This window comes from Punica granatum, chromosome 1 (assembly GCF_007655135.1).
Source record: "Punica granatum isolate Tunisia-2019 chromosome 1, ASM765513v2, whole genome shotgun sequence".
In the NCBI taxonomy this organism is placed as follows: Eukaryota; Viridiplantae; Streptophyta; class Magnoliopsida; order Myrtales; family Lythraceae; genus Punica; species Punica granatum.
Window position 1 is genome coordinate 41,652,697 of NC_045127.1, and position 72,089 is coordinate 41,724,785.

General features: G+C 38.2%; 4 protein-coding genes across 8 annotated transcripts; 3 read left to right on the forward strand and 1 right to left on the reverse strand.

The window, feature by feature from the left end:
- The first annotated feature begins 3,353 nt into the window (after positions 1-3,353).
- Positions 3,354-4,817, forward strand: LOC116206251 (scopoletin glucosyltransferase-like). Its single transcript, XM_031539074.1, has one exon. The coding sequence runs from the start codon at positions 3,354-3,356 to the stop codon at positions 4,815-4,817; it is 1,464 nt and encodes a 487-aa protein (XP_031394934.1).
- A 15,292-nt stretch (positions 4,818-20,109) lies between these two features.
- On the forward strand, positions 20,110-24,530 carry LOC116187738 (transmembrane protein 45B). Its single transcript, XM_031516664.1, has 3 exons — positions 20,110-20,515; positions 21,276-21,791; positions 23,758-24,530. Exons 2-3 carry the CDS (start codon positions 21,445-21,447, stop codon positions 24,242-24,244), a joined length of 834 nt encoding a protein of 277 aa, XP_031372524.1. The 5' UTR covers positions 20,110-20,515; positions 21,276-21,444; the 3' UTR covers positions 24,245-24,530.
- A 1,193-nt stretch (positions 24,531-25,723) lies between these two features.
- Positions 25,724-37,541, reverse strand: LOC116210827 (MOB kinase activator-like 1A). Of its 3 annotated transcripts, XM_031544901.1 has the most exons (8): positions 37,387-37,516; positions 34,418-34,492; positions 33,932-33,980; positions 32,208-32,316; positions 31,728-31,821; positions 30,223-30,356; positions 26,703-26,866; positions 25,724-26,118 (listed from the first exon to the last, which is right to left on the reverse strand). In XM_031544901.1, exons 2-8 carry the CDS (start codon positions 34,441-34,443, stop codon positions 26,044-26,046), a joined length of 651 nt encoding a protein of 216 aa, XP_031400761.1. In that variant the 5' UTR covers positions 34,444-34,492; positions 37,387-37,516; the 3' UTR covers positions 25,724-26,043. The 3 variants fall into 3 exon arrangements, with proteins under 3 accessions (XP_031400761.1, XP_031400771.1, XP_031400780.1); XM_031544911.1 differs by lacking the exon at positions 34,418-34,492 and having other exon boundaries at positions 37,387-37,541; XM_031544920.1 differs by lacking the exons at positions 34,418-34,492; positions 37,387-37,516 and having other exon boundaries at positions 32,182-32,316; positions 33,932-33,986.
- An 11,756-nt stretch (positions 37,542-49,297) lies between these two features.
- On the forward strand, positions 49,298-54,298 carry LOC116192887 (growth-regulating factor 4-like). 3 transcript variants are annotated; one of them, XM_031521578.1, is made up of 5 exons: positions 49,298-49,553; positions 49,714-50,044; positions 50,852-51,218; positions 52,523-52,956; positions 53,932-54,298. In XM_031521578.1, the coding sequence occupies exons 2-5, from the start codon at positions 49,828-49,830 to the stop codon at positions 53,964-53,966; spliced, it is 1,053 nt and encodes a 350-aa protein (XP_031377438.1). In that variant the 5' UTR covers positions 49,298-49,553; positions 49,714-49,827; the 3' UTR covers positions 53,967-54,298. The 3 variants fall into 3 exon arrangements, with proteins under 3 accessions (XP_031377438.1, XP_031377440.1, XP_031377439.1); XM_031521580.1 differs by having other exon boundaries at positions 49,718-50,044; XM_031521579.1 differs by lacking the exon at positions 49,298-49,553 and having other exon boundaries at positions 49,569-50,044.
- The last annotated feature ends 17,791 nt before the right edge of the window (positions 54,299-72,089 follow it).

Genomic DNA, 72,089 nt, shown 5'->3' on the forward strand with positions numbered 1-72,089 from the left:
TTGAGCAGTTAGAGGTAAGGAGGAAGGCAGCGGCCTCCATAGCTGCCGCCCATGAAGTTTCATCAGACAAGCCATCAAACCCTCCGTGTGCTTCAATCAAAGCACAAAGATCTCAATTGAGTCCTCAAGGATTTGATCAAAACTACACAGGACTCGATCTCTGGCTTCGATCGAAGCCCGAAGGGCTCGATTATCACAGCTCAATCCCTTTGTGCACAAAGGGCTCAAGAAGCATGATAGAGTGCCATTGACGTTACTGTGCTAAAAAAATCAATATAGAGACTAAAGATAACAGCAAAGACGAAGCGCATGGGGACTCGATCGAAAGTCACATAGGGTCTGATGGAGCCCTCTACGTGCATAACAGAGAGCTCGATCGTGCGCACTACGGTTTCGAGGCTCTAATCGAGCCCTGCATGGTTTTGATCGAAACCTAGAGGACTCAATTGAGACCTCTGTGATTTGATCGAAGCACTTAGAGGGTTTAATGTCTTTCCCGATGAAGATTCATTAGTGGCAGCTATGGTGGTTGCCGCCTTCCTCTCTACCTCCGGCTACCCAAGCTTCAAAGTTTTTAAATATTTTTGGATAATGTGGCTTGCCACATCAATCAACGTTAGTGACGTTTGCCACGTGTCATCTATTAATGGCCACGTCAGCAAAATTGATAGAAATTTGGACATATGCTAAATTGGACAAAAAAATGAAAGTGCGTGTATTTCTTAGCCAAAAAATATAATTTTGTGATATAACATAAAAAAATGTGAAATTCATGTATTTTTTAGTAAAAAATTATAGTTTGTGATACAACGTAAAAAAACAATGTAAAGTTGGCGATTATTTTTAGCATTTACCCTAATATATATATAATGTAAGATGAAGTGAAAGGGCGTGCCTTTACATATGAAAATTGCACTTCCTCTGGTCATTCTGATGTGTAAATAGATATAAATAGATAAAGCGAAAGGAGGCGTGTTTTTATGTATTAAATCATACATGTTTTAGTCACCCTAGAGGAAGTGAAGGAGTGTGTTTTATGTGACTAGATATATGAATGAATAAGAATTTTTCTATATACATTGAACATATTAAAGTGACTAGATTTTCATTTAAATAGTAGAATACAACATTAAATATATTTAGATTCATTGGATGGTAAAATTGAAATTATGAAATATGAAGTAATATTTTGTTGAGCTATGTTCTTTTATAATAGTAATTAGTGTCATAGCACAAGTGTTGTACTTGCAGTGGTTGCGTCTATTTTATCAATTGATAATAGTGTATCGTTTATGAGAATTTGAGAGTTTAACTACAAGCAGAATTATGCTAATTGCTAATTGTAATGTCTTGAAACAATAATATTTTTCTTAATTAAATTGAGTGCATCAGTATATCAGACTGACCCCACACATTTTTAATGTACAATGATTATTGAATATAGATATATCTTATATAGATTCTATAATCCGATTGGGTTCGTCTTCATTTGGGGATATTATTAGGACTACTTTATTCTGATCCCTATATGGCTTCATTTCTTTTTGCAGTTCCCTCCTGCCCCATCTTCCACCAAAAAAGCCATAAATAATGGAATGCAATTTCTTCAACTATAGAGGAAGCTCAAGACTTAATATAACAAAAAATAAATTTTAAATAATTAATAAAGATTACGGGTAGTCTCATCGATATCAAATTTGTAACCTCTAAATCAACAGACGATAACATACATCACTACACTACATCATCTTTCGAAAATGGCTAGTAATTTCTCTCACCACAACCGCGAAGCCTCTTGTTATAGGCAATTTTATATGCAACACACTTATAATTGCACCAACGGCACCAAACTGCAAATGTACGGGGCCCATCTCCCTCTGCCCCTCACTCTCTGCCAACATCTCCAATATAGCAAACCCTCTACTGAAAATTCTAATATAATTTCGTGTCATCGTTGTAAGGAATCTCCCTACCATTAAATGGTATAATAAGCCATGCAATCCGCGCATATCTAATAGTGGGAGACCTGGACCATGATGATATGAAATCATATAAATAGAGTCCTCCCTTATTCAGTAGTAAGGCATTTTTTTTTTATGAGTAATATAGTAAGGCCCGTTATTTCTACATAGTCCAAGGAGGAAATTAGCATGAACTTATTAAAAGAGGATGTAGCGTAATAGTACATATTCTCATCTAATAATTAATAAATTTCAAATTCGATACTGAGTGAAATTATCAATGTTCTTTTATTAGCTACTAGGGTTTATATTTCGTTGAATCTCATGAACTTTTTTTTAATAAAAAAAAAGAGGAATTGGAATTGCCATTCCAAACCCTAAATATGCAACCAAACGAGGGAACCGTAATTCACCTCAAATGCGAGTTTGGATTCTCTCCAGCCGTTTGGTTTCGCAGTTAAACTCACAGAAATTTTAACTTTAACTTTAACTCAACACACTACATAACAAAAATACATGTTTCCCAAGTCAAAAATTTTAACTTAACTTTAACTCAACATACTACAAAATCATTTTTATTTTTCACAATCAAAATCAAAGTTACTTTAACTCTGAAACCAAACGCACCAATTATTAATATTGCATTTGCATCTTTCGTCTTCAATGTTTTAATTTTATTTTTTTTCCTTTCAACTTTTACGTACTACTGAAGCATCATCCTGCTATATGAACTTCTTTCTCGATTTGACTTTTGAATTTCAGTTCAAATAGACTAATCGAACTGGCTGAAGTATGAAAATGTGGAAGATTATGCAAGTCTTACCACTGAAAAAAAAAATCATGTAAGTTTTAGCAGAAGAGAACCACGTCTATAAATGCATCGAACTGTACCAATGATTTTATTCTTTAGACTATAAATTCTCTTCAAGTATTCCGATTATAGTTATCTTTAGTCCTGATGATATTTGTTCGAGTGATCCTGTTCACGACGAAGAACTGTCCATACACCTACTGACCTAACATGTACATTTACTGGGGTCTTATAATAACTGTTCATATCTCACCCAGCGTGGGACATTGGACAATGAGGTCCCCATGACAGCTTGGTAGATTGCATTACTGAATAGGATCAACATCCGCCATATATAGAGTGGTCCCATAAGCTCCTTCCTCCTCAACTAACAGTCGTGCATGCAGTTGCACTCTCATTATATCTCTTCATCAGCTGTGAGTATATATGAGTTCAGCTCCTTCCATCTTCCATGTGAGGCACATTGCACTCCCCATTCTCAGTTTGGACACTTTGTTTCACCTCCAATTCCCCCTAGCTATATAATCCCAACATGGTGGCCTTTGAACTCAGCCAAGCACTCTCCTTTGCCTTAACCATCCATGGAAGCGGTAATCAACGGAGGATTGACCGGCCGGAGCATGGAGTTGGACAAAACTTGTCCCCACGGGCAGGTCCTTGTGCTCACCGCCTTCGGGCATGGCCATCTCTTCCCTTGTCTCGAACTCTGCCGCCGCATAGCCTGCCAGAATTATAAGGCTACTCTCATCGTTTTCTCCCATCTGGTCCCCTCCATTAACTCTTCTTTCACCCAAAACCCTCTCATTGATGTTGTCCAAGTACCGTCTCCTTCTCCCAGGCCCGGTTTACCGGCCCAACTGCAGCAGGACACATACGACAAGTTGAACCGGGTCGTCGAGGGTGTTCTGTCAGAGCCCCATTTAGTCAGGCCTGTTTGTGCCGTGGTCAACATGTTTATGCTCATGAGCTGGACTAAGGGGGTTTTTAATAAATTTCACGTCCCAACTGTGGGGTTTTTCACTTCCGGCGCATGCTCCCCAGCAATGGAGCATGCCTCGTGGAAGGCTGATGCGGAAGATATCAGGTCTGGGGAGTTCCGACCATTGCCGGGACTTCCTGATTCGATGGGCCTTACCCGATTGAACATCAAGAGACGACCCTTTAGGTCTCCAACTAGTAGCAATGGCCCTGGTAAACCCCCAGGACCCGGCATGCCACAAAATTTGGGGCCGCCAGGGCCTGGTAAAAGGCCCGTTTGGCTAGATGATGTAGAGGACCCAATTGGGTTTATGTTTAACACATTCGACGATCTTGAACGACCATTTCTCAAGTACCTGACCTGTCAACTTGAGAAACCTGCATGGGGCGTAGGGCCCCTTTTGCCCGATGAATACTGGAAAGTTGAGGATTCACCAGTCCATGATGAGGATGTCAGGATCAATAGGAACTCGAGCATGACTGAAGCTAATATCATGGATTGGATGGATATGAAGCCCCGTGGTTCTGTGATTTTCATTTCATTCGGAAGCTCTCTGAGCCCAACGGTTGAGGAATTGGCTGAACTGGCTGAGGCACTGGCAGAGTTGGCATGGCCGTTTATATGGGTAATCCAGTCCGGCACGGGAGCCGATTACTTCCCCCATGGACTGGACGGAAGAGTCGGCAAGAGAGGCTTGATCATAACTGGGTGGGCCCCGCAACTATTGATACTAAGCCACCCATCAACGGGCGGCTTTCTGTCTCACTGTGGGTGGAACTCTACCATCGAGTCGCTCATGCAGGGGGTCCCATTGCTCGCCTGCCCGATCAGAGGAGACCAGTACGATAATGCGAGACTGGTGGTGGACCACTTCAAGGTGGGGATCATGGTTACGGAGGACCCATCATCTTTCGCCAAGAAAGATAATTTTGCTAAGGCCATTGAGAGGTTGATGGAAAATGAAGAGATTAAGGAAAGAGCGAAGGAGCTCCGTTCGTGTTTCGGATGCAAGTTCCCATCTAGTTCAGATGCCGCTCTGGATGATTTCAAGGATTTGATCCAATGACGAACTTATTACCCAACTTATGGATGTGCTGCATCTTGTCCATTCAATTATGCATGTGTGTTTGGGTATCCTTTTTGGATCAGCGATTTAGATTAAAGAGGCATGGTTTGAGAAATGAGATCCTTTTTGGATCAGCGATTTAGATAAAAGAGGCATGGTTTGAGAAATGAGAGAGCTCTACATGAAACATAATAAGCAAGCACTTTCAATTGAGGGAATAGAATAAATGTTTGTTAAAATGATTAATTTTAACAATTTTTCTCTTTTTTCGATAATATCTCAAGGTTTTCTCATATTGGCTAAGACTAATTTCTTACCAGACATAGACATACGTACCACTGCCACAAAATGCTTATCAACGTGTTCCAAACAACTATCTATTTCATTTTTATTGTTACAACTTTCATGAATACCTAGTTGTGCCGGAGAAGGTCTGTTCATCCTCTCGATTTCATCAATATAAATCATGTCATGTGTACACACATTACCTAGCTAGGTCGTCCACACCAGTACTCGCTTGGCTATGTGTTGCTGCTTTCTATTTCTTAAATTGGAGAGGGACAAGAAAAGGATATGACAGCAACCTTAAATGTTGTCTATTCAGAGAGGGAAAAAAAAAAAACAAGAAATGACAGAAAGCGATGATTAATGTATGCAATAGCCTCTCCAAGCGTACGTACACCTAAATATTGCGAAAATTATAGAGAAAACTATTACTATAATCCCTCTACTTTTACATTGCCATCAATTTAGTTTCTCTACTAATTTTGCTACCATTTTAACCCAAACGTTTGCCTTCCGCTTATCAAAATGGTCCTCAACGTTAGTTGAAGTAATGGAACTCTGATGTGGCTACATATGTGGACCAAACAGCGTCAATGAAATTGTTTTTTAATTAGAAACACGTGCTTGGTTCGAAACGGCACCGTTCTAAGCAAATCGGAACTTGACCTAAAAACGCCATCATTTTAGCGAACATAATGGATGGTTAACAAAGGATGGTTAGGCCCGACTCAAACGCCACCGTTTATCGAGTACAGAGGATGGTTGGTGCTCCGGTGATGCTCGAGCTGCTTCGTTCTTACGAACCTCCTAAATTGCACCAAGGAGAGTCAGATCGAGAGTGGTAGCTCATTGTCAGCTCCAACCTCCTCGTCAACGTGCCTTTGATCGACAAAAAATGGGTTGGATTTTGGGAATTATGGTTCTGAATCAAAAGATTTTGATAAATTACGGCTCGAAATCAGAAGCTAACCTCGTCTTCAACGCGCCTATGATTTAAAGGGGACCTTGTCTTCAATGTGCCTTTGATCGAAAGGGGTTGGATTTTGGGAATTGGGGATCGGAATCAGAAAATTTTGGGAATTAGGGTTCGAAATCAGAAGCTAACCTCGTCTTCAACGTGCCTTTCATCGAAACGAGTTGGATTTTGGGAAATAGGGATCGGAATCAAAAGATTTTGGCAATTAGGGTTCGGAATCAAAAGCTCAATTTGGGAAATTAGGGTTGACAATTTGATTTTACGGTTGAAATTTGGGAATCAGAAGCTCGTGAAGAGGCAACCTCTGATTTGGCTCAAAATGGGGGTATTTCATTTGCTCAAAACAGTTGCATTTCAAGCATCATCCTCAAATGGTGGCGTTTCAACTTTGGCACATGTTTGGGGTCAAAAAAACAATTTCATTGACACCGTTTGGTCCACATATGCAGCCACATCAGAGTTTCGTTACCTCCACTGACGTCGAGGACCATTTTGATAGGCAGAAGGCAAACGTTTGGGTTAAAATGGTGACAAAATTAGTAGATGGACTAAATTGATGACAATGTGAAAGTATAGGGACGACAGTGATAATTTCCTCAAAATTATATACTGACATCAACTTTCTCTATTTTGGTCCCCAGTTTCTCTTCGATGGTCAAATTCTAGAAACTTCTGCTTTTCATCCTCCGGTTCTACTGGGACAGCCGTTAATGTTTTTGTTGATATGCACTTGAGACATAACATCAGTGAGAAGGAGAGTTTGGTACAATAATATCGCCTACAGCTTAGTATTAAGATATTTTAAGTTCAATATTCATATAGTGAAATTCCTCATACCCTTTATTTTCACCTCCTTATATATACCTTTCTAGACTGATGAGGATGCACTTTTATAATAATGAAAAAAATAATATCAGAAAAGAAAAACAGTACATTCCTCTACCAAAAATAAGTGCTACATTCCAACTCAAATTTTAGAGGTCCCAAGTTCGACCGTACTTCTTTATTCCGCTTTTTTATTCTTATATTAGGTCACGAAACTCCTTATAAAGGAAAAATAATAATATCACAAAATATAGAATATACTAGCCATGGAGTTCATGCATTTGCACGAGATTAAACATTATCTTTTTTCTGCTAATTTTATTATATAAAAAGCATAAATTCTTAAAAATAGTAATTTAAGATCGATGACAATATAGTATTAGACATATAAATTAATGTTAATTTAATTGCACAAATAAGATTTAAAAAATGGCATAAAGGAAGAGAACTCAATATATGTCTTAAGAAATACAACATTATCAAGGTTATGCATAAAAATTTAAAAGAAAAAATTTTAACCATGGCAGGATGAATTTTATCTTCAATATTATAAAGATTTATATAGTGTTATATTATATCTTATATTAGCACTTAATTACATACACAAAATTGGAGATCCCTAAAATTTTACCAAAATTTATGTGTGAGAAAAAGAGAAAAGTTGAACTCACCTCCAAAAGTCTAACAGAAGACGTACTAATATAAACTTGCATGCATACGAAAAATTGAATAGCTATAGTGGTATCATTATTTTTAAGAGACAGATCAGTTACAACTTGTATGTGGCACATCCACTATTTATAGAGTATAATACATAATATAATATAGATAGTAAATGATATATTTTTATCAATAAAAAATATAATATGATTTACTTTTTGAAAGACAAATATATATATATATATATAGGGAAAATGACACTTGAGGTCCTATATGTTTGCCAATTTTTGACATCGAGTCCTAAATGTTTCAGATTGAAAAAACAAGTTCTAAAAGGTTTAGAAAAGTGACACTTTTGGTCCTAAATCTAACTGACCGTTACCGTCATGCCACGTGACCGTTAAATGCTGACGTGACGCTTCGTGATTGGTCACGAGTTGGTTCGAGTTTGGATGTCGGGAGTGAATCAGGTCGGGTTCGGATTCGGACGTCTCCTTCTTCGCCCGACTCCCTCCCCATGTTCGAAACCCTAGCGCGGCTCCTCTCCTCCATGCAACCCAGCGCCCCCTTGCAAACCGCTGATCACGGACACCGTAGCACCTCGAGCAGCCTTGCCTGAGCCTCCTCCCTATCAGATCTGGGTTTATGCAATTGGCAGTTTCAGATTTTGCCGACCTGGTTCAGGAGATGAATGAAGGGCATGGGACTATTGTGAAGTTGTGTGATTTGCTGTTTAAGGTGTATGCGGATAACAAAATGTTTGACTTCATGGAGAGTCGCGGGTTCGAGATAGATGAGAGCTGTCTGACTTCATGACGAGGCTGTATGGTTTGCTCTGAAGAGGTTTAGTACCCTCAAGGACTGTCTGGCATTATTCGAGCGGTTGTAGATTGATTGTTACCCTAAGATTGCAGATCGATTGTTACCCTAAGATTGCATATCAAAACCCTAAGTTTCTTTTTCTGTTTGATATGGCCATGAGTATCAATGTATTCATCACATGGGGTGTTTGTGGATTGTGCCCAAAAGGTGTTCGATGCAATGCCTAAGCGAGATGTTGTCTCATGGAACTAGGTGAGCTCGAAAGGTTTTTGATTCCGCGTCTGAGTTGTTTGGTAGGATGAAGGGGAGGAGCAGAACAGCAGAACAACGATTTGTGGTCGTCTTCTTCTTCTTCCTCTTCTACCCTCATTCTATGACTTTGGAACATTCAAGAAAAACCATAACTTCAGCCTCCCGATTATTGGTCGAGCATCCATAGAAAGGTTGACGAAAGAAATGGTTTTTGGAAACCATGAACATCAAGCTCCGCTTGATCGGAACACCCTTGTCGAGCCTCTTCCCGAGCTCACACTGCCGAACTCCACAACACAACACGATACAGAGAGGAGGAGAGAACAGAGGGAGGGAGAACAGAGGGTTTGGGACATGGGGAAGGAGTCGGGCGAAGAAGGAGACGTCCGGATCCGAACTCGAACCAACTCGTGACCAATCACGAAGCACCACGTCAGTATTTAACGGCCACGTGGCATGATGGTAACGGTCAGTTAGATTTAGGATCAAAAGTGTCACTTTTCCAAAGCTTTTTGGACTTGTTTTTCCAAACTGAAGCATTTAGGACTCGATGTCAAAAATTGGCAAACATATAGGACCTCAAATGTCATTTTCCCTATATATATATATATATATATATATATATGTATATCATATCTAAGAAAATATGATCTAACCAACGTGAGTTGGTTCAAACGGTTCGGCGCTTATTCCACTTAAGCAAGTTCTCGGGTTCGACTCCTTATAAATGCAGAAAATCAACGCTAAGAGAGTTTTACGTCTTAGTGGGTCGACCTAGCTCGACTGAATTAGTTGGAACCCAATTGGGCTTTCGAATACCAGGGTTCACACCAAAATATATATATATATATATATATATGATCTAATTTATTTTTTGAACAATAAATATTATCTTAAGTAAATTCTTTTTGGATTTTTTCATAAAACTGTATATCTTACATTTTACTCTATTATGTGAGTGAAAATTCAATTCTGTAACTATCATCTTATTTATATATAGAATGTGTTTGAAAAGTTAACAGTACCCCATTTTCTAGTATTTATATTTTTAAAAAATTAATAAAATGAGAAAAATAATTATTGATTCTATAAATCTATATTTATATGTTTAAGAAAAAAAACTCATTTTCTAAAAAAAGCTCAAAAATCAAGAAAATGATTATCAATCCTAGAATCTATATTTATATGTTTTAAAAAAAATTTAAAAATAAAAGAAAATTATTTTTACTAGAAAAAAGCTCAGAATTGAGAAAATAATGACCGGTCCCGCAAATCTATATTAATATATCTTAAAATTTTTTAAATAAAAAATCAAACATAATATTTTGGGTAAATTACAAAAAAAACTCAAGTTTTGTAAAATATCTCAATTTTGTCCTAAATTTTGTTTTGTAACAGAAAAAACCATAAGTTTTCTAAAATGTCTCAAAAATGACATTCGTTGTAACTTCCGTCAATTTTTGCTGCTGATAGTGGGTCCCTTTAACAATCCACATAGGTCACACGTAGGCTGGTGTGTCCCTTTAACAGTCCACGTAGGTCACACGTAGGCAAAAATTGACGGAAGTTATAACGGATGTCATTTTTGAAACATTTTAGAAAACTTATGGTTTTTTTTGTTACAAAACAAAATTTATGACAAAACCGAGACTTTTTACAAAATTTGGGTTTTTTTTTTGTAATTTGCCCTAATATTTTTAAAAAGTTCAAAATTTTCAAAAATTTATGAGTGCTCCCAAGTATGGACAAATCTATATCTATATATTTTTAAAAATTGTAAAAATAGTTTTTAATACTCAAAAACTGAAAAAAAACAAATCATTCAACAATGAAGTATTTTGAGGCCATCTGACCATGTCCATCATGTCTTTGCTTTTATATATACTAAATGTGGAGCTCATACATTGCACCCGATAGAACGTGATCTTTTTTAATAAGTTTATGATGTATACATTATATATGTGTTTTAAACTGCTCTATGTATATTAATATATGTATTTTTTAATTTATATTTACTTTAGTAATATTATTTATGGGATGAAATAATAAGTTTTATCATAAATGAAAAAAATAAACATCAAGATTATTAAATATTTCTTAGATAATAAAGCCTAAAATATATTGAAAAATCAAGGATTCAAATTAGTACTAGTTCATAAATTATAAAATAGGCAGAAAATTGACAAACACGTTTAAAAATTGAAGAAAATTGTACAAAAGGAGCAAAGAGCATATTGGAAAAACAAAGATACAAATCACTACACGCATTAGGAAAAAAAGACAAAAAAAAATGAAGAAATCGCATCCCTAAGTAAAAAAACATAGATAACCATACTGATGAGATAAAACAAAAATTTATATAAAAGGTACTTAAAAAATGAAAAAAAATTCAATACGAAGGAAAGAAATAATTTCAAAACACAACATGCTGCGTACATAGGACAAGCAATTCAGGCATAATGAGACATGTACTTAAGGAGCCTCGATAACTGCTAGGAAAGGATCGACGAGAAGGGTTATAATTTAGTATGATGTATTTAATTATGTTTTATGTTCTTATTATTTGATATACTAATCAAATTTTTGAAATGGTTGTTTATATTTAATGTGACAAGATAGAATGGTAACAATTCGAGAGACTCCTAAAATTAACTTATGTGATCCACGTGCTCTTAGTCAAGTTTAAGGTATTGATACAACGTCCAAGGCAAATAACAGAAGTAAAGATAGGGTTGTGATAAGCTAACAGGTCTATTCAAGTTAAGACATAACAATTGATAACTCAAACTCATTTATTGTATTAAAAATTATGACTTTAGAAGCTAACATTGAGCAATATTACTATGAGAAGCAAAGTTGTTTGTATTATGTGACCATAACTAACTACATGCCTGTCATTATTGGCTTGAACACTGCAATGAAGGAGTAAAATTTAGATTTTTTTTTACAATAAAATTATCGTTAAAGTCCTAAAACTATAGAAAAAGTTAAACTTATGTCTAAAAGTATCGTTTCGATTCAAGTAGTCCTAAATACAATTGACATTTCTAGTCCAAAACCGTAACCAAAAGTTAAACGGCGTTAAATCACCTGATTGGTCTATTAATGTTTTTTATTTTTAAAACATTCAAAAAATTCAAAGGAAAAAAAAAAGCAAAACAGAAGAGGGGGAGGGGAGTCTCAACGGTGGGGGCTCTCCCGCCAGCCACCGTCCCCCTATCGAGGTCACCGAAACAGTCAAACTCCTCCAAGGAGATGGCCGACGGGGGAGCACCCACAGGAGAGTCCTGCTTGTGGGGGATCCCCCACCGGCCAGCTCTTCCCTCGGCAAGGATGCCGAGGTTCGGACACCTCCGGGGGGTAGGGGTAGTAGCCAACGAGAGACGCCCCCACCAGCGAGACTCCTCTCCCTCACCCTTTGTTTGATTTAGGGTATCAAAAGAGGAGGAGGGGAGCCTCAACAGTGGGGGGCCCCCTGCTGGCTAATTCCTCCATTGTCGAGGTCGCCGGAGGCGTCTGACCCCTCCACAGACAGGTTGGACTCTCCTCCCCCTTTCTTTATTTTGTTAAACGTTGATTTTCTTGTTGTTGAATTTTCTGAATGTTTTAAAAATAAAAATATTATTCGACCAATCAGAAGGTGCCACATGGACCGATTCAATACCGTTAACTTCCGGTTACAATTTTGGACCAGAAATGTCCAACGGAGTAAACCATCAAGATTACTTAAGTCAAAACTATACTTTTATGAGTTTTTTCCAAAGTTTTAGGATTCAACAGTAATTTTTCCATTTTTTTAATGTATTGGTGATCTATAGGAAAAATCTCGAACCAAAATATGTTTGGATTTAGAGTTGAGTTGAGTTTAGTTTTGATTTTAATTAGTTTGTAACGATTGTATTGTTGAATTATGAGAAAAAGTGTGAAAAAAGTAGTGAATATTTGAGATAAAATAATAATTGTGTTGTTGAATTATGAGAAAAAATGTGAAAAAGTAATGAATAATTGAGATAAAGTAATGATTAAGTAATAATTGCGTTGTTGAATTGAAGATAAGTGGAATTGAGTTGAGTTGAGTTGAATTCAAACACACACTCTCAAGTCATTTTATTTCTCAACCGAGAAAATATTTACAAGAATTAATTAGTTATGAACCCTTTCATTGTTGAATTTAGAAAGCTCAATCGGGAGTTATCGAGTATTCAGATTATGCACATCGTCCAAGCGGCCACCTTCTAGATGTGACTTTCGAGGTTTTGTTTGATCTTTTAGGGGGTCTGATCCTAGGATTGTTAGCTCTTAATTTGGACTTTCTTTGGGATGGAGGCTTTGATGGAGTCTATTTTGCACTACCAAAAAAAGCACTTCATTTTCTCACAACAAATGAATATAAAAAGAAAGGTCAATGTACGTTTAACTTCTATCGGGTCAAAAAGTAAAATGTGTTTGCATATTAGGAACAAGTCATTTCCCCAAATCTAAATGGATATTATGACCCGGTCCACCGCATGGGTTTGTTTCAACATAATCATTTATAATTTTTTTAAAATAAATTTACTTTTTAAGCAAAATGAAAATCTTCAACACTAGCTTAATATTTTGAATTAAAAACCTAATATATTAGACTAATTTTAAATAGCTTATTGCAAGTTTGCAACTATGTATTACATATTTATTAAATAATTAATATTATTCAGATTCACTACAAATATGAAGTGCAAGTATACAAATATGATTTTACAAATATTTATTATATAATATATACTGTAAAATCCTTACTTTCATCAACTAAATTTTTACTTTTTATGTGACCCTCATTTTCAGAATTATAGTCCTATTAATTATTTTGGAAATCTTTTGTACAAGTAACTAAGTATTTTATTCAACACTAGTTGAATATTGTGAATAGAATACAAATATATATATATATATATATATCACATTTAGATATATAAAACTTTTACCTTTTTTTTTAATATTATGACCAAAATCCTTATTTTCACATGATAAATATTATATTTTAATTGCTAGTAAATTTATCTTATTAATGTATGTGATAATTTACGCATATGGTTAAATAATTATTTTCGAACATAAAATATTCTTTTATTGTTTCGGAAATCAAGTATGATTGTTACATTTATTGATATTTATTGTAAAAATAGTCAATTTTGCATATGTGATTTATCTTTAAATACTATTATAATTTCACAAATTAAAAATTATTTTTCTTCTATTTTTCAATTGCATTAATATAAGAGCATTTATTGAGTAACATTTATTGTTATTCAAGTAAATTTTACTTATGTATATAGATAGATTCACTACAAATACAAAGGTGCAAGTATACAAATTTTATTTTGCAAATATTTGTATATAATATATTTATATATTGTTGAATCATTACTTTCATTAACTAAATTTTTACTTTTTATTGGAACCCTCATTCTTAGAATTAAAGTATTGGTAATTATTTTGGAAATCTTGTGTATAGATAACTAAGTATTTTATTCAAAAGCGGTTGAATATTGTGAATATAGTACAGATTTAAGATATCATGTTTAGATTTATATAAATTTTTTACACATTTTTTTTAAATAATACATTTTTAAATCCTTATTTTCACTTGATAAATTTTATATTTTAATGTGCTAGTAAATTTATCTAATTAATGTCCTTGTAATAATTTAAAAATATGGTTAACTAATTTTTTTCTAATATAAAATATTCTTTTATTGTTTAAGAAATTAAGTATAATTGTTACATTTATTGATAGCATTTATTGTAAACAAAAAGTCAATCTTACATATGTGACATTTCTTTACGTATTATTTTAATTTCACAAGTTAAAAATTATGTTTCGTCTTTTTTTCAATTGCATTAATTTGCATTTATTGAGTAATATTTATTGTTACTCAAGCTTATGTATAGATAGATAGATGGGCAATGTAAACTTAGTATTGTCCCGACAATGGTAAGTGAAATACTTTATGAGTAATCAATTTAAAATTTAAAAAATTTTAAGTACCATTAATATTATTAACAAATTTAAAAGCCCCTTATGAAAATGTAAGTTTAGGCCATTGGTTCTCATAAATCACTCTTGTTCACGACCTCTTGATTCCAAATAGAGAATAACTATCATTGTACTATGTGTTTCAAATAAAGCTTAACCATTGTGAAGAGTATATTGAGGGACCCTAACATCTTAGGGTCATATGTTCAGTTGAACCATGACGATCATCCCAAATGATCACAACCTATTTCTAATAAGAATTGTTCGGCTAGAACAGATTTGAAAATTCAAAGATTTAAAATGGGATATCTCAACTTTCTATTGATATCACATTGTTTGGATCGTATATTACAAATATTTGAATGTAAAGTGAACAATTTCAATCCATTCTTCTGTTAGAACTTTAAAATTATATAATTGATAAGTAAAAAATTATACTTGAGCACGTGAAATTTTTAAGATTACAAGCAGATTAAAATCGTGCAATTTACATCTTATATCTATAAAATATATCATGTTTTTATATGTTGTTAATTACTATATAGAGGAAAGGCTTGACATCCCCATGGATTACATTTGATTTGATTTTATAGAATTGTCTTTAATATCCGTGACTATATTGATTGATGAAAAATAAGATCAACATAGGATTTATAAGAGTAAAATTACTCACATCTTACCACATTTACACGTGTCTCAGTCAAGTCTCGACCTCGACTCCAATTCTCTCTCCCTTCTCTTTCGTTCTTCTTTTTTTTTTTTTTTCATTTTTGGCTGCCGATTCTCCTTGACTTATCCCTCTCACCTCATTCATTTTCTTTTATCTATATATCAATATATAATATACAATATATAAAACGGAAGAGCGGAATCGTAAGACCTCTATTGAGAACCTTTAGTTCTTGAAAAAATGTCCTTGCTTGGATCAATCCATTAGATAATTCTCAATTTCACGTTAAATCGATATTTCAATCCCAACTCAATGAATTTTACTATATTTTGTTTATTCGACGTATTCTAATTATTTATCCATATTATATATATTTAATAATATATAATTATTATTTTCAAAAAATTAGAAAAAATTCTTGATATTTTGAAAGAACTTCTCGATAAGAGTGATATCTTTTCAAAATGTCTTATAAATACGAAACGAAAGTTTTGCTTTCTACATCACCTTTTTATACAGGACAATACACCGGAACAAGTTGATAGGATCGCCGTTTTTACGTCCCCATGCCCTTCCCCATGGCGACATGGGAGCGAAAAAGCAAAGAAGGGGATGGGATTTCTCTCGCTTTTGACATAGCGGGCCCTAGCAGGAGGCTCACACGGCGAGCTATTAGCGCCCCTGATAATTGAGTCGTTGTGCCAGGGCTGTGAGGGCTCTCAACCACATTAATATTTTTCCTACGCTCTAAAACCCCAATTTTCTATTGCACTAATGCATATTATAACATTTTTTCATAAAGAGGAGTATTTGGATTTCGCATGGCTAATCATTGAAACTTATAGTGAATTCCCAGCAAACCCATGAGATAAGTCATCTAGCTACGCATGCCAACCCTTGGATTAATACTATAGGATTATTCTCTATACGTATGATCTTCGTATATAAATCATATGGTTTGATTTACATATTTGTTGCCATCATGATATTTAATTATTTCATTACTTTTAGTATTTATAATGTCTACTTGAATAACGTCATGTATCTCAACATTTACATGTTATTATAGTTTTATCCCCACGTCGATTTTTTTTCCGAAGTATCATAACGTTAATGATTTAGTAAAATCTATCCCGCTGTAGAAGTTTCGTCCATTTTTTATGGAAATGATGACATGACGCGTTAATTGTTTGACAGAACTGACGTGGAGATTATGTGGATCCCAATATAAGGGAAAAATTACACCATATATCCCAATATTTTTGTTGTTTCTCAATTTTATCCTAACATTTTGATATTTTCTCAATTTTATCCCAACATTTCAATAGTTTCTCAGTTTTATCCCAATATTTTACTATTTCTCAATATTATTCCAACATGTTGGGATAAATTTGAGAAATTATGAAAAGATTGGGATAAAATTGAAAAAAAAAAGTTGGGATAAACTTGAGAAAATATTAAAAAGTTGGGATACATAGTGTTATTTTCCCTTGTATTGGGACCCACACACTCACCACGTCAGTGTCGTCAAGCAATTGACGCTCCACGTCAGCATTTCCGTTGAAAATGAACGAAATGTTTATGGCGGGATAGATTTGACACCAAACCATTAACGTGAGGATATCTTAGAAAAAAAAATTGACATTAGAATAAAACTAAGACAGTATGAAAATGTTGAGATATATGATGCAATTTTCCCTAATTTTTATCATACAGTTTCTTTATATCTATATAAATATTAATTATTTAATATAAAAATTGAAAAAAAAGTTATCCACGCAGTGTGCGGGTGCCAACTAGTTTTTTATAATTTTAAGTTACGAACTTTCAATTTTCAATTGAAACTAATTTTTGTATGATTGAGCACTTAAAAGAAAATGATAATTTAGGAGAAAAATTTTGATATTTTTAAAGAATAATTTTACATTTCGCCGCATGTAGAGCGGATAATAGTTTTGAATTGTGATGTAGATAGACTTCTTGATGGTTTTCTTTGAATGAGAATACCTTATATATTCTTTTGTAGATTAATGAAATCTCATCACTTATTCAAAAATCAATGCTTGAACCAAATGCCCCTTATATTTTACCCAATGGACGGATATTGTCATCAATTTTATATATGGATGTCTCATTACAAAATAAAAATGATACAGACCAGAAGCTCCCCTTTTATTTAAGGGTTTATTACACCATATAACATAATGTTGACAGATATTCTTATATCTATACCAAAGTCATTTTTTTACCTAAGGTATCACAACGTTACTATTTTTGTTTTACCATCAAGCGCCCAAGGGATAGATAGTGACATCAAACTAGCAACGTTGGGATACCTCAAGCAAAAAAACGACGTCGGATTAGAACTAAGAATTCCTTCAAATGTTAAGTTATATGGTACAATTAACCCTTTATTTAATGCTAACATCTTGATACCCTTATCTAATCACGTTCATAATCGCGCATTGCATAGTAAATTTTTGTCATCTTTTTTATAACAAGAGGTCCCAAATTTTGCCCCGACTAATCCTCACGATAAAATTTTATCAATTTTTAATGATCCAAAATTAGATAATAAACACATGTGACTTACAAATAAATATAAATATAAAGATAGTGTATGTTAAAAACTATATATTTATCAAGTAAAAATAATAAATACTACAATTGTGAAAAAATAAATTCATGATGGCAAACAAGTACGTAATCTAGTTATGAGGAAATGCGAATAATATACGTAAAGTGAGTCCATTACCCTGTAGTATGAACCCCAATAGAGTTGGCCTATCTGATTAGATGACCTGTCACATAAGCTTGTTGGAAATTCATGTGGATTTTTAGTCGAGTCTAGACATGTCACATATTCTTTATAAAAAATAAATATCTTATAATATGAATTGGTGAAATGAGAAATGAGAGATATCATTCATGAGTATAGGTGTAAAAAAAACTACCGCAAGTAAAAAGATTACGAAAAGAAATGAACTTTTATTTCGTATTTATGGGACAATTGATCCATTGAACTTGAAAATGTCATATATCTCCAGGGCATTTAAATTATCAAGAAAGTTTTTATTTTTGAAAAAGATAATTATATCTATATCTATATATTACAAAAAGGAATAGGAAAAAGATGAGGAAACATTACTTTATCCGTAATGAAATAGAGAAGTTGAGGACAACTTTAGTACTTTCATTGATCTCTTAATTACCCCACTTCCTATTCTCTCTCCCAGTCTCCCTCTCTCTCCTCTCCACTCACGATAAATCTCTTCATTTTATCTCTCATCTCACCATTTCTTTTATTTTCATTTATTAATTATTACAAATAACTCATACAGATATTAAAAATCTTAAAAAAATATTTGTATTTCTACAAATATTTTAAAATGACACAAAAAAGATGGAACGTTGTGCGCATGTCTTGTATTATCATACACAATTACATGAACGAATAATCGAAGTGCATCTAATATGACATAAATAAAATATAATAAAATTTATTGAATTGAAATCGATAGGTCAACTCAAAGTGGAGCTGAAGATTTTATAACTTGATTACATGGCTCTTTCTCCTCTGCTTTTGAGATTTTACATATTACTAGTTAATATTCACGCGTTGAGCGGTAATTTTTTATTTTTCTTTCATATAAAAACAGATAATCATTAGATATAACGTATAAATGAATATTAATAAAAAAAAGTCAAATAAGTAAAATCATGATGACAATAAATAAATATGTACTCTAGACATATAAGTAAACAATATACTTTATAGAGAGACTGTAAATCGTATAATAATAGATATAAGTGCTTATGAAAAGTGCAGATATCGTGTAGAGGTATAGAAACAAGCATAGTGAGACACATAAATGAATTTTGTCGAGTATATATAGAGAATTTAGTACATTGAACTTGAACAATATCACGTACTTCTCGTAGTTCTTTTCGATTATCGAATAAACTTATTTTTTAATTTTATATGTCAAATGCATGAACACCAATCAAGATATATCGAATTCACATCAAATGAAGCAATTCAAGGACACCTTAATTAGGAACTAAGAATTATCGAACGGGTTTATTCAAGCTACTAACGATGTTTAATCAAAAGCTGGGAAGGATCACATTCTACTTCTTAGCTTTATATATATATATATATATATATATAGATAGATAGATAATGATGGATGAATTGGAAAGAATTCGGAAAATGAGCCAAATTATAAATCAAAGACTAGAAAAATAAAGTTTTTTACGATTATCGAATAAACTTTTAATTTTTTAATCTTTTTAATTATATATTAAGACATACAAATAATCAAAACATATTTATAACATTCATTGAATATAATATCAATATATGTCAAATGCATGAACCTCAGTCAAAATACATCAAATTTACATCAAATGAAGCAACTCAAGGACACCTTAACGAGGAGTTAAGGGTTATCAAATTTGAATGAATTGATTCAAGCTTCTAACAATATTTGATCAAGAGCTGGGAATTTTCAAATGGAATGCTCACGCTCCATTTCTTAGCTTTTTCATATATTATACATAGACAGATAATGATGGATGAATAGGAAAGAATTCGGAAAATGAGCCAAAATATAAGTGAAAGAAGAAAAGACTCGAAAAATAAAGTTTTCTTTTTCCTCAGGGTTAAAATTAGAAATCAAAAAAGCCAAATGGAATACGAAAAACGTAGCATGGAAAATGACGCATTCGTTATAGATTTCCGTCCATCTCTCTCTCTCTCTCTCTCTCTCTCTCTCTCTCTCTCTCTCTCACCCCTTCCTCTGTTGAAAACTGAAGCAGACGGCAGATCTTAATCCCCACAACCGCCATCATGACACCTCCCTTCCCTTCTTTTTTCACCCCTCTCTCTCTCTCTCTCTCTCTGTGTTTTCAATAATTTATGAATTAGATTTCTGGGTCAGCGTGGGCTTTGTTGTCTTCTGGGTTTCTGATTCCGAAGAAGATATGATGGAATAGCCTTTTCTGACCGTAATCATTCATTCTTACGCTACCCCCCTCGCACTCCCTTAAAAAAAACACACACACAGAGACAGCGGAGCAACAGCAGCACAGTGCTTGCCTATCCTTGAGCAAGAATCCATGCACTGATTGAAGAACTCAAAGCCGAAATCATTAGGGGCAGCTCTCCTCCTCCTCCTCTTAAGTTAAAGGTACTTTTCCCTGCAATCATTGTTCCCTCCGTACTTTCTGAAGCACCCCCCCCCCCCCAATTGGAATTCTCCAATCCCTCCTCTGTTCTATTCGCATCGTTGACTTTTGCCCACAACCGCCCTGCCCCCTTCTTTTTTCTTCTGTGGCCGTCGCGCAGATGATTAGCTTCTTCCATAACTGACAAGCCCTTTACGTCGCTGTAGATGTAGATTATCTCCAGTTCCTCTTCTTTTTTTTGTCTTTTTCTTTTTTTTTTCGAATGTCGTGTTCTTTCGTCTGAGCAATTGGATTTGTGGGGTGTTTTATTTCTTTGAAAGTTTGGTTCTTTCTTGGACCGGGAGTTGCTTTGTTCCCATAATTGTTTATATCTTCAACGTAATCGGAAATGATTTTCCTCACAGATTCCAGCTTTCCGGGTAACGGATTTGCTACTTCTGGCCTGTTATGGCCCTTAATTAATTGCTCAGGCTAACCGATGAATACAAATTTTCTTCTGTGACAATAACGTTTGCTGTTCCAATTATTTTCCCTGAAAAATCTTACTTTTTATGTCAAATGCAATGTCCTGATAAAGTGACAATTGAGTCAGCCGTGGTGGTCTCAGATATTCAAGGGACCGACGTCATTGAAATTTCGGGAAAACCCCAACGAACCCCCCTTTTCAAAATGTCCATTGAACAGCGACTAAATATTCAAGAAAGTCTGCTATGCAATGTCAATTAACTTACCATTCATCGGTGAACCTTCCTCTGGATACAGATTGAGGAGGAAGTTCCGAGGTTGCCCTTCTGATTAGGTTCGGTTAACGTAAGAGGTTCGGCTACCGCGGTTACAGTTCATTTGCTTCACCGTCCATTTCGCTGGACAAAAAAATATATTGTTGGAAGAATACTGATTAAGAGATCGAGGAGAAGGAAATTTTAGTATTATGGGCTCTTTCAGGGGTCATGCTTTACCGGGGACGCTGTTCCTTCTGGTGGGTGTGTGGCACTTATGGAGTTGTCTGGTGAGATACGTTTCGAACCCGAAGTCATACAGGGTTCGGGTTTGGCACCCTGTGCCAGGGTTCAATGGGAAGCTCAAGCACTTGGAGCTTTATGTTATAGCAGTCGGTGCTTTCATTGATATGTGTATCGAGCTCCTCTACTCGCCCCATCTAACGATATTCGTTAATGGGGTATTGAACCCCCGTCACATGAATGATTTTGAGCACTCGGGTATGCTCCTCATGTTCTTCATCTTTGGGGCCGTGACTCTGCTCTCGGTGAAGACCAGGTTAGTCTTGATTTTCTCGTGATCTTGATTCGGTCGCTTGTGATTTTTTTTCTTGTGTTCTTTGTGACTCACCTCTCGGTGAAGTCCACTTTAATCTTGATTTTTCTCGTAATTTTGCATCACTTGCTCGTGAATTCTCTCTCTTGTTCTTACTGCATCAATATGATAGCCACTTCTGTTGTGCTGGGCAGTGCTATTACTTTTTCCTTGATACGTTTTTGCCATATGTTACACGATTAACAGATTATGATACTGAAGTTGGTATAACAAGAGTTTTGTAAATAGGGAACAAAATTGAAGGGGTTACAAAGTGAAAATGTTTGGTGGGATCGGAGTGGAGAAATATGAAAAATTAGCTGATAATTCAAGACAAGACAGAGGTTATTATGATCAGTGGTTCCATCTCATTTTGAAATTCTGCATTTGTTCTTCATAGAAATTTGTTATCAGGAAATAGAAATTGCAGGTGATAATGATCATCGTTTGTGTTTTCTGTGATGAGCAATTTCTCTTGATGGATCAGATATTTAGATTACCATCTTGGAACTTTCTGCATATTCAACCTTTACTGGGATGGTTAGTTACTCTTTGAGAGGACACAACATGCAAGGAAAAAGAAACTATGACAAATGCTGAAGCTTCAGCTGGTCCTGCTTCAACTGTTTACCTCTTTCTAAGGCGGTGTTTTTCAATCTTAGGAGGCTGAAACTCTGGATAGTCCTAGTTTTGGTTCTCATGCATTAATTCCACCTTCTCTGTCCTCGTGCCATCACAATCCCCGACTAAGAAAGCAAGAAAACTTACATGGATATCAGTAGATACGACATTATTCTCAAGATTTGTTAAGACAGTCTAATATGTGCAATCTCTTTGGTTATATTTTACTTTAAGGGAGTCCTGTACTCAAATTGATCTCTTTCACAGAGAGTTTCTATTTTATGCAAAATAGTCTCTGATATGCCTATCATAGTGGCAGTTGTTGAACCGTCAAAGGATTGGTAAAGAAAGAGCAGCTGCTGGCTCAAAATTTGTGCATGTAATTCTCTTCTGAAGAAAGCTCTTTTCGTCATTCGTGAAATGTCCTAGGGGGGTATACTCACAATCGCTCATCATTTTAGTCCAATCCTTAACAAATGCTCATGTTCCTGGTTTCAGAGTAAACCCTGGACTTGCTTTGGTAGGCCCGTTATCTGTGCCAAAGTTGATCATCATCTTAGTTAGAGCCCCTTAGATACTGGCACTTACGTCACCTTTTTTCCTTTGACGGCCTCTTTGTTGGTCCCTTAGGCATGCTACTTAGATTTCATTGTTGCAGGGATCAAATCCATCCTATTCAGTGTCTAAAACCAAACTTCTTCAAAAACTTGACAAACCCAGTAATATGTGTGGGCAAAAAGTACCCAAAAATGGGTGAAGACCTTGTTTTTATCTGCCTTTAAGCTTCTGCTCGTGTTCTTGGCATACCCTTTTTTCCATCTAAAATGTGAAAATTTTCATCTGCAGCTGTGGTGGATTGATAACAAGTAAACTCTGGTGACGAACAATGTTCAACCTTAGGTTTCACGTGATAGATCTTGTGGGATTTGTGCACATCTTGATGATTTCGTTACCTGCAGCATAGATAATATTAATTATTTGCTGATTTGAAACTTCTTTGTTTGGATAAGTCCATAAACTGATGGCACTAACTTCTTCCTCAAAATTGTTTATGCTGTGTTTGGTTTCAAAGTAGGATTTTAAAATCAGATTTTGAAAAATGAGTGGTATAAATGGGATCCACCATTTGACTTTGTATGAATTATTTTGTTTTGTTGTGAAAAAAAAAGTGGTATAAATGGGTCTCACTCTTTGACTTTGTATGAATTATTTTGTTTTATTGTAGGTAGAATTAAGTTAAAATCTTATTTTGAAACCAAACAAGCCCGTAGGTGCCTAATTATGAAGACCTTCCTTTTCATCTTTTTAGTTTTCTTCCATTGCCGGAAGGAGCCCTGTGCCTAATTGCTGCTGCCGCCTTCTCTTCGGAGTACCTTCTCTTCTACTTCCACTCAACGAGCCACAAGGGCCTTGAAGGCTATTACCACCTCCTCCTCGTCCTCCTTGTTGGCGTCTGCATTGCCTCTATCCTGGCCGGCACCATTCTCCCGGACAGCTTCCCTGCCGACCTGTGCAGTGGGGCAGCAATCGCCCTTCAGGGCTTATGGTTCTACCAGACTGCCTTCGTCCTCTACGGTCCCATGATGCCTGAGGGCTGCCGCCTCAAAGGGAATGACATTGTGTGCAGATCAACCGAGAGCGAGACCCGCGGAGAGCTCCTTGCTAACTTTCAGCTTTTCGGGCAAGTACTTGGTGTCCTCTCTCTGGCAGTGGCATTCTACTGGTTCGCAGCGAGGAGGTTCGGGCACTCCGAGCTACAGAGCTTGCTGATGTCGGAAGAGGAAGGGTTAGATTAATTAGCTGATTCTCTTTTCCGTCTTTAAGGTAAATTTTAGTTTTGTTATTTCGATGATGATTTCATTCATTGGTCGTGAGCTCATAATGTAATAAATCGGGCATCTCGGATGGATGTTGAGATGATCTTTTTCTAGCTTTCCACTATGTATAGAACGTTAGCACCAGCTTTCTGTGTTGCTGAAGATGTAGGGAAGATTGATAGCAGCGTAAGACATTTCGTAAAAGCTTGTCTTTTAAATTTTATTTATTTATTTATTCTTGCCGAGAAGACTATGTTTTTACTTCTGTCTGAAATGTTGTTATGTTTTCCATTTTTGTTTTTCCATCAAATGATAGTTTTATTCAGTAGATTACGGAAAGATACACACTAATGTAGCATGGTCGGGCTACTCCCTCGAGTTCGCACATTTGGAAGTAGATTCCCGATATCCTAGGAAACTACATCAAGATCTACCGACTGCGATGGATATTAATAGTGGGTTTGATTTTAGAGTTAAGTTGAGTTGAATTTTGATTTTAATTGATTTGTAATAATTGTGATGTTGAATTATGAAAAAAAAATGAAAAACTAATAAATAATTAAAAAAAAGTAATGATTGTATTGTTGAATTGTGGAAAAATTAATGAATAGTTGAGAGAATTTATTATTAAAAATTGAATTAAATGGTTAAAAAAATTAAAGAAAAATGAAAAAATAATAATTGTGTAGTGAGTAGAGTTTTAGAGTTAAAATCTTAAAATGAGATTGCGAAATCAAACAAGCCGTAAAAGCCTCAAAGCAACTCCGACTACGAGAGCAAACGTCCTCTACCTGTAATTCCTCAAGACCCACATCAGCAGAGATGGCAAGAGCAGGTCTACTGATTCAGCCATAAGTGCCGGGAAAGAGCTGCCTGTGCATAGTTCCCGCCCAAGGTAGTCTGCGTCCCGAATGAGCATACATTTAACCCAACCGAATGAATCATCCATTAGCAGGGCTTCTTGGTACAGGCCGAAGGTCGTTCTGTTTCGGAATCCAGTGATCCTTCCTAATCGAGCTTGAGCTGTCATCCTCATCTCCATCTGAAGATTCTACTGGTTGGGCTCAATGTAATTATGGGATGGACGACTAATCCTAGAAGAGGATGGGTCAATGGGTCAGCCAAATCAGCGTCAGTATACAATAGTAACACTGAGGATCAGGGGCAGCTGAAACAAGCTCGCCAGAGATTCTAGACCGGGCCCAGCCACAGCCAGATTGGAGCAATTTCAACCTGGAGAGATTGTAGCCATCCGGTCCCCGGTCTGGCATGTGCAATGCCAGGGGTTAACTATGAAACTTGAAATCCTAACCAATCATTGGACCTTCAAAAACCGAATTTGTGAATCAAGAGAATCATCTTGACCCACCATTTTGTTCCATAATGAATACCCGTTTCTTTCTCTAACAGCTAAAAGCTCAAGATCATACATAGTAGAATGCGTGTGAAAAGAACACGGACAAAAGCTTAATATAGAGCAGCCATTGCTTTTCAACTTTGCGCATTCCCTGTAAAGCAATTTGCAAAGCGTTGTTTGCAAAATATACACCATCAGAATGGCACACCGATATAAGATCCAGAACAGTTTTCTAAGAGCCAAAAGGATTTAGAACTGACATAGAGTCCACCTAGCAAACAGGTAGCAACAGAAAATATGGAATTCGAAACTTACTAAACAGGCAGTTTTTCTTTCTTTCTTTTTTCCATTTAGACTATTATTATTTCATATGCCTCTTGACTAACTTTCACTGTCATAGGATGCGCAGGCTGCTCCATATTCAGTATGGGACGATTATAGAATCTATCAGCTCCTGAAGAGGGGCAAGCTCCTTCCTGTCTATGAGCCCAAATTCCTGCATCAAAGATTCATACACCAATCATGTACTTTTCATATTCAACAATCTAACAAACATTATCGACCACTTAACAGCATCCGGTCATATAATTCTAAGCTTTTACTTCCTTTCCTTCTCAATCATTTCAAACTAAGAATGCAAATATGATTCTAAGCTTTTACTTACCTTTCCTTCCCAATCATTTCAAACTAAGAATGCAAAGTGAGTTAATATTTCTTCCCTCCAAACACACTCTATAGCACCAACCAATGATTATATAAGCGGAAACACCCTGGCTTTTCACGATGCCTAGTCACTTGTATCATCACTACATCGATCCTATCAGGATAGTTATATTTTAGTGATCTTTCCAACACTACTTTTGACGAGTCCAATAATGCGTTTTCAGGGTAGATTATGTGTTTTCTTAACAAGCAAAGCGATTTCAACATCCATACCAAAAGAGACCAAGAAAATGTTTCAGGAATCTCACAACAGGGGTAATAGAACCTTTTGCATATGAGGGAAGCAACAAGCTAAGATGACTCAATCCTGTACAGACAGTAATTAAAGTAAATAGTCAAATCAAAAGATGCACTTACACAGGTGAACAGGATAAAATGCTTGAAACAGGTGTTCAGGTGGGCCTCCTCTTTCAGGCTCACGATCTTCTGAAAATGAGAATGATAGATGTGCGCATATACGCGGAAAAGCCGCTTGAATATTGTCTTAACAACCTCCTTGAAGTTAGGAGGGAACGGGGCCCCTGTGAATTTTCAAAAGGAGATCTCATAAGTACATGAAAGCAATGATGAAATTAAGCAACAAAACATGTAATACAGAATTTTTCATTGGAAAAAAGAAGGAGCCATAGTTGGCCTCTTCTTAAAAATTAGTCTCAAAAAGCTATGGAATTAGAGCTTGACCAACAATATTATTCAGTAGTTAATTTTCTCATTAGTTTCACTTATATGTGCAATGCATAATGTATTCAACCTTAACCTCTTTCATGTCATTTAACACCTGCACACTAACCAAAAGACCTCATCTATAGACCAAAATACAATCTCTGAGGTTTGTGGCCTTCACCCCCCGTTACCCCCATTGAAAAATTATTTGCCAAACGAAAAATATAAGCACATACAGAAAATTTTACAGTGTTTATCTTTTGCAGTAAGCTTAAATTGGTCAGGAAGGATCTGAGGAGATTCAATAGAGCAACTCTCAGCAATATCTCTAGGCTACGAGAAGCAGAAGCTCTTCTCAAGGAGGTGCAAGGGAAAATTCTCAATGGCGATCAATCCTCTGAATTGCAGTCTACAAAACTTCTTGGCCTCTAATTGGTAAGGATTTCATGGCTGCTATAAAGATGTTCTTCACTAGTGGCAAGTTATCAAAAGAAGTTAACAGTACCTGCATTACCTTGGTTCCTAAGATTCCTAATCCATCCAAAATGACTGAATTCAAGCCTATCTCTTGCCGCGATGTACTGTACAAGTGCATTACTAAAGTCTTGGCCAATAGACTTAAGTATGCGCTTCCTGATTTCATTTCTCAATACCAATGTGCATTTGTAACTGGTAGGAGTATTGGAGATAACATTTTAGTTGCTCATGAGCTTGTTAAGGGATACAAGAGGAGGTGTTAGTCCAAGATGTGCAGTCAAGGCCGAGATAAAGAAGAAGGCATTTGACTCAGGGAGCCAGTCTTTTCTCAGAAACATCTTTAAAGTAATAGGAATCCCAGAGGTTTTCACTAACTGGGTATTTGAATGCATCATGGGACCAAAGTTCTCTATTTGTGTTAATGGAGCAATGGATGGTTACTTTGAAGGGTCCAAAGGCTTGAGGTAGGCAGATCTATCTCCATATTTGTTTGTCATGGCAATTGAAGTCCTATCAAAGCTACTTAATAAAGCTGCTGCTGATGGTCATTTAGCTTATCATCTTTTTTGTAAAAAGGTCCAGCTGACTCATCTTGGGTTTACTGATGACCTTATGGTCTTTATGAAAGGTTATGTTGACTCCTTACAAGCTGTATGGTCTGTGTTTGAGCAGTTTTACAAGATGTCTGGCCTCAGGTTAAACCCAGCAAAAACTTAAGTCTTCTTTGCTGGAGTGTAGGAGCATGTTGTCAAGGCTATGTTGACTGATAAGTGGATTTAACTGGATTCAGGAGGGGCTCTCTCCCTGTTCGATAAGTGCCATTAATTGCAGGAAGGTTCAACTGATAAGGATTGTAGACCCCTCATAGACAAAACTACTAGCAGAATTGAAAGTTGGGCAGTTAATAAGCTTTCGTACGCTGGCAGCTTACAACTTGTTCAATCTGTAATATATTCTTTGCTCAATTTCTGGTGCTGTGCATTTGTTCTCCCTAAGAAGGTAGCGAAGATGGTAGAACTGAAATGCAAAGCCTTCCTATGGAAGGGCAAGGATGGTGATGGCAGAGGTTCAAAGGTCAATTGGGATATGGTGTGCCTTCCAAAGAATGAGGGTGGCTTGGGACTTAAAGGCCTTCATATTTGAAATCTTTCCTGCAATATGAAACTCATCCGGATGCTTGTGAAAGAGCAGGTTCCTTATGGATAGCTTGGCGGCAGGCATATATTCTTAAAGGGAGGAGTTTCTGGAGTCTTGCAATTCCAAATGATTGCTCCTATGCTTGGAGAAAGCTTTTGAAGATCAGAGCCTATGCCTATCCACTCGTCAAGCACAGAATAGGTAACTAGAAATCGACTTATTTCTGGTTTGATAAGTGGAATGAGAAGAGCCCTCTAATAGGAGAAGGTAGTCTTTACAGGGATTTCAGTGAATGCTTGTGTTGCTTCAGCTCTCAGTAGGTCAGATTGGATCTCTAGAGCTTGCAGGGAGGATAGAAGAAGAGAATTGCAGCAGATTCTAAGGGAAGTTAACCTTGTTCCTGACAGAGATTATATGGTTATATGGGAAGGCAGGGAAGAATGGGAGCTTTTCTATCTCTAGTACTTGGAACAGGCAGAGAAGGAGAGCAGGAAGGGTTTGCAGGTATAAGCTGGTTTGGTTCAGTTTCTGTAGACCCGGACACAGTTTTACTAGCTGGGCTTGTCATCAACAGACTTAGTACTATGGACAGGATCATCCGCTGGAACCATTCAGCAGATCCTTTATGCAAATTGTGTGGAAAAGAGAATAAGAGCAGGGAACATTTATTTTTTTCCTGTCCTTATTTCAAAGAACAGTGGTTCAGTATCCTGCACAAGTGTGGACTGGAAAGAGAGATTGGAGGCTGGACAGCAGAACTGAATTGGGCAGTGGCTCATCTTAAAGGAAAAGCTATTGACACTATTATGCTCAAGCTCCTGTGGCATGCGCTCATCTACTTTGTTTGGAGAGACAGGAACTATAAAGTATTTTGTAATGAAGATCCCTCCAAGGAGAGAACATGGACTGCAATTCACAAGACGGTTCGTGATAGGATGTTAGGAATCAATAGATTGCAGCAGAAGATAACAAAGGCTTCACAGAGAAGTCTACTCTTGGCATGAGGCATCTTGTACTGATCTGTTTGTGTTCTTGTATTTGGTGTTAACTGTTAAAGTTGGCTGATTTTCTATGAGTTGGGCCTGCTTGCCTTTTGCTTCGGGCCAGCGTGCTCTAATTCCCAATTGGGTTTTGGCCTATAGCTCTCAGGCTCTTGTATGACTTATCCTGACAGGTTATTCGAATAAGAGCACTGCTGGATCTTTGATCCAAAATATATATTATATATATAAATAGTCAAGAATTCAATTGGAACTATGTCCTTTGCAAGGGATCCATATCTTAGATGCAAAATGACCGGGATTTGTTGACCCAATTACATGCAAAACCATTTGCTAACCACCTACCAATGCTAGATCAGCATAAGGTTCCCTCTGCAGTTCCAATGCTTGATGCATCAGCTAGAAGTAGCAGTAGAGCTGACTTCTGGTAGTAATAATTGACCAGACACTTCGCTATCCAACAATGGAAAATCACCGCCACTAGCAGATTTTTTAGGTTTACAAGGAGTAATATTTTCCTCTTTTTATCCTGCATGCCTTTATGCCATTATTTAGAATTGTGAGCAGAGAAATGGTAAAAGCGCAAGGGCAAGAATTACCAAGCTTCTGAGGAAATATGGATTCATCATCAAGCTGAGTCTCAATCCAGTCCATTAGATATTCAACATATTTTGGAGCGGAAACTTCAATAGGTTTCTTAATTTGCACACCATCTGCCCACCTATATTCATACCTGTAACAGGATATTTGTCCAGAAACAACGATGAGCACAGGAGTGATATGAGGATTAGTGGCATGTATGTATTGCACTAAAGAATCAAACTGCCAATGTAAACGAGGGAACAGAGACACAGAAAGAGTTTGTTAAGCATCATGATCCAGCAGAAAAAGTGCAAACTAGTTCCTTTTTTTTCTTTTTTCTTTTTTTGGTCTCTCTAATCTTTAGTCAAATAAACAATTCGCAAAATCTTTTATTATTATTTTTTTAAAGGTTTCAGCATCAATTTCCTGTCATACAGCTTGAAAAAAAGAAAAACTATTTCTTGTAACCTGATTCAAGCCAATAGACTCCACCTTTCGCCCAACTTCCAATTTACGAAGAAATAAGTATCTCTCTTACAGCGAAGGTAAAGCCCTGCTTCTCAATTGATTAAACAATTGAGTACCCAAATAGATTTAGACAATTTCACTCAGCATCCGTACATCAATTTTTCTTTCAATAGGCAAATTTAAGGAAGACTTAAGTCTTCCATCCCGTGCGTTGCACGGGTTTGTACCATGTAGAATAACATTTGTAAGATAAACAAACTTCTTGTGAACAATAAAAAATTTGAATTATTAACATCAAATTTTGAATAATAATCTCTAATAAATTAGATTGACGTTAAATAATTTAGTGACAATTTTGTAAAATAATATTTTGTGATATCTTTACTGTCAAATTTAAACTTTTATTTTATTCGTGAGCATAATTTCGTAAAAATTAACATGCATAAATAATTTCTATTGAAAATCTATTATAGGTTCATTTAATTATTTTCAATAAAAATTATTTTATATAGTGAAAATTTTGCCAATAATTATATTTAATATGTATTACATATTTATTTATTGCCAATGTAATGCCCATATATATTATATATATGCCGTTTAACTTTAGATATATTAATTTTTTCTTGTACATTTTTTATAATGTTTTTTGAAATTCATGATTTTACACTTTTAAGTTTTTATTTCTTATATTTGCTTAATTAATTACTTTCAACTAGAAATTTTATATCATTTTTTAAATCCATCTATTTTTTAATATACTATTAAAAATGAATTTTAGAACAATTGTTAAATTGATAGTATTTAGATTAATGAAGGCATTTATTAATTGCATTTATTACTCATGTAGTCCTCAAGCAAATTTTACTTATTTAATATAGATAGACAGATTGTAAATATCTGCGTCACCAATCAAAACTACTCTGATACAAATTTTCCACCATGAGGAAAACAACAATGCATAGTCTTTTTTTTTGGCTGAATAACAATGCATAGTCTTGACTATTCCAATAGCATGCTAGTTTAAATAATGAAGCATAGAAGATAATCATACTTGGGGCCTGCAGTCATGGTAGGACAGTTCTCATGAGTACAGAACTCAGTAAGGGTACCATAGAGCAGATTAACCTGGTTGAAGAAATCCACAGCTGAAATTCAAAAAGAACAAAATCTCATTTAGTTTTTAGGTATATGGAAGTTTCCTGCAAATAACTAAAAAACAATAGCACTGACAAAAACAGAACATGGATTGTCATTTCTCATAAACTCTTTATGAACTATTAAAGGGAATGCATTGCGAAAGAGCACCAGGGGTGCTAAACATGACACATAAAAAAAGAGTAGCCCATGTACAGAGACAAAAAGTAGATTATGAGCATGACATAGTTTCTATCACGTCAAGAACCACTGTGCATCCGAGGAGTAATTTCTGCCGCGCCAAAAGCTATATAATGGTCACAGAAGAGACAGCTCAAGGTCAGTATCAACAATAATAGAAAAGAGGCCACCTCTAACAGAAAGGAGAGAGACATACTGTTGACAGCAAGCCACTCGTTCAGATCTTCACCAGGAGGAAGTCTTACAGCCTCCCGGAGGTTTCCACTCCCTAGAGTTGCATCAATGTGCTTTCTAAGCTGGGCCCCCTGCATCATTGTAAACTCAGAAAATGCAAAAGAAAGTATTGGAAAATGCAAAGGGACGCAACTATTTATACAACAGGATAAGTCTTAATCCTAAAAAGGAAGGGACAGACAACGGTCACTATTGTGTCGGCGACGGTTTCATACCAAGACATTAAATCCTACCACGTATAGAGTCCAGAAGTCCCACTGACAGCTCCCATTTCTAGCTGTAATATTAAAAGCTGCCAAGGGTATTTTTTTAAAACATTCTCATTTTTAATGGGCAAACGAGAACCTCGTGAAGGCTGCTGTTGAATAAGAGAGACTTCTTCTCTTCTATTATTTATGTTTTGGTTTTAAGTGATTCACTTGCCTCTCTTGTGGATTATATTCACATGAACTACACTTTACTCCTGCAAATATGCCCAGTACACATAATCCCTCAGAGGAATTATTACAGGCATGTAAGTTGAAAAGCTTCAGAAATTTTTCAGTGTGCAACTACAGGCTCCTCATTTGTGCACTTTAAAATAAAATTAATACATGCAATTTAGCTAGAGCCTACAACACCAACCCTTGCTGGTTGGTAAAGAATTTAGAAGAAATATAATCTCCTTTTTATTGAAGTTTTGTGCAATTATTACTTCATTAAGTAGCACACTTTTTTGACGTTGAGTAGTCCCAGCTAGATAAATCAGTATGTTCAAGGGTATGTTCTTTTTTGGTATAATGCAGATTGGCTCTCATAAAACATTTTTGTCTATACACAATATCATAGCGATATTGCTTAATGGTCTCTCCATGGTTTCCAGCAAATAGTGTGTAAACCTACTACTAATATTGTCTTAGAATTAAATTGTTAAAAGTGACTGGGGAAAAAAAACTCGGGATCCATCACTGGATTATATTTCATGTATGCCCCCAACTTTACAAATATTGCACTGTTCTCCCCCTGAAACCCCTTGACTAACTGAAGCAATTAGCTTTCAAGCCATTTCATGTTTTAGCTAAATGTACACACATGCAATATGAGGGAACAAATCCAGTGAGAACATAATAGAATCAGAATTATAGTGAGAGTAGCTTTAGTGGAAATTGTTTTAAATGATGAGTCAGAAGTATTGTGCCATCACTTAAAATTTCCTTTTTCTTTTTCTTCCTATAAGGAAAATGGAGTCACTCGTGAGTGAGTACAACCCTAGAGCTGAAGCCACCCAAGGATAGCCACAACAAGTGCGTGGTACCATGAAATAGCCAAGTGACAAAATAGGCCATCCCCATAGGCCTATAGGAGTTAAAGTTTCAAAAAACTTTGTACTTTGGACATTGGGAATGAGACCACAGATGCATTCCACTGTGACAACTCCTTGTTCATAATGACTTTAAAAAATTGTCAGTACATATCCGTGCCACTAAATGACAGCAACATTCAAAGCTCAAGAGTACAAAATCGATTAGGGTACTCCCCCCCCCCCCCCCCCCCCCCCCCCCCCCCCCCCCCCCCCCCCCCCTTTTTTTGTTTTTCTGGAAGCGATCAGTGTAATTTCTCTAAAAGAAGAACATGTATTTCTAGATAAAACATAAAGACCACACATAATTTACTCATAATTATGCATTCACGATAAATCAAACTGACCTTACTCCCTGATGGTGCACTCTTTTTGGGGCGAAATGTCCTTTGGTTTCTGTTTGGCATTACAATTTGCAAGAAATACACAGAAACAGAGTGGTGAGATTCAAAAATATCCAAATAACTGATACCAGTCAAAAATCTAACAAAAGATCTGTAGATAATGCAACTTCAAGATCAAGTCATCAGATTTTATATGCATATGCTAAACATCCACCAATACATGGTTCTAGCTTAATTTAATTGTAAATAGTAGTTTTAGGAAGAGATGCTCATGTGTGTTTATCACAACTATAATGTCAAAGCAGTTATCAGTAAGTTCAACTTTTTTGGAAAGTGATATTTTCAGAAAATCCTAAATTTAAAAATAGAACATCGTGTTGACCAACAAACAAGCTTTAGTTGCTGTTAAAGCTTTATTATATCAACCCTCTCGAGCATTGATCATTTGATAAACTACCAACAGCATTTGAGAATAAGTCTAAAACTTGCTTGTTATACACCAGTATGCTCAGCATCTCTCTCACTTCCCTTTACTCTTCAAGAGCTACAATCCGTTAAATGATTCTGCAAGCATTTATTCACCCAGATTTAGAATTTTACTTCAATTTATTATCCAACCAGAAACATCTACTGCCACTCCATATTCACTTCATCATCAGAAAACATCTGCTAATGCAAAGTCAAATCCCAGAGTAGCTTCTGTTTTTTTTCCCCATTTTTTAAGACAATCTTTTCCATCATTGTTCTTTTTTTTTTCGATAAGTAGATTTCATCATATTTTCCTATTCGAAACTTTCAATAACTCTCAGTCCACTTAAGAGAATTCAATATCATACTTCCTCACTGAGAAAAACTTTCTACCATATATAGAAGCTTCATATGTTTTACCATTGGTCGTAAGAGCACATAGATCCAGATATATCAGTGAAGTAGCACATTTAATCTATCTATTTCCCATTTGATAACCATATCAACTTTCTATAGTGCGACTACTCAGCATTCAAAACTATTTCCATAAATCATCTACGACATTGAATTGAATTGAATTATGTATAACAAATGGCCCTACCTACTCCAAGCAGCTAACATCTTCCACAACATTAAAGAAAAACAAAAACAAAACTGAAAAACAAGAGAAACACTGGATGTAGACATATAGACAATGTAAAGGCCAGAGGTGCGAAGAGATGCTCAAATATACATTCTCAAAATCATATCAAAGGAGTAGAAAACATGATAAGCCAAGATTTCTATCCATTTTGAATGCATTCTTAATCGCGCAAGAAGATATGTCATGCATAGTCTAAATACATTAATAGGAAGCAATACCATTCCCTAGTCAGCAAGATTGTATTTCTCCATGTAAATATTTGTCGTTTATGTACATGTTTCCATTTATATTTTTGCTAAACTCTAATCCCGAAAAAATTAAAATAAAAGTAAAAAAAATTTCCAAATTTTGAGCCTCCATAATATGATTCTCTGAAGGCGCAGATTTGAAAAAGAATTGATTTAATTCAAGTCATAATCTATATGGAATTCCCAAAGCTACCATATACAAACTATACAAAGAGAATCAATGGTGAGAAACCAAAACTAAACATTACTATTACAAAAATCACAAACCCTTATGGACACCCTAATAATTATAAAGAATATACAGCCGGACATTCGAGAATAGATTTCCATTTTATAAAGTAAATGAAACAGAATATTCAATTAACCTAAAAAAAGATTTAGAAGGAGTTCAGGGGCATATTGCAGTGTACATCTATAGGAAAAGACATTGCATTGGTTGAATGGATCAGAGAAGGTAGGGTACCTTGACAAACCATACGCACTAAAATCAATTATTATTCCTAAAAGTCCGAGCTGTTAATGGGGGTACTAGGCAGCAACTAGAGTGCCATGTAGCAGCATCTTGCTCATTCCGTTTCTCATTTACCTTAGTTATGCATTAATATGAAGAGATGATTCCACGGATTAATAATAGTCCTGTGAGCATTTGTATATGCCTACTTAGCTTTCACCAATAAAGAACAATAGCAAGAACCACAGAAAGCAAGCTAAGGCCAGCAGAAAATAAATGCATGAGCATGTTGGAAAAAGAATTACTTTGTGTCTTCTCTCTATACTTTGTGGAGTAAAGCATGAAAAGGCCTGAAATCCAGAGGTATGGACCCCCGTACATTTATTTGCAAATAGCAGCCTTTAGATTTTCTCTATTTTCCTGAGTCTTCTTGATTTTAACGGATTTCTTGGCTACTACTAGAGCTTTTACAGATGTACAAAATGTTTATGCATGATAGTTCACACACTTTCCATGGATGAGATATCTTATGAGCGCGCGTGCGCACGCGAGAATGAGAGAGAGCCTATCAAGCGGGGACATGTTTCTTACTATAACATCTCATGCAAGCAAAATTCAATAATTAGCACCTCCCTCTATTTAGGAAATCCCCTACCAAATTCAAATGATGTACAAATTCCTAAGAGGCTCATAAACAGAACTTCTCCAAAGTAAATGCCAATTGCCGAGTTTAATTGGTAACCACGATACAGTCATACAGCTTGAAGGAAAGTCATAATAATCTAGAACTCCCTGAAATTGCGGAAAATTTATTTCTGCTGCTACCAGTGTCTTCAGTACTTCAATGCAGAGATCCACTACTATCTTTGAAGGAAATCAATGAACTCCACACCATAAAACTTTAACTTTTTTGGCTTATATATGTCAGCAAAATGTCATTTCTAGAAATGAACAGCTAGAGAACTCTTCTAATTCGCTTTATATGGACAAAGGATAGGGAGCCAGAAGTCACGCGAGCACAACAATATGCCAAATTATCAGTAGACAATGCTTATTATCGATGACAAGTATTATGTTTTTCTTTTCTTTCTTTTATTTTCCACCAAAATTTAAGATTTAAGTGACTCTGCTTAGTAAGAGCTATCACAGAACGCCTGCGTGTCCGTCTTTCAGCCATGGACTTGCTAACAGGCACGGTGGCCCCATAAAACATCTACAGTAGCCTATAGCAGGAGTCATGGACAAGATGAGCATCCACATCAAAAGAATCTTATTACAGAAACCACCAGCTGATTGATCCTTTCTAGAGAGCCTAACAGTGATAATTAGCTACATTGATATAGATTTCGCGTATGCAAGCGGAGTTCAATTCAATTCGAAGCAACTGAATAGACTGCCGAGCATCTGATGATCAGAACAGCCACTCGAATCAACGGTAATTTAAGTGAAAATTAGCTGAAACAGCGGATCTGATGATAAAGCTCATCGCTGGAAGATCGGGAGACGGATCATTCAATGCAAGACGAGGACGAAGAGCAGGGGATCAAGCGCACAAAGGAAATGGCGAGTTCGAATGGAGAAGACAACATGAGCCAATCGGAGCGAGGCGAAAAACCATGATTTAGGGCAAGGAACAGAGGGCTATTACCTGCCGAGACCGAAGAGGCTCATGACTTCTCTCTCGCCGGGAGGAGGAAGAAGAAGAGTGAGAGTTCTCTCTCTCTCTCTCTCTCTCTCTCAGTGCCTCTCTCCGTGTGCGTGTGACTTTTTGTTTTCAGTCCTTCAGGTGAAGTTAGCGTTAGGACACTGAAAAAGTGAAAAACGGCATTGACTTTTTGTTCATATATTTACTTATATAGGATAAAATACCTTCGCACCACCTTAAACTTTGAACCTAGGGGCACTTTTACCCTCGAAGTATTTTTTTCGGCACATTTACATCCTAAAATATGATGCAGGGAAACTGTGCCGCCCACTGGGTGAAAGTGGTTCGGGTTTTACGATTTCGCGTCGGGAGCCCAGTTGTCGGGTTGGTTCGGATCAGGGATATACCCACTCAAAACGACTAAAAATAGCTAGAAAACCCAACCGTTAGTGGTTCGGGTTATTCCGGCCATGTCTCCGAATAACCCAAAATTAAAAAACAAAAAACAAAAAAAAAGATTCAATTCAGGCTGAGGGAGGAGCAGAGTTGAGAGCAGCAAGGCAGGGCAAGCTGAGGGAGGAGCAGAGCTGAGAGCACCAGGACGAGCAGAGGCAGATCTAAGAGCACGAGCTCGGGTTTTGTTGGGTCGGGTTGGTTCTCGGGCTTTTGATTTTTAACTTACACCCCTACCGCTAGAAAACCTATTAAAATACATAGAAATATCACGTGAGTAGCGCATGTCTTGAATAAAAAACTAAAAAGACAATTCCAAAATCGGAAAGAATTAAGAAAGGAAGAAAGAGAAAACTTAAAAGGGCAGAAAAAAGAGTACATGGATAATTTCGTCCCTGACTTATTTTTTGCATCAATTTCGTCATTGACTTTGCATTTTTGCATTAATTTCGTCCCTGCTACATCAAATGGGGTAACCATCAACTTCGGAAGCTGAGGTGTAACTCGTTAAGTTCTAGAGAGAGAAAGCTTGAAGGCTTGTTTGTTAATGGCAGATCGTCGTAGCTATGTTATTTGATCGGAATTGCTATATAATTTCATTGCTTAGATCAGTAGGATGCTACAGGATCTTACATAACCGAATTTGGTTGAGTCGTTTGAAAAATATCGCATTCTAAAGTCGGCTACGGACATGATGAACTAGAGTATTCGAGCTAGTTTTTCGACCTGTTTTCTCCATATCTTTCACTTTCGTTTGATACTAAACTGTAGCATGTTGTTTGAGGTTTCCACAAACACCTAGAACATAAAAATCTGAGTCCTGTGGAGATAGAAACACTCTACTGAAGTTGGCCCAACAGGCTGTCCAATGTTGTTCGTGCTTATGCCGCCCAGCAATTTCGGGAGGCTCGTGTGACACGCTCCGATCCCCATTTTTATTGATTTTTGCGCTTAAGAACTCGCATTTCAATTTCTTATTTTCAGTAATTTTCTGGGATTTTTCTAGAAATATAAGTTTTTAACGTATTTTTTGAAATAAATGGAAGTTGTTGGGTTTTTAGGTCTCGGGAGAGCTGAAACATGAATCTCCAATTCTACAGAGGTTTCATCTTGTCTCTGAAACTCCGAGGAGACTGGCTTTTTAAAGAATTTGAGTGATTCACCGAAGGGAATTCGATGAGGAAGAGGAAAAGGAAGACGAAGGAGAGGAAAGTCGTTTGAAGTGGGACTGTGGGACGAAAAAGAAGGGGGAGAGAGAGAGAGAGAGAAGATAGAGGAACAAGATGTAATTTGGGATAACATCAATTTGTCCAAGCGTTACATCAGTTCAGTCCCTGAACAAATTTAACGGAATAATAACGCAATCTGCCCCTATGCAACCAGGGATCGATCTGATGTTACGTCAAAATTCAGGGACTTATGTTGCGAAAGTCAGAAGCTTGATTGTTGATCGCTCAAAGGGTGTTCTGTTGTTGCTTTGTTTTCCGGTGAGTAATCTGATTGTTGGTCACCCGTGATCGTCCTCAATTCTGTTGCGTTGTTTTCCGGTGAGTGGCCTGATTGTTGGTCGCCCGTAATGCTTCATCATTGTTGGTTCAATGGCTCGAAGGGTGTTCTGTTGCGTTGTTTTCCGGTGAGTGGCCTGATTGTTGGTCGGTCGTGATGCTTCCTCATTGTTGGTTCGATGGCTCGAATGGGTGTTTTGCTGCGTTGTTTTCTGGTGAGAGGCCTAATTGTGATTGTTTTACTGCGTTGTTTTCTGGTGTTTTGCTGTGATTTTTTGGAACAGGTGCTCAGTAGTCCATATTTTCATTCGTAAAATTGAGGGTGGACACATACAAACTTCTTCTAATTTGATTAGTTCTTTTCAGGTTTCTTCATTGGAACTTCCCCATCTTCAAAACCTTTGGAAGGATAAGCATGCTCCTTGTATTGTATATATCCAACAAATAGATAACCGTATTAATTATTTTGTTTACTTATCCCTCTCTCTCTATCTCTCTCTGCTGAAGTATGTTGTTGTAAGAATCTCGGTTGCAACTTGGTCTGAAGAGTTTCCATCTGAATGGAAACCTGAATGGAAATGTCGTGCTTTGTTTACTTATCTCGGAAGTTTGCTGCTGAACTTGGTATTTTATCTCTGAAGTTTGCAGCTGAACTTGGTATTTACTTATCTCGGAAGTTTGCTGCTGAACTTGGTATTTACTTATCTCTGAAGTTTGCTACTGAACTTGGTATCACATGTACTTCTAATTCTCAGCACATGTGCTTGAGAAGATATGTTCATAAAATTGCTTGAGTGCATTTACTTGGTGCTCTGTTTAGGTGCTCTGTTTAGATACCTGATACCAAGTACATAAAAAATGCACCTGTTCTGTAATATGAAGATATGTTCGTAAAAAATGCATTCTGTTATGTTTAATTTCCTGGTCCTGCTTTTCAGATTCTTAGCCCATTTGGAATCGACATTGAACAGAGACAGTACAAGCAGATAGAACAGAGACAGTGCAAGCTGAGATAATAACTCGAGGAATCACAAAAGATATGGGAGGTGAGGGAAGCCATTGAAGTGGGACAAACCAATATGTATTAAAGACCACGACTTCTTCACCAGTTGAGGAATCAGTCAATCTCTGTGGGTATGGAAGGAAGCTCCTATTACAAACATCTACAAAGAAACAAAGATATGGTAGACGTTTCCTTGGTTGTCCCTTATGGAAAAGAAGTGATCTTACATGTGGATACTTTGAATGGGTTGATAATGAGGAGCAACTTGAAGCGCAGCAGGCTGCAAGACCCCAGTCTGGAGCTTCTTTTACATCCCCGAAGAAACAAGCTTTAAATGGAGAAGATAACAAGCTCATGAAGAAGATGAAGAAAATTCAAATGTATGAACATGAAAACAAAATGCTGAAGATTGCATGTGGTGTATTGGTTTTCATTCTTGTTTTAGTCTTAGTTTGTGTTTGTCTTAGGAGGAGGTGACGTGTTAGCTCATGTGAATAGAATACTGTAGGCTTGTGAATTTCCAAATTATACTGAAATGACTATGTTATTGCTAATATAATACAATGTTTGGCTTTGCGTGATCTTTTGTTATTGTTGCATATTCTGCGTGGCCTTCTGTTATGTATTTTTTCGACAGAATACAGAAGAAAATGCATTTTTTCCACAAAATACATAACATAATGCATTTTTTCCACATAATACATAACAAAATGCTTTTTTCCGACAAAATACAAAACATAATGTATTTTTCCACATAATACATAAAAAAAAATGCATTTTTTCAACAGAATACATAACATACTGCATTTTTTCAACAGAATACATAACATATTGCATTTTTTCAACAGAATACATAACATATTGCATTTTTTCCACAGAATACAGAACAAAATGCATTTTTTCAACAGAATACATAATAGAATGCATTTGTTCGACAGAATACAGAACAGAATGCATTTTTTCGACAAAATACATAACAAAATGCATTTTTTCCACATAATACATAACATAATGCATTTTTTCCACAGAATACATAACATAATGTATTTTTTCGACAGAATACATAACATAATGCATTTTTTCGACATAATACATAACAAAATGCTTTTTTTCGACAGAATACATAACACAATGTATTTTTCCACATAATACATAACATGATGCATTTTTTATTAATATACATAACATAATGTATTTTTTCCACATAATACAGAACAAAATGCATTTTTTCAACAGAATACATAACATAATGCATTTGTTCGACAGAATACAGAACAAAATGCATTTTTTCGACAGAATACATAACAGAATGCATTTTTTTCCATAGAATACAGAACAAAATGCATTTTTTCCACAGAATACATAACAAAATGCATTTGTTCGACAGAATACAGAACATAATGCATTTTTTTGACAGAATACATAACATAATGCATTTTTTTCCACATAATACATAACATAATGTATTTTTTCCACAGAATACAGAACAAAATGCATTTTTTCAATAGAATACATAACATAATGCATTTGTTCGACAGAATATAGAACAAAATGCATTTTTTTGACAGAATACATAACAAAATGCATTTTTTCCACATAATACATAACATAATGCATTTTCTCACATAGAATACAGAACATAATGCATTTTTTTCGCAGAATACAGAACATAATACCTTTTTTCAACAGAATACATTACCACAAACATACAACTATTGTAAGTCTTGTTGATATCTAATTAGGTGAAACTACAATTAAAACTAAACAAACTGCCTATCAGGTCTACTAACTTCTCAAGATCTTCGACTAATGGTGTTTGATCCTTATGATGAGCCTGAATGAGAAGTTGAAGCTGAAGTTGTTGAAGCTAGTGCAAGTACTCTTGGCCTTATAGGAGGGGGTCTATAAGCATGAGTACTCCAATTGCCTCTACCCATCACTATTGTAGGGAACCTGAATGGAAAAGTACTTGGACTTTGAGATGGATTAAATGGTGTTGGAGGCCTCCAATTAGGATATTGGTTTGCTGGTATCCCCATTCCTGAGCTAAAAGGCCTTCGTTGAACCTGTAAGATAAGATTTTATATGTTGGCATCCCTTAATTAAAAAACAATTGCAATACTCAATGTAAGTTCAATCAACCTGAGCAGAAGAATATGAAGCCGATCGAATGGATCCCAATGAAACAGGTACGCTAGGCCCGAGGATGATAGAGTCTTGAGACCCTATAATGGGGACTGAGGGGCCTAAGGGGGCTTTAACCTATCAAAAGAGCAAAATAGCATTTATAAGACAAAACCAATTAAATTTATCATAGTTAACATAATAAACAATTGTCAAACCTATGAATTAGATGCATTAAGACCCTCGATTGTTCTTCTATTTCCCCACGTATTTGGAGCATCATTAGTGGCTTCATTCATACATCTTCTAATGTTGTACCCAGCCTCTCCACATCTAGAGCAATGAATATCACCATACTTTCTTGTTGCCTTGGAGGAGTTACTAGAGTTGTTTGCCTCTCCCTCAGATTGCATTCTCATTTGCTTAGGCCTTCCAACTGGTCTTTTAAATGCATGTGGTTCAATTGGTGGCAGTTCAATGCGGTACCAGTCACTTTCACCAGTAATTGGTTTAATGTAAGGAACATAAGTGGCTCTCCATTGTTCAGTAGAATACCATGAGTGAACATACTTCTCGGGTTCCAAATTATTGTAAGCCATGCAAGCAATAACATGTACACATGGTATCCCATTTAACTGCCACATTCTACAACTGTAAGTTCTAGCACCTAAATCATTCACCTTGCATTGGAGCATTTTCCACACTTGAAATTTGTAACCCTCTGCATCACCAACCCATTCAGGAGTTCAATATAAACTATCTTTTTTAGACTTGTCTAGCCTACTCTGTGCTACTGGACAAATTGGACCCACAAAGCTATTTGCCCTCAATCTGTGCTTATTCATCTTCCCCATCAAATAACATATAATCTCTTCAAGCATCGTAATGATTGGCTTACCTCTGAACTTCACAATCTTCGAGTTAAACTGTTTACAAGTAATATTTAGTAGATTATCATTCTTAGGATAATCACTAAACCCAACTTTGCTCCAAGCGTTAGGATTGAATCTCTTCAGCCATGCCCATGCATCCTCATGCATCCTCTGAACTTCACAATCTTCGAGTTAAACTGCTCACAAGTATTATTTAGTAGATTATCATTCTTAGGATAATCACTAAACCCAACTTTGCTTCGAGCGTTAGGATTGAATCTCTTCAGCCATGCCCATGCATCCTCATTCATTCTCTTTATTATCATCATATTATGTTCAAACTCCACCATTGTGGTATTTCTTGCACATTTCCATAGTTGCTTGGTTAGGTCCATGTTCTTGAATTTGCTGTAGAAGTTCCTCCATATGTGCAATACATAATTTCTATGTGCAGCACCAGGACATAATTCCTCCAAAACCAATTTCAAACCCTGTAAGAATCTTTATTGTCAAATAATATTCTAGTTTTAGTCAATATTAAAAAATTATAGTTAATTGATAGGTACCTTCTTCTGGTCTGATATAAAGTTCCAACCATTGTTACTGTACTGTCCAATATCCCCAAGCAAATTTCTAAAAAACCAACTCCATGTATCCCTACTTTCTTGCTCAACAACAGCTACTGCAATCACATAGAAATGTTGATTGCCATCTTGAGCAACAACAGACAGTAACTGTCCTCCATAATACCCCTTTAGAAAACACTCATCCAGCCCAATGAGGAGCCTGCATCCTTCTTTAAACCCCTGAACATTTGCATTAAAGCAAATGTATAGCCTATCAAATGTTTGTGGCAGCTCTAAAGTAGGTCTATGTACTGTCAAACAAAATGGAGAATTAAGATTCCGCCTTCTAAGTTCCTCACAATAGTCCCACAATTTTTGATATTGCAACCTCTAAAATCCCTCTACAATTTTTCTGGCCACTCTCATTGCTCTGTATATTTGATAGTCATCTATATGAATACCTCTATATCTTTTAAACCACTCAAAAGCATCATGTGCTGACATTGTTAGGTAAGATCTTAATTCATCAACAAGTTGAGCAGCTAACCACTTCTTATTAGCTTGCTTGTTTTTGAACCGCCTAGCACAAGTATGTGGCTCCAAGAACTTCTTTATTTTGAAAGTTTTCACCTCATTACTTCAAGAACAGAAGATCTCCCATTTGTACCCTTCCGATTTACACTTTGCCCTAACCCTTTCGTTGTCATTCTTTACAAACTTGAACACCCTTCCTATTGCTATGTTATAATCTGTCATACCTTTCTTAAACATAGTTAAGTTTGGGAATAACATGTGTAACTGTAATTGAACCTCCCCAAACGAGGCCTTCTCATCAAACTCGAGGTACTTTCTCAACTCCCCTTCACCATTGTCATCATCAGAGATACACTTGTCCACTAACTCTTCTGAAATATAGCCTTCCTCTTCGTCACTGGATATAACCACATCCGCTGTTGTTGGTGATAATCTAACAACTATCTCTTCCCCATTTTCAAAATCCGATCGATCACTAAGATGCTCTTCTTCTTCACCCAAATGACCTTTAGCATCGTCATTAAATATACATTCTTCATCCCAATAAACCCCTGAATCAACATGTTGAGTACCTTCATACTCAAACTGATCGTCCTACCTATCTACATCATATCTTTCAAGATTATCCTCCTCACCAATGTCATAATCATTCCTTCATAAAACCAAACAATATAGTAAATATATATATATATAATACCAAACAAAAAGCATAAATAAATGGTAATCGAGACAGGGAGAGAGGCAAATGAGAGTCAGATTAAGTTCCATAGAAGTGGAACACACAGACAATCAACATACTTTCGATAGCGAAGGCATCAGAACATTGCTACGAAGTTTCATAGAAACTAGAGATACAGCATTGCATAGAACTATATCAGGCGATTCATGGATGCTCTTCTCTGGTTCTCGGGTTCTTTGGTATCTCAAAACCGGGTAGGTGATATTTGTGTTGGGATATTTCTTTCTACATTCCCATCTCTCCATAATTCCTTATCCTCTAATCACAGGCCAGAAATGTGGTGATCCCAATTACTCCGGATTTAGTTGCAACGTACTGACTAAAATTTGAGGAAGTCACCCTCCCTCAAACAAATACTATGCATCTAGCTAAAATCAGCTGTTGCACACAAACATGATGGTGATAAAATGAATCATAGATTTGAAAATTTGATTGTCTGCCTGATTTCGCGAGGTTCCATAGCACATATTGATAGGGAAAGTGCCTTATATAGGCAATTTGTAGCTCATCATCGGCCATCAATTAAATGCCCATTTAGGTCCCTTGGTACATTTTCATTCTTTCGGATAAATCACCCAAAAAACTTAAAATTAAGTGCCAGCCATTGCCTTTACCTTGGCAACAGAGACAAGATGTTTGGCCAAGACTAGCATTTTACTTCGTATCCACGGACAGTCTCTCTGCCTGAATCACAAAACAACATCTCATGTTTCTCCAAACAACATTCAAGAATCGAATAAGACAGGAGCCTAGACTGCAAAATCACAGCTAGATTCTCTTTAGATAATGATCTTCACAAAGACGTTCATCAAGAAGGAACAAGGGCTATATCCTACGCTCTTCAAGAAAAATATAAACAAAATATATCTCACCAACATATTGAGGAAACTGACCTTTATTCATTGCAATCAAAAGTAACTGCTTTCAGTCATTATCCTCACGCCCATAATCATAAATTATCTCAATCTGCATGGAAATAAAATCCCAGAACAACCCAAAAACAAACCAAAACCGCGCAAACGACAAACCATTAATCATGATTTGAACTTACCCACTCCTCATGTGCAACAATCGGGCTTCTCACACAAAAACAACACAGCAGAACACCAGTAAGTTCGAGGCAACAGAACACAGCAGAATGACCGCAAGTTCGGGCAGCAGAATGAGGAAACAGAACACAGCAGCAGTCGGCAGCAGAACACAGCGGCAGAACATAGCGGCAGTCAGGCTTCTCACCAAAAAACAACCACCATAAATCTTGTGGCGGCTGGAGGAAGTTCACTACTAAATCTGAAGAAGGTAGGGTTTGCTCGATTTGGGGCAATTTCGAGCGGGAAACCGAGATGACGAGCAGGGGCGACTAACTATGCAATTCACGGCGTGGAGAAGGCATTTCCATTAGGGACCTGCAATGTTTCGAACGGAAGGACCAATTGGTTCAAACGTTTCAAACGGTCGGACCAATTAGTACACAAAAAATCTTTCAGGGACGAACTTGCCGTGGGGTGTATGTTTCAGGGACCAAATTGTCAATTTAGTCCATAATTAAGAGTAGCCCAAGTACATGTCTATACTCTATAATTTGCAGAAAAATTATCTATTATTAAATAATAAATTTATATTCAAAAGAAGGAAAGTACCTTTATAACACCATATTGGTGCCATTACAGTGAAATTACATCTAATACATCGCGTCGTAGATCACTGTCTAGTATTTCTATGTTGGTTACGAAACATACACATATTTTTATTGTTTTCCGACTTCAATAACCGTATTCAATCCAAATCAAAACCTTCCCGAATTCACGAAGTTACCAATTTTACATATTAATACATAGCAATGCACATCTCTAGTTCTTGATAACTATAATTTCTATAAAAAATATTATCTAGTTGAGTTGATTCAGGTAGTTTAGTGTCTCTTTTTTCTTCGGTGGAAATTCAACATCTCTCTTCTTAAACGAGGTTCATGCCTTGTGATTAAAGAAAATCAGTGATTAGGAAAAAAAATTTCTGTGTGTACCATAATATCCGAAAGCCCAATAGGTCCTTCAAGTCAGTTTACTAAGGGGTAAAACTCTTATAGCGTGAATTTTTTTTCATTCACAAGACTCGAATATGAGACATTATTTAAGAAAAACAATTGCTGAATAGTTTGAACCAACCCAAATAGATATGGTTGAGAAAATTTATCTCTCAATGAATCGATTGGACTCAAAAAATTTTTTCTTGTAGAAAAAATAAAAGCTGCACAAAAAGAAATTTTATGAAAAAATTCACCGAAATAAAGGTACTCACATGAAAAAAAATAATCCATTTTACAATATAGATTTGTTCAAACTGTTTGTCCTCGGGCTTGTGGCTTGTAAATAAAGAAAATTCATAGTGATCGAGAAGTTCTTGGGTGATTCTACCTTACCATGTGGTGTAAGGAAAAACTAATTACACCGCATGGAATATGAAAAATTAGTGCTAATCATGCGAATAATTATCATAATTATTCTTCATTAAAAATGTCGTATTGATTCTTTTGATTCTTTCTCGTCACATTAATATAGGAAGGATCATTTAAGATTTTCTCATAGTCAGAAGAGTTTATTCCTTGGTAAACCGGAAAAAAAAAATCCATTTTCCATTCTTCTTCCCCAGAAATTAAAACATCTATTTATATGTACATAATTTAGACTCTCAAGTATTGTGCAATATGAGATATTCGTTCGTGTAATAAGAATATGCCATCTTAGCAATTCGATAACTTTAGGATCATATAAATATGGCACATCAACAACTTTTGCTGGTTATCACTCTATCCATCTCTATGTTCCTCCTTATAAAACAAGAGCCTGCTTTTGGTAAAGCAATTCCCTGAAAAAAGCTATTTTAAAAAGCTATTTTTGGGATTCTCTTTGGTCACCAGGTAGTAATTATGTTGATTTCAATTGTTAATCGTCACCCTCGCAAATATTCTGAAAGATTAGAGCTGGCTTTGTGTTGGGGGCATACTTCTACACAATAAAGCTATCAGGGCTATTGGTCAGCTTCAAGTTGAAGCAATCAATTCCCAAGGGTTAAGCACGAAAACTCAAACGATCATATTATCTTTATTTCTTCAGTTTTTATGATGATTAATTTTATATTCTCATTTCCCTATTCAATGTAGAGCTGATTTCTTACGGTTTTAAGCATATTTTACATTATCGAGATTGTCCGTATGATTGTATGCTGAATTGTAGGGCCTGTTTGGTTTCGAGATTATATTTTAGAATCACAATTCTAACTTAACTCTACCCACTACAAAACAAAATAACTCATACAAAGTCAAAGAGTGGACCTCATTTCTACCACTTTTTTCCACAACAAAACAACATAACTCATACAAAGTCAAAGGGTGGGTCCCATTTATACAACTCAAAATCAAAATCAAAATCTGATTTTAAAATCTTACTATGAAACCAAACGCAACCGTAGTGTCCTTACTTTAGATCGAGGAATGCATTTATGGCCACCGAAATTAAAAGAAGGACGTTTATGGCCATTTACATTTAAATGACCTTTCATGTAATGTTTTGAACATACCATATACATTTTAAGAATGTCCCCTTAATTTGTTTGGCTTGGACGCATAACCTTTTTTTTTATTATACCATATAATCTAACGTTGATAGATATTTTTAGATATATTTTAATATCACTATTTTACCTGAGATATCTTAAAATTGCTATTTGTGTTTCACCAACTATTCCCTGAAACTAGATGATAACATCAAATTAACAACATTGAAATAACTCAGATAAAAAATCAACGTTATAATAGATCTAAGAGTATCTATCAATGTTAAACTATATCGTATAATATACTTTTTTTTTTCTTTCTACTTAATGACATGCATCACATCAAGTTGTATGAGGGAATTTTTTTTTTAGCAAAAATAGATATGATTTTTCGAAGCCAAATATTGGGGGAAAAAAAAAGTCTGCGCGGTGATTCAACTAGTTTTGATGAGAACAGGAAATTGTCTTCGTCTCTGGCGTCGCCATCATCATCATCATCTGTAAGTCTGAGCAACTTAATCATCACTGTAACAGACACAGAACAATAACTCTGCGAAAGCTCCACACACCCACGAGCTCAGCTCGGAGCTTTCAATGGGAGAAAGAAACTTTACTGAGCTAAACAATAATAAGATGAATTGATGAAATGTATAAAAAAAGAAAAGAAAAGGAAAGATAATAGATATTATATAATATATATATATATATATGGAAAAATAAAAACCCAGAAAAATCCCCAATCGCCTCTTCCCCCAAGCAGCAAAAATGGCCAAACCCTCTTCTTTTCTTTCCTCTCTCCTCCTTCCTCTCACCTCCGACAAGGTACAGTAACTTCCTTCCTTCCTTCCTTCCTTCCTCGCCCCCACCGCCTCCCTTTTCTTCCTTTTCCTGTCTCCTGAAAAATCGCGGGGCACGTACCGAGGAAATGGATCCTGACATTGGGTCTCTTCGTTTTCTTCCTCTTTCTTGCTTTTTTGGGCAGACAGCTTGATGAAACCCAGGTGGGTGTTTGAGCAAATCTCCAAAGTTCGGTTTTTTTGTCGCGGTCAGTGAAGTAAGCCGGAGTGGGAAGCATCGTCATCAGCGGAAGCAGAAGATGAGCGGCGGCGGCGGCAGCTCATTGGGAGGAGGGTCTGGCGGAGGAGGTGGGGTGTGTTGGCCGCCGTTCACGGCGGCACAATGGCAGGAGCTGGAGCACCAAGCCATGATATTCAAGTACCTGAAGGCGGGGCTGCAAGTGCCTCCCGATCTCCTCGCTCCCATCCACCGGAGCTTGGAGTCCATGTCTGCTAGGTTTCTTCAGTACCCCACCTGTAAGTGATCCCACCACCCCAAAAAAAAAATGAAAATAAAGAAAGCAAATCAATCTGCTTCTAGAACTGATTAGCACATTTCAATTCCTTTGTTTTATTTTTTTTTTTAAATTTTTTATGTGATGTCTGGCTTGTATTTGCCTGCTAAAGCACTCACCTTTTACTGCCTGTGTGTTTTACTTAATTGGAAAGCCAATGGGGGTTAGCTCATAGATAGATGCGCAATATTTTCGACTGATATGTAAAGTTATTTGATTGATTTCTGCTGAACATTTATAAGATGAAATAGTATGTATCGTGTTAAATTTCAACTTACCCAAACCGGAATATTGGTGGGCTAGCCAATAAGAGGCCAAGTTGATTCACGATTGAGGGATTCGGAGATTGGAGAAGTGTTTACTGTTCTATTTTAATGCTATCCTTATGTTTGATGACTTTGCCCACAAATTCAAAATGCTTAAATCTGATAGATTGAGCCGTATTGCTGCACGATTACTTAGCAGTTTCCTTTTCTTATCCTGTGTTTTGGTTTATGTGATCAGTTCTCTTGTTCGTGATTGCATATAGCAATTTTGTTTCGGAAAACGTGTACGCTGATCCGTATTCTGGCTTGAAATGTGCATTTATTTATTTAATTTTTTTGCTTTCAATATTTGAGAAAACAAAGAAGTTCTCACACTTTCGCAAAAGGACAATGAAGTGCAACCCGGCACTTATGATCAGAATTTATTCCTTTTTTAAGTAAAGGAAAGTTGGAAAACTGTGACAATTGGTTTGGTTTTGATGATGTTTTTCTTATCTTTGCAGTGGGTTATTATTCCTTCTATGGAAAAAAGATTGACCCAGAGCCAGGTCGGTGTAGGAGGACTGATGGCAAGAAGTGGCGTTGCTCAAAGGATGCACATCCTGACTCCAAATACTGTGAGCGGCACATGAATCGTGGCCGCTACCGTTCAAGAAAGCATGTGGAATCTTCTCAAACTCCTGCCTCCTCTCAGTCTCTTCAAACCCCAGCCCTCAATGTTGGTATAGGGAGCAACAGTGGAGGAGGAAGGACCTACCAGAACCTGCCCGTGCACTCTACCAGTTCGGTGACCTTGAGCTTTGGGACCCAATCCCACCCTTCACAGTTGCACATGGAATCCACTCCATATGGGAGCTCTAACAAGTACAGGTGCTTGGAAATTGATGGTGAACTTGTTTATAATGCTTGGTTTGATGGGTAGTGACTGCTGCTTAGGATCAATATGCTCATGTCTAGTATAATAAGATGGAAATAGAATATAATAATTATAATAGCTATACATCAAATGGGCCTCTTAGATGTATTGGCACATTCGATTTCAAGAACTTGTTCGTAAATAATCTGAAATGGTGGCATGATTATTATTGGTTAAAAAGATGAATGGTGATGGTATGCAGGAAAACTTAAAATCACGGCAATATTTTACTACTTGAAGCATTGGCAGCCTGGGTTAAAATGTTGGCTTTTAAGGAGAAAAATATACAGCTGCAAAGAACAGTCTCAGAAATAATTATACCAAAGAATCAAAACGAAATATGAACGTGGAACAAGAACCTAGGACAGTTATCAAACTGCGAGATAATGATAAATATGTAAACCTCCAGTAACCCACCTTTGATGAAGCTAGCTTATATCAGATGTGTATCAGAAAGACAAAATAACCGTCAAGAAAATAGATATGCCTTCCTAAAAGACATGCATATCATGGATATTGACCGACAGAGAAAATTCTTACAGTATTTGTGTTCACTTGGCTGTATTGGTAAATGGAGCACTATAAGAGGTGTTCATGGCATTTTTTGCTTTTAGATGATTGGAAGAACATATGGAAATTGGAGTTTGTATTTGATAATACATACCAATGATAAAGATAAGATCTCCTATTTTAATTTAGTCCGTGGTCTTATGAGTACTATAATACCATAAAAGCCTTTTTTTTTTTGGATAAGTTACAAATACCGTTAAAGCTTTTAATCTGTTCCTTTCGTTCTTTTCCACTCTCACTTTATTCAAAGCACTTAAATGATACTATTACCCAATCTGATGGTGCATGCCACTTGCATTAGTGGATTCCTAGTAAATATCTCATTTTAAAAATTATCTCGTGGCATCTCTTCCTTCTTTTAGGACCTGTAATGCCAGCCCTTCTTGATGTCTTTATGGCTAGCTGATCTTACTCCTCTCCTTTTCCTTTTGTGTTTGTTCTTATTTTGTTTTTTCAATGTCATTGCATCGGAATTCTTTATCTTGAATCAGTAATTATGAGCTTAAAAAAGTATTGGCAGACAGTGCATATATTTAGTGGAAGTGCATTAGAAATAACCTAATATTGCAAAAGTTTCGTGTTTAATTGCATCATCTTGCTACTTGTGAACATCTTTAATATGTACATAGAAACATTTCTAAGAAATATCAAAACCTAATAAGCATATTTGTCTTCTGCATATCCAAAGTGAACTAAAGACTCAAGTAGAGCTGCACAAATCCCTAGCAGAAGCTTCATCTGGGAGTTCTCGAGGCCTTGAAATGAAATCTATGATAGACTTCCAGAACCCATCATCTCGAGCTCCAATGGCCCTCTTATCAGAATCCAGAAGTGGTCTGCCACTTCAGGGAAACTATTCCTCTCTTCAAAAGCAGCAACAGAAGCAGCACTACTTCTTTGGGACGGACTTTAACTCTTCCGGATCTGGGAAACATGAGGAGCAGCAACAGCAGCAGCTGGTTCAGCCCTTCTTTGATGAGTGGCCAGAGACTCGGGAGTCTTCAAGGCCCTTTCTCGACAGTCAGAGAACGGACATGAGCTTGTTCTCCTCTACACAGTTATCAATGTCTATCGAGAAGGATCCATCCCGGCTGCTGGCAAGGGATGGTCAGTCACCGAATGGTAAGCTTAGTTCGTCTCCTAATTGCCCCTTTTCTCGTAATCTTTTTGTTTCTGTCTGATACTTATTGGGCGGTGGAGAGCACATATCACTCTGTTAGTACTCTCATCAATAAGGGTGTGTTTGGATTGAGAGTTGAGTTGAGTTGAGTTTTGATTTTAATTGGTTTGTAATGATTCTATTGTTGAATTATGAGAAAAAGTGTGAAAAAATAATAAATAATTGAGAGAAAATAATGATTAAGTAATGATTGTGTTGTTGAATTGTGAAAAAGTAATGAATAGTTGAGAGAATTTAATATTAAAAATTGAATTGAATGGTTAAAAATATTTAAAAAATAAAAAAAAGTTATGATTGTGATGTTGAATTGAAAATAAGTGAAGTTGAGTTGAGTTGAGTTGAAAATTATTGTGAATCCAAACATACTCTAAATGTTTGAGATCAAAATGATTCATTCTAGTCAGCTTATTGCACTTGATGGCGGAATCTCTAATGGTTTATTTTGCACCTAACTTGGTGCTTTTGTAGGTAGAGAATTGGGAAATCATTCTGCAATTTTCTATTTTTCTCATTTTGAAGAACAAGAACATATGGAAAAGTTGTGTTAAAACGTGTTCTAGGAGGAGGATTTAACACGTTCTTATGTTTTCATGTTTTTAGGAATATGGAAAATTGAAAAATCAGGAATCTTCTCTCTTTTCCACATTATTTAGTTCTTTTGCATAGAATGCTCTGGCCACATTATCTTTATTTCGTATTTTTCTTATACCAGTATCTTGATTGAACTGTATTCTAGTTGTAAACCTACTCCTGGTCGATAATTGCTTGAAAGTCTCTTGTATAAGGGACTGGCTCATTTATCAAGAAAAGGGACCGGTTCTTCTATCCTTCAGCATCTTCCTTTCCGTTTTCCTATTCTCTAAGTTGAAAAATTAAGCATGGAAATGATTTTTCTTCCTCTTATGTTCTTCCATCAGATGTCGAGGGAGGCATATGCAACTTCCAAGTTTAAGAGACTGAGATGGCCTCTGAAGATCCCAACTTCTCCATTCTACAAGTCTCTCCGTATTTATGTGTAGTTTCTTAAACAGTTTACTGTCTGCTAAGTTCTGAACCTGATGTTTGTTTGTCCAGAATGATTAATAAATGTAACCTCCAGTGGGGATTAGGATTTTGTAGTTTCCCTTTGCTATTCGAGCAGATTCAATTTGTAGGAACAAAACATCTTAGTTTGATGTCGTGAATGTATGCGAATCTGTTCTCCCTCTGTGATGTGCCAAGGGTTTGATGAAGTTCCTGATTATGTTTTTGGAATAGTTATAATTATGAAATCATTCTTGTCCTTACGGGTCCGGATAAAACAAGATCCAATTAACTAAACACTTCTTTTATAACTTTGTTGATGCCAAATAAACCGTCGGTCTACTGAAAATACCTTAAAACCCCGTAGTGTTCAGCCTTTGTCCCAATGACTGCTGTTAGAACTTGGAGCATAGCAATGAAGATCGAGAAAGCCTGCTCCTGTTATTGTATTTTGGTGCAGGAACTCAGATCTCTTCAAGGTTCCTTCATTGAAGTTGAAGCTTGTGGCCATGGTCAGACCAATGATCAAGAACCAGTCCAAACCCAGAGTCCCTGAAGGGACAGAACTCTGCCATGGCATATGCAGAGCGACGAGGGATTGCATCTCTAGAATGAGCCATTGTCGATAGATGGCAAGCTCTTTTTGGTGAATTAAGGTAAGTGAGCGTGTTTGTAGCTGAAGACACTGAGAACTCGGATTTTTTATGAGAACCAAGAAGGTCAGCTGTGGGAGTTCCTTTGGAAAGCTTAGACCTGGATTGAGCTCTATCTCGCGGAGCTATGCTTGCTTTCCCGAGGTCGCAGGTGACCAAAAAAGCCCATGACAACGCATGGCCACAACCATGGTGGCTGACATGGATTGGGGGAGGTGGTCAAATGGCTCGAGTCGTGCATCGTTAGAAGAGAGGCCGACGCCTGAGACCAAAGGAATAGGCGAGCGGATGGTGGGGGAAGAGAGAGGAGGAGAGAGCAGGTCGAGGAAGAGACTGAAGAAGAGGTTGAACAGGCCAAGGATAAGTTGGAATAGTATATCGAAGGTATGAGGAGCTCGGGCTTTCAACAACCATTTATTGTCAGAAGCCCGAGGTCGCCGGTGGTCTGGTGGGGTGAACAAGGTGAGTTGAATGCGGCTGTGATATTTGAAGTTAGCGAGAGGGGAAACGGAGGAGAGGGAAGGGAAGGGGCTGATTTGAAAAAAGTAAAAAGTTTGGATTTTTTTATAAATAACAATAACAAAATTGTAACGATATATATCACGTGAGATTTTTGGAACAAAATGAAACTTTGTGTTTGATTTTAGAACTGAATTGAGTTGAATTTTGGTTTTAATTGATTTGTAATGATTGTGTTGTTGAATTATGAAAAAAAAATGTGAAAAAATAATGAATAGTTGAGAGAAAGTAATTTATTGTGTTGTTAAATTGTGAAAAAAGTAATAAATAATTTAGAAAATTTAATATTAAAATTGAATTGAATAGTTAAAAAATTTGAAGAAAATGAAAAAGTAATAATTGTATTGTTAAATTGAAGTAGAGTTAAAAAAATTTTGTGTTGCCAAACGGAGCTATGTTTCTACGTGAAATTTTAAGAACATGGGACCAAGATGAATTTTTGAAAAATCCTATGCTTTTATGTGCTAATTTACCCTTCAATTATAAAATGTAAAAGATCTCAGCTATTAATTGGCTAATGCACTCAACTTATTATTCATCTTATCAGAATATCCTTAATAGCATATTAATTGCTCTTATCTTGAGCAATTTCTGGGACGGTGGTGGCTCGCTTAGGCGAGATCACCGGCAACTTCTGGTGTTGCCGATGTCGAAAGGGAATGTTGGATCCGCCATGTACTTGGATCGATCTCAGCCGAGCGTATTCAAACGAGATGGAAGTCGTCACCACATGTTTAAGGTAGTTGGAATCTTGGGTCCGTGAATTATCCGGGTTTAGGATACGTGATGCTACGCTTCCTAGGTTCTCATCTTGAACCAAAAAAAAAAAGAAAAAAAGTTCGGGAGTTCTACTACGATCACCAAATTCGGACGCCCGAAATTAGTACTCAACTTGCCTGATGTTCGTCGTTTTTTACTATTAGCCGGCTTCTTCTTACCACTTATGCGCACGCCTTATTTTGAGATTGGGATTCCCAAGCGAACCACAAAATTAAACAAACCAACTTCACCATGTGGAATGGATCTAAAGCGAGCAACGGGCTTAAGATGGGCCTTGGGTAGGTCCAAAGCCCAAGTGGGTCAAGATGGGTCTGATATTAGCCCAAAATCTAAGATGAGGAAAATGGGCCTTTAATAGGCTCAATAAGCAAAACGAGCCCAACTTATATGGATGGGCCTTATATAGGACTACCCATTTTATTTCTATTTTATTCGAAACTTTTGGTGATTAAGCCTAACAAAATTAATCAAGCCAATGAAAAATTAGCCAAGTATGCTTCTTTTAATTTTTTCCAAGATATGTATCTAATTTAGGCAAATTCAAGAAAGGAAAAAGAATGGACCTTAGATAGGCCCGAAAAGCAAACAAGCTAAGTACATATGGACGGGTCTTATATAGGTCAACCCATTTGTTCTATTTAACAATGTTTTTCTTTTTGAGTTTTTTCATGATTTATTCAAGCCAGGTGAATTTAGCCTATTCCGAACGTTTTATTCAATCCGAGCCATCCCGCTAATCAAGCTAACTCATTTGGATCGATTTTCACGTGTACTCTTGGATCTTGCACAAGCAAGACCCCAGGATTCGCAATCGTATCAAGCTCTCACTCACACTCGCTCCAAATCAACCGAAAATTCGATTGATTTTTCTTTAATTTCCCACCTAAGCAAAAAATCAAAATTAAGGTGCGAGTATTTAAAGAATCCCCGGGCCAACTCAAACAAACCAAATTCCTTCTCAGGCTCACCTTAAAATTGAGAAACTAAAATCTACGCGATTCGGGTTTTCATTTGCTGAAATCATGGCAAAAATATTGTAGAACGCGAAAATATTTAAGAAATTAGCCTCCATTATTTCACTTTTAGAACCCTATTAAATACTATGCTTATTTCAGGATTCTGTGGTGGACTAATAACACGTGTCACGTGCCCATACATCCTCAAATGTTAAACACGAAACACGTGCCATCTGAGGACAAATTCGGTATTTCATCATACAAATATCTACTGTTAACCGATTTAAATAATATTATTTAAAATTAATTAACTAATTTCAGATAATTTGTTATGGACAAAATTAGGAATATCTTTGAATTGGATGGATAATAATCTATTTATATATAAATAAAAAAATCGATCAATCAGGTTCAAGCAAAACTACGAGGACTGATGGCTCCCCCCTCCACGCCTACAAATAAGAGCCTTCATTCTTCACAAAGGACTTTTTTGAGAGCAGAAACTTCAAAGAGACCTATGGAGAAGAACAAGTGCAAATTAACTTATCTATTTCAAATAATATTATTTAAACCGATTATGACCAGAACATGAAGAATGACAGATAAAGTCACAACGACCCCGACGAGCTTCATAATCGATCGGATCAAGCAAACATGCCCAAACGGTTTTTAAAGGTCTTTGAGTTTAATGGAAAGTCTCTAGACAAGTACAAAGCCCAGAGATCAATTAACGCGGAGATCCATTGACGCAAAGATATTAAATTGAAAGCTTAATTGCAAAGTTTCAAGATCAAGTATCAAGGACCTCCTTAATGCCATTTAGATTAACCAAAGAGAATCGGGGAATTTTTCTTGTGTCTACAAGAGTTGAATTAGAGGTAGCAACTCATTATTTAATCAATTGAAAATTTATAGAGTAAATTGCGGGTGGAGAAGCTATATATTTGCCGCTACCATAGCCCCGAACGCATCCTTAATAGTCATGCATTTAGGCATAGTTACATGGATTTTCATGCATTTTAGACTAAAACTAGGGGCAGGACTGCGATTCGCAGCAGCAGCTTGATTACAGTGAATGGATACTAATATTTGATCATTACTTATTGTATTATTATATTAGATTGTTTTCGCTAAACACCTTTATATTGTATTAAGTAGGAAATGAATCTCGCGGAAACTAAAACCTAATTCAACATTTTCAATTGGTTTGAAGTAGGATATTTTAATTTATTAAATAGAACTTCCAATTATTGGGTAATACATGAAATATCAAAGATCTAGTTGTTATATATTTTTAGAGAAATTTGAATATTAAAAGTATTATAAGTTCGTGTTTTTTAAATATTGGGTGGTGAAAATCTCTTTTTAAAAGCTTGATTTGTTATTGCTCCAAATATTGACATTACGTTATGTATGTTGAAATGTGTAGAAAGGGTCCAGTCCATGAGACTCAAATATGTGGCAACAATAAGATAAATGAAGAATTTGACGGTGGTTTGCTGCACAATTCTGGTCATCTTTGACCTAATGATATTAGAACCTAATTTATGTGAGAATTCTACGAACTTTCTTTCTTGCATTACAATCAATACCATATCGGTAAGTTTGATTAAAATAAACAAACTAATTTGTAGTATTTATGTCGCTAGTGACCTCGTGAGTGTGGCTAGCGATGATTCCCCGACCCTCGAACCCCCGGGGGTCTCTTTGTCCCGCTCATGCTCTCACTCCCTCTTTTTGTGGCACTCTTTTCAAAGACTGTTAGCCAGCAACGACCCCGTGAGGTCGCCGGCTATGGTTGTGGCCGCTAGCGACCTCGTGGAGGTGGTCTGTATTTGACGACATGGTTGTTGCTCATTGGGTCTAGTGAAAAATCTCAACCCTCTGTTTATTAAATCAAGTTAACATTATTTTTTCAACTTTTAATTACTTTTCTTGGATCGTGTACGTGACACGTTGATGTGGATATTCTCGATATTACAAACCCGTAAGTATATGGGTCGTTTAAGTTATAAAGTAGCGAGAAAATTTCGTTCCCATGGAGAATTGTGTTAATAATATTGCTAATGACTAGAATTATCACACCCGAATAATAGTCAAGCCAATCGATTATATGAGATATAAAGCTAAAGAACAACGAACTAGCTAATGTGATACTATCTAGTTCAACTAATGAAAATCAATAATGAGGAAGTCTAGGATCTCGATTTCCCTTGATGTTTCTGTAACCACACTCATACCTTCCTTCGCAAGTGCTCAAATGATCACATGCACTACCCCAAAATTCGACGTTCTCTCCTAGGTATCCTTCGAGTTGCCTGGAAGATATATCTACTTAAAGCAACTATCTATATCTCTATGTGAATCTAATCTAGATAGATTCATTAAGCTCCAAGCCCGACCACGGACTACCTAAGGCGAGTAAGTATATTTCTATCTATACCTGCGAATCAACTTGACTATCAATTAATCAAGGTCGAACAAAGGCTATTCCAATCCTTATCTAAACCATAACTTACTTCGTCGAGTTTGCTAAGATTATTCGATCAATGTAATTGATGGCCAAACAATCACACACATAAGAAGGAATGGAATAAGTACATAGATTCTTTCAAGAAACAAGTTTAGGAGAGTATAATGGAGTTGTCTTGACATTGAGTTACATTGAAACCCTAGAAAAAAGTTTAGTCCATTGCCAAAAATAATTATCTCATAGGCTTCCATCATATTTAAGAAGAGGAAGGAGATAAGGAAATGAAATGAGGAGTTCAACTGTTACCAATTTCTCGATTCCTTGCTCGATTTTTCTCCCTTTCTCGACGTGAGTATCGCCTTCCTCCTCCCTTGTTTTGCTTTTTTTTTTTTGGCTAAATAATGTGATTCATTAATAAAAAACTGCGATTACATTAGGTTCCAGGTTTGGGTCTGGATAGGGGTGTGTACGGGTACCGGGTATACCCGAAACTGGTCGGAACCTACCCGTTAAGGTATGATTCGGGTTGCTCGTATTGAAAATATGGTATGATCCGAGTATTAAAATAAGGAACCGGTGAAAATCGATTTCGGTTCTGGTTCCTATATATAGGGTATTCAGAACCGGAACTGGAATTGATACCTAGATCCGGTTAATAGTTACTAATTAAAAAAAAAGTAAATGAACTCTTTCACAAAAATAGAATGCAGATATGGATGTCTGAGTGGGTGGTGAAAAAGCTGCTATTTCAGTGTCTATGTGTCTATTGATAATGCAAGAAGCTTTAGCAGACATCTGCCATCTTTACCATGTAATTTCCAGCATCTGGATCTTCTTTTGATTAAAATAACTAATTCAACACCGGCTATTTTAATTTTTGTGTTTACTCTCAAAGATTACGTTTGTGTTTTGCTAATTTTGTTTCAATGTTTGGTTCATGGGCGTGTTATAAGGACATATTACTCTTTGTTGTGTGAGATCGTATTACAGATGTTTAATTATATGGATATATTGATGATACATTATTTTTTGTTGTAAATGTATTGTAGATTAATCTAAATTTATCGACATTCTGTTTTGTGTGATTACAGATTATGGATGAGACATTTTCGGTTTTATTTAGCGAGATAAAAAAATTTACATGATCCAACATGGTATCCGGAACCCGTGATATAATACAGGTTCCATGTAGGTTTCGGTTCTAAGATTCAACAGGATAGGGTCCGGTTCCAAAATCTTGGAACATGTTCCTTATAGAGTAGGGTCCGAGTATCGTGAAAAAAAACTTGGTACTCAGAATTGATCATCCCTAGGTCTGCATACCCTTCAAAAATACAAAAGTGAAAATTTGACAATATGCCGTATTGGCCCAAATCATGAGCAAAGGAATTGCCCGTTCTAGGGATTCAAGAACATAGCCAATTCGAAAAGAAATTGAGAGACATAATTATATCTGAAACTATGCTTCTAATCTCTCACGACGAGTTTTGTGGGTGCAAAATGGCTTCTACTACTAGCAATACGTTGTAGCGTAGCTAGATTTTCTTCGATTCTCTTTCTGCAGTAATGTTTAGGGCAAAGAGGACTGCTCGGGCCTCTGCCTAAAGTGGTTTGCCTTCATTCGAGATTTGGAATCGTGATAATACTGGTGGGCAGTTCGGATGTTGTAGAACTCTTGAAAGACATTGATATGGTGGTATTCCAGGATGTATTTGCACTAAAAATGGTCCAGCCGGGTCATGTGGGCTCCCGAGATGCTTCAAGTTGTAGGGGTGGTGTCGTGAGATTTCTTCTTGTTGCATCTTACTGCGCGCGCTCTTGTTGTGTTCCTTTGAAGACCTCTTAATTCTTTTGATAGTTTCATGGAGATCTGTTGTTTTACTTGCATGCAAAGCATCATTACGTGAGTTCCATAGTTGGTAAAGAGTGATTTGCTGCATTCAAAGAAAACATGGTCTTATCAGAAGTGTTTGCAAGTAAATTGTACGGAGGGCAAGCAACAAAATTTATTAGATCCTTCAGATTAGTACATGGGATAAAATTTGATTGGATATCTCAGGGTGATTCCTTCTAAGTAACACGATAAAAAATACACTCTCTATAGAGATGATAGAGTTTATCTGAGCTAGTTTGGCAAAGAAGACATGGGGTATTCTCTTCGCTAAACTAGGGGAGGCTTTCACTGGCTATTCTCCAAAGACGGGGTTTGAAACGTTCATGAATTTTTAGATTTCAAATGGCTTTCCATACTATTCCACTCTGGTTTTGGAATCTATGTTGCTGGTTTATGAAGTAGAAGGATTTGACAGAATGCTTTCTTAAAGTGGTTGGAGTTCATATTACTGAGTCTTCGTGATCCTCTTGGGGCAGATGCAACTTTATTATGTTCTCCACTGTATGTTACTCGAAGAGATTTGTGAGTAGTAGAGTGTTCCATCTTTTTGGATGAAATAATATCAGATCACGTACATTTAGCTCCGAGTTTGGAGCTACATTTGTCTTGGGTGAGGGTCGTGATCGAGATTACTTGGGATCCACGAGTCTAACCGAGTTGAAATAGTTGAGTCATCACTTATAGAGAAGCAAGTACTTACCTAGATGATGTCCTTGCACCATTGAAGACCTTTGCCATATTAGCGAGAGAGTGGAAGAGTTTAAAAAGTTACCATACTTTTCCTTTATAGCCCTGCCTGCCAGGCTATCATTTGATTTTGTTAGTGCCCATACTGTTTTGGAAAGCACAGCTTTGTTCAAGTCTTCCGCTCTTCGGAAGCCTAAGCCTCCCTTGGACTTCGGTTGGCAGATGGTGTTCCAACTCGTTGGTGCATAGTAGCCGCCCTCCACCTTGCTTGTTCTCCACCATAATATTCTTGTCACTTTGTCGATAGTGTTTAATGTGAATTTTGGTAATCGGAATAGTGACATAGTGTAAATTGGGGTATTGTTGATCACTAAGTTGATCAAAGTGGCTCTGTCCGCCCAAGAGAGTACTTTTGCCTTCGATCTTGCAAATTTGCTCTTAATTCTGTCTATTAGGGATTGGAAGGATTCATTCTTTCTCCTTTTGATGAACATTGGGTTACCCAGGTATTTGGCGTCTTTCTTTAGTTTCCTTATTCCTAAAATGGCTTTAGCATTTCTCTTCGAATATGCATTGGCATTCTTGGAGAAAAAGAGACCTAACTTAGAGCAATTAACTTCTTGACCCGACCAAGAGCAAAATTTATCTAGGATGCTTTTTATAGTTCTGATGTTTGCTTTGGTTGCTTTTGAGAGGATGATAAGGTCATTAACAAACATAAGATGTGAGATTTGTGACCCTCATCTGCTTATCTGTATGCTCTTGATGTCACCATTGACTTCTGCCCTATAAAAGAGTCGAGATAATATTTCAATTGAAATTACGAAAAGATAGGGCGAGATAAAGTCTCCCTATCTAATACCTCTGGATGGTGAGAAGTGTCAATGAGGCGATCCATTAAGTAAGACAGAGAAGGAGGATGTTGAGATACATTGATAGATCCATAATATGAATGTTGGGTGGAATCCTAGTCTGTCCAAAATCTTGATAATGAAGCTCCATTCCAACTTATCGAAGGCTTTCATAAACTCAACTTTCACTCCAATCCATCTCTTTTGTGCCTTCGTTTTCCTCATCGCATACATGATCTCTTGGACAAGTAGTCCATTTTCATTTATCCATCTTCCTTCGATAAAGGCAGCTTGGTTCGAGGAGACGATTTTATGGAGCAATGGCTTGAGTCTATTTGCAATGATTATTGAGATGACTTTGTAACTTACATTTCATAGACTGATGGGTCTGAAGTTGTCAGCACCTAATTTCGGTCCATCGGCTCCGAGGGGGCAAAATTGTCATTTCCCAATTTATCACCTTTTCTTAAAAAAAAATTATTATTATTATTTTTAATTAAATTAAATATGTTTAAAAAAAAAAGAAAAGAAAAGAAAAGAAAAGAGTCGGGCAGGCCGGGCAGCGTTGACCGGCTGCCCGTGACCCGCCGGCCCTAATTTTTTTTTTTTTAAAAAAGAGCTTCAGGCAGGCCGGGCAGGGGCCGGGCAGCGCTCGCCGACTGCCTGCGATCCCCGGCCGGCCCAGAACCCCAATATCGCGATTTCCGCGATTTTCGGCCAAATCGGTCGAAATCTCAACGGAAAGGTGATGGAATTGCAATTAAATGGAACAGAAATGCGATTCGGCAAGAGGGGAATTGGCACGAGTAAACGCCGCTTTGGAGAGGTCTAGGAAAAGGGTCCGCGGGGTCCATATACACCCTAGGATAGACACCCCCGCTAGACCCTCGAACTAGGGCTTTCCATGGCGATGGTTACTTGGTTCCCGAGCGCGGTGGAAGATCGATTTAGACTATTTCTTTTAAAAATTTGCATTGTATTTTGGATCGTTCGGAGTCAATACAAATGGCAGCATTAGTTTTCAAAATTCATGCATTTCATGCATTTCCTCTTTTATTCAATACTTTATTCATTTTGAAGAGAATCTTTACTCACACACTTATGGAATCCAGGTGTTAACAACTGGCGGCACCTCATCGATATCCCACTCGTTTCCAGCAAAGAATGGCAGAAGAAAATCAATTAGCTGTCTTTGAGGAAGATACGCCTATCACCCCAATTCATTCTCAAGCACCGACTATGCATGCCCCACCACCACACGTGTCTCCTGTAGGCGTGCCACCAGCACATCGGGGAGCTTCCCCGACTCATCTTCCACCACCTGTATCTTCGGGCCCACACCCGGCATATTCAGGAGGACAGCCACCATGGCCACCAATATGGCCGAGCTCATGGCCCTACTCAAAGGCCCAAATCGCGCTTCTTCGAGCTTCACCCCACCTCCTGGGTACGGGCCAGCGGTTGATCCAAGCCCATGGGCCCAGCCGACCTTGATCCCCGATAATGGAGATACGTCTGCCCCAACGATAGTGAACGCACCGGCGGCCCATCCGGTTAACAATCTTCCAGCACCACCTGCTTCAGCGACGATGTTGGAACCACCTACGCTCGTACCTCCACCGATATCCACATCAGTCCCGGTTCCGGTCTCTGCGTCGGTCCCAGCTCCGACTTCCGCTGTCCCACCGCCGATCATTTTCCTGCCTACAACTGCCCAGGCTCCTGCTCACACTGCTGAACCTCCCCTGTACCAAGCTCCACAACCCCATATCGGCCTTTCTTACCAAGCTCCACCTCCCATAAATATAGCCTACTCTGAACCGGGCACGCCGAACCACGCGGCCCCTAGAACTCCACCCACAAATTTTCTCCCGGAAACGAGGACTGAACAGGAACAGAGATTGAAAAAGTTGGAAGAGAATATCCGAGCCCTACAATCAGGCGGCTCCCGCCTCGATGCCAGCGACGGCGATTGGAGTCTTTTCCCAAGCATGCAGTTACCCCCAAAGATTAAGGTGCCTGAATTCCAGAAGTACTACGGCACGACCGACCCTCGTCACCATCTCCGTCACTACAGGGGAAAAATGTTGCAGTACTGGGACTACGAAGAGTTTGTCATCCATACGTTCCAGGATAGTTTGGCAGGAGCAGCTCTGGATTGGTACATGTCACTGAAAGCTGCGGATATCCCCACGTGGGCAGACCTCTCAAGCAAATTCATCGACCAGTATAGGTACTGTGCGGAGACGCCCCCGACTCTGCTGGAGCTCAGCACGATGGAGATGACCGATGACCAGGGCTTCGAGGCCTATGCGGTGAAGTGGCGGCTAGAGCGGCGAAGCACGTCCCTCCGATCAGTGAGGCACAACAGATCCAATTATTCCACTCCACTCTTAAAGGGGCCTACTACTTGCACTTGTTGGCCCACACGTCTTCATTCTCCAACCTTATCGACGCCGAAAAGAAGCTCGACATCGGCATTAAGCTCGACAAGATAGAAGGTCCGGCCGAGAAAAAGGAAGGAGAGTCCTCGAAGAGGGCTGCCACTGGGACAGCGGGAAACAGAAGAGGGAAAGACACGTCCGTCAATGCTGTCAACTCAGGGCACCAGGCTCCCCAACAATATTCCATAAGCTACACGCCCGCACCACCGGCCACTCAAGCGTATGCCCCACCTTCGACGCATTATCAACAACAACCCCCAATACAGCAAGCTTACTATTCCGCTCCGCCGGCTTCCTTTCCGTCGCCGGTCCCGCAGCAATACGCTCATAATTATGCCCCTGCTCCTCCTCCGATTCAACAAAGTAGGCCCCCGGCTTCGAGAACTCCTCAGCCGGTGCAACGGGCTCCGGCTCTGCAGGACCAACAGGGCATCGCAACACAAACGCGGCGTAAACAGTTCACACCTCTGCCGGCTCCGCTCTCCCACATATACCGGCAACTCCTCGCGGGTAACAAGATCCGATCAATAGCACCTAACCCGGATTTCGACCCAACCATCCAGGATCAGAGTCGGCGTTGCGAGTACCATCAAGGCGCACCCGGTCACACCACCGACAATTGTTGGAAACTACGGGAGAGGAACCAACAGATGATTGATGACAAGCAACTCACGTTCAATGCCGTCAAACCCCCGAACGTGCAATCAAATCCTCTTCCCGATCACGGGTCAAGCTCGGGACCCAGCATTAACATGATCGGTATTTGCGCTATAGGGGAGTACGAGACCGAACAGGAGGCACCGGCCCCGTTTGTGATCGAATATGTTCCTGCAGAAACTGGTGTAGGGTACGCAGGGTTCGATGCCACGCCCGCCCCATTCGTGATAGAAGTCCCCGCACGAGAGCCATATCAAGACAGCAAGGTCCCGTGGACCTACAAAGGAAGTGTTGGGAACCTCGAGAGTCAATTTAGCGTCATGGGCGTGACGCGCTCGGGTCGAGTCTATGAAAATCCGAAGGTCGCAAACAAAGGGAAAGCCCTGGCGATGCCCGAAGTCGCCCCGGAAGCCTCGTCCATTCCCCAGAAGAAGGTGACTGAAGAAGAAGCTGAGGCCTTCATGAAGATAATTAAGGCGAGCGAGTATAAGGTGGTAGAGCAAATGGCCAAGTCTCCGGCCCATATTTCGCTACTCGCCCTCCTCTTGGGTTCAGAGCCACATCGTGAAGCGCTTCTAAAGGTCCTGACAGCAGCGCAGATCCCCAAAGAGACGGCTCCGGAGCGGATTGAAGAGACTATCAGTTCGATCTTCTCCAACAATATGTCATTCTCAGATGATGAACTTCCCTCAGAAGGGTGGGCACACTCGCGGGCACTACACATTGTTTGCAAGTGCAATAACTTTATCATCGGTCGGGTCATGATCGACAATGGCTCGGCACTCAATGTTTGCCCGGTTTCCACGCTGAAGCAGATGAACGTGGACTTTAACCGCATCCGTCCGAGCAAGACTGCGGTTCGAGCCTTCGACGGCTCGCGGAGGGAAGTAAATGGAGAGATCGACCTGGTGATCGAGGTGGGTCCCTGCTCATTCGCTGTTACGTTCCAAGTCCTAGAAATTCCGAATGCTTTCAGCTTGTTGCTCGGGAGACCGTGGATCCATGCAGCTGGCGCCGTTCCTTCGTCTCTACACTAAAGGATCAAATTCATCGCAGAAGATCGACTTATCACGGTCAAGGGTGAGGAGGACTACGCCATTTACAAGGAGACAGCTGTCCCCTACATCAGTATCGGGGACGATCAAAACCTCCCATTCCATTCATTTGAGACAATCTCCGTCATTCGAGACTACGGAGAGATCGGTCCAACCCGCGCTGACCGCATGGTGGGGAAGGTTTTGCTGCGCCACAATTACATCCCTGGCACCGGGCTCGGAGCACATGGGCAGGGGATCAACCGCCCCATCGAGGTCGAAGAGTACAAGAACAGGAGGGGACTCGGTTTTCGCCCTTCCTGTCACGAGATTATTGAGGCCCGCAGGGGCAAGCATCTTCACCGCCTCGCTGCACGCTATGGGAAGATCAACAGGGGCATCCTGGTTCAGCCGCTCTCCTACTTCTTTCCTGGGCCTCCACACATCGTCGGAGGTACTCTTGACGGTCCCTCCTCGGATTCAGACAGCGAGTCTGTTGACCTGCCAAACATATGCGCCGTCACCGAGGAGACAACTCCAGGGGCTTACATCCGCCTCGCGCAGGAAATGAGGAACTCAACAACTGGACCTCAGTCCCGCGTTACTCGGCTGTAATCGCCGATGTGTAAGGCCATCTATGTTTTGATATTCCCCGCGTGTCGGCATAGCCATAAGCCACACGACGGAAGAGAGATTCTTGTTATGGCATTGCGCCATCATCATTAATAAAATCCCTACATGCATTTTTCAGAATTCTCTCGTCTTCTTTTTTTCTCTCTCACTTATTCGCAGCACTTTAAATTTTCTAAGACAATTTATTTAAATCGCCAGGCTCCACTCGAATCTGAGTCTTCGACGTGTCGATTCGAACCCATCCGAGGAACTCCTTGAAGGGTCCCGACCCATATACTTCGGGGAATGACTCGACAAGGATGGTCGAGTGCCCAAGATAGAAAAGAGTTTGCGCCGCCTTGAGAACCGCCAACTCACTTCCGTGGAGCCGACAGAGGAGATCAATGTGGGTACCGAAGAAGAACCTCGCATCCTAAAGATTGGGACGGGTCTCGACTCTACACAACGAGCCAGGATGATCGAATTCCTAAAAGACTACCAAGAGGTCTTTGCTTGGTCCTACGCTGACATGCCGGGCTTAGATCCATCGATAGTCAAGCACTTCCTACCGCTTGATACAGAGAGGTTTCCACCTAAGCGACAGCACTTACGGCGGCAACGTGCTGGCCTTCTCCTTCGCATCAAAGAGGAGATTATTAAACAGATCAACGCAGGATTCCTGGAGGTTTGCAATTATTCTGAATGGGTAGCAAATATCGTGCCCGTAGAGAAGAAGGATGGAAGAGTTAGAGTCTGCGTCGACTACAGAGACCTCAACAAAGCCAGTCCCAAAGATAACTTCCCCCTACCTCACATTGACGTCTTAGTCGATAACACAGCACGCCACACGTTGTTCTCCTTCATGGATGGCTTCTCAGGATATAACCAGATTCGGATGGCCGAAGAGGACAATATCAAGATGACGTTCATCACAATGTGGGGCACTTTCTGTTACCGAGTCATGCCCTTCGGCCTAAAAATGCCGGGGCAACATATCAGAGGGCGATGGTCACGCTATTCCACGACATGATGCACAAAGAGATCGAGGTCTACGTTGACAACATGATTGCCAAATCCAAAGAAGGAGAGGACCACCTGGTTAATTTAAAGCGCCTTTTTGACCGCCTCAAGAAGTACAAGCTCAGACTCAACCCGACGAAGTGCACATTCGGCGCTAAGTCAGGGAAACTGTTAGGATTTGTGGTCAGTGAGCGAGGCATAGAGGTTGATCCGGACAAGGTGAAGGCAATCAGGGAGTTACGTCCGCCATCGACGGCCCGCGAAGTACGAGGTTTCTTGGGACGGCTGAACTACATTGCAAGATTTATCGCAAACCTGACAGACAAATGTCAACCACTCTTTCGTCTGCTTCGTAAAAATGCAGCAATTGAGTGGGACGAGGAATGTCAGAAGGCCTTCGATATTATCAAGGCATATTTGGCTCAGCCACCAGTGCTAGTTCCGCCGACACCAGATCGTCCGCTGATCCTTTACTTGACAGTGCGCCGGCAATCCCTAGGATGCATGTTAGGGCAGGAAGACGAGTCCACTTGCGCAGAACATGCCATTTATTATTTGAGCAAGAAGTTTACCGAAGGGGAGTCTAACTACCCGGAGATTGAGAAGATATGTTGCGCGCTAGTGTGGGTTATGCAGAGACTTCAACAATACACGCTCTACCACACTATCCGCTTATTGTCAAAAGCGGATCCCCTGAAGTACTTGCTCGATAGTCCATCTTCCATGAAGAACATTTCAAAGTGGCGTTGTCAGCTGACGGAGTACGACATTGAATATGTGCCTCGTACATCAGTTAAGGGGCAGGCAATTGCAGATCACTTAGCGGAGTTCCTAATCGAAGACGATACGCCAATCAACTCTAATTTTCCGGACGAAGGGATCCTTCAAGTAGATAGTGAGGAGAACAAATTCGCATGGAAGATGTATTTCGACGGCGCAGTGAATTCCACCGGTTCTGGTATCGGCGCAGTGCTGATATCCCCTGACGGACGTTATTATCCGATTGCAGCAAAAGTCGATTTTCCTTGCACCAACAACGTGGCCGAATATGAGGCATGCATCCTTGGCCTGCAAGCGGCGATCGACTTCAAGGTGAAGGAATTGGAAGTGTTCGGAGATTCTATGCTTACAATCTTCCAGACTCTGGGGCAATGGAAGACGAAGGACGAGAAGCTAGTGCCATATCACGAGTATCTTGAGGAGTTAGCGGAGAACTTCGAGACAATCTCATTCACATACACACCTCGCATCAAGAACCAATTTGCAGATGCACTTGCGACGCTCGCATCCATGGTGAGCATCACGAAAGAAAACCTCATTGAACCACTCGAGATCGAGATCGCCAAAGGCCCTGCTCACTGCGACGCAATCGAGGCGACCGATGAGCAGCCATGGTACGAAGACATTAAGCATTTCTTGCAAACCGGTCAATACCCTACATTCGCTAACCATCGTGATCGAAAAACACTTTGGCAACTCGCAGCACATTATTTCCTGAGTGGAGAAACTCTCTATCGCCGTTCTTTGGACGCCACACTACTCCGGTGTGTCGACGAAGTCGAGGCACAACGTCTCATGGGAGAGATACACGAAGGGAGCTGCGGACCCCACATGAGCGGGCTTATGCTTGCCAAGAAACTCATGCGTTTGGGTTACTTTTGGTCCACCATGGAAGCCGATTGCGTCAAACACGTCAAGCATTGCCACTTGTGCCAGGTGTACGCCGACCAGATCAAAGCACCGCCTAACGAGTTGCGCCTGATGGCAGCCCCATGGCCCTTTTCAATGTGGGGTATCGACGTGATCGGTCCTATCAACCCCAAAGCATCCAATGGACACCAATTCATTTTGGTGGCGATAGACTATTTTACCAAGTGGATCGAGGCCGTAACGCTTGCTACAGTCACTGCAAATGCTGTGGCACGTTTTCTCAAGCGTGACATCATCGCCTGATATGGAGTCCCCGAGACGATCATCATTGACAATGCCAAGAACCTAAACAACAGGATCATTGACGAGCTTTGTGAGCGATTCAAAGTGCATCACCGCAACTCCACTCCATACCGTCCCCAAATGAACGGTGCAGTGGAGGCTGCAAACAAAAATATCAAGAAGATCATCGAGAAAATGACGGTGACTTACAAAGATTGGCACGAGATGCTTCCTTTCGCGCTCTTGGCATACCGAACATCTATCCGCTCTTCAACCGGGGCAACCCCGTATTCTTTGGTCTACGGCATGGAGGCCGTCCTCCCGATCGAAGTGGAGATTCCTTCCATGAGGGTCATCGCCGAGACCGAACTTGAAGAAGCAGAATGGGCGAAGCAACGTTGTGAACAACTCAATCTCATTGACGAGAAGCGGCTAACGGCACTCTGTCACGGCCAATGCTACCAACAGAGAATGGCCCGAGCGTTCAATGCGAGAGTCCGCCACCGCGAGTTCAAACCCGGTGACCTCGTCCTACGGAAAGTCTTACATATTACACCTGATTCTCGGGGCAAGTTCGCATACAAGTACGACGGGCCTTTTGTCGTCAAGGAAGTCTTCTCCGGAGGGGCAATTATCTTAAGCGACATGGACGGGACCGAAAATGCGCTCCCAGTCAACGCCGACGCCCTTAAGAAGTACTATCCCTGATTGGGTGCTTCGTCGTTCTACAGCCGTTGCATGTCCCCGCAGCTACAACTCGCACTTCCAACACTTGTCTTCTTCCGTATTCTTCAGGCTGCGCGCCCGCTTTACTTCAGCACATTTTTCTATTATCAGCATTTATGCCATCTCCATCCAATCCTTCCATATAAGAACATCTCTGAGAGAAAAAGAATAATTTTCCCGCTAGGTTGAAAACCTCCCCGAGGCGATCTAGGCAAAAATTAGGGAATGAGGGGCATGACTTAAAATCCCGCAAAGGGGAGCCGTGGCAAAAGGAGAGCATGAATTATATCCTTGCTAAGCTGAAAACCCACAAAGGGCGGTCTAGGCAAAAGTTAAAGGAACCGAGAGGTGCGATCAGACCCTATCTTGGGCAGTCGTAGCAAAAGGAGAGCATTCATGAGAGAAAAGTCAAAATAAAATACCCCGTCAGGTCGTCGCGCGTTTTGCGGCCTGGGCAAAAATTAGGGGAAATTGTCGGTTCAACCACGAAAGAGCTGCGACACCTCGTGTGGAGCTATGACAAGTAGTGGTTTAGCGGTTTTCAACGCAAGTAAACTCTCTTCGACTTTACGGGTTCAAGACATGCCTCGAAATGAGTTCGAATCGTCGTATCCTTGATTTAGAGGATTCCTAAAGATCCTTCCTTTTACCTTAATGCAAAAACTCTGCGGGTCATGCCCGTCTTGCAAAGGCCATTCCTTCAAGTCAAATACATGTCATACTCAGGGACGTGATCAACCCTCAAACGGCCACTGAATCTAAATTCCCGGAATATCATTACATAGATTTCTGTACATATCGCAATTTCAGCAAG

Excerpts from the sequence above, each read along its gene's own strand:
- LOC116206251 (XM_031539074.1), top strand. The coding sequence starts at position 3,354 with ATGGAAGCGGTAATCAACGGAGGATTGACCGGCCGGAGCATGGAGTTG.
- LOC116187738 (XM_031516664.1), top strand. The coding sequence starts at position 21,445 with ATGGGCTCTTTCAGGGGTCATGCTTTACCGGGGACGCTGTTCCTTCTG. Across the intron at positions 21,792-23,757 it reads CTGCTCTCGGTGAAGACCAG|TTTTCTTCCATTGCCGGAAG; the intron begins GTTAGTCTTGAT and ends TCATCTTTTTAG.
- LOC116210827 (XM_031544901.1), bottom strand. The coding sequence starts at position 34,443 with ATGCTGAGCATACTGGTGTATAACAA. Across the intron at positions 33,981-34,417 it reads AGCATACTGGTGTATAACAA|AAACCAAAGGACATTTCGCC; the intron begins GCAAGTTTTAGA and ends AATGCCAAACAG. Across the intron at positions 31,822-32,207 it reads CGAGTGGCTTGCTGTCAACA|CTGTGGATTTCTTCAACCAG; the intron begins GTATGTCTCTCT and ends TTTGAATTTCAG.
- LOC116192887 (XM_031521578.1), top strand. The coding sequence starts at position 49,828 with ATGAGCGGCGGCGGCGGCAGCTCATTGGGAGGAGGGTCTGGCGGAGGA. Across the intron at positions 51,219-52,522 it reads GGGAGCTCTAACAAGTACAG|TGAACTAAAGACTCAAGTAG; the intron begins GTGCTTGGAAAT and ends GCATATCCAAAG. Across the intron at positions 52,957-53,931 it reads GGATGGTCAGTCACCGAATG|ATGTCGAGGGAGGCATATGC; the intron begins GTAAGCTTAGTT and ends TTCTTCCATCAG.